At 43.8% G+C, this 56,104-nt stretch overlaps 1 protein-coding gene across 2 annotated transcripts; it reads left to right on the top strand.

Annotated features, from left to right (window-relative positions):
- Positions 1 to 212: 212 nt before the first annotated feature.
- Positions 213 to 43,287, top strand: LOC144508551 (tyrosine-protein kinase Srms-like). Of its 2 annotated transcripts, none has more exons than XM_078236597.1 (8): positions 213 to 639; positions 22,904 to 23,025; positions 25,660 to 25,820; positions 28,670 to 28,811; positions 31,339 to 31,497; positions 40,309 to 40,490; positions 42,253 to 42,409; positions 42,487 to 43,287. In XM_078236597.1, exons 1-8 carry the CDS (start codon positions 257 to 259, stop codon positions 42,690 to 42,692), a joined length of 1,512 nt encoding a protein of 503 aa, XP_078092723.1. In that variant the 5' UTR covers positions 213 to 256; the 3' UTR covers positions 42,693 to 43,287. The 2 variants fall into 2 exon arrangements, with proteins under 2 accessions (XP_078092723.1, XP_078092722.1); XM_078236596.1 differs by having other exon boundaries at positions 28,667 to 28,811.
- Positions 43,288 to 56,104: the final 12,817 nt, after the last annotated feature.

Below are 56,104 nucleotides of genomic sequence, written 5' to 3'. Positions count from 1 at the left end.
ATTCCCGGGCGGGCTGGAGTTGAACCTGATTCCGGTGATTTCCGCATAGCTGCCGCTGAGATTTGGAAACTGGTTGCACCTGATTTGTGGCTGCAGGAAGTGAACCCTCCCCCAGCGAGCGAGGAAAGGTAGGCAGGAGGGGGATTGTGCAGTGGAGGGTGAATGTACCTGGGTCCTTGTTAACTCCTCTCCCACCCCCCCGGGCAGGAAACTTTCCGGCAGTTTCATGGCAAAGAGGGGCTGCTGAGTGCATGTGATGGAAAGGAGCTTGCGGGGCTGCATGCCCTGTCTGGGGGAGCTGTGGGACCGCCTCTGGCCCCAGCCTGTGACCCCCAACACTCCCCCAAGCCGACCGGAGATCGCTGTCATCTCCGGCCCCCTCCAGCAGTCCAAACTCCCGCAGCTAACCCCAACTCCGCTGCTGCCTCCCAAATCCGAACCCCTCTACACCGCTCTGTACGATTTCCAGGCCAGGTCCCCAGAGGAGCTGTCGCTGAAGAAGGGGGAGAGGTTGAGAGTTATCCGGGATGAGGGAGAATATCTGTTGGCGCAGAAAGCTGGCGGTTCCGGAGTGCCCGGGGCTGAGGGTTTGGTCCCCACCAATTATGTGAAAGCCCCTGAGAAGTTTGCACATCAACCGTAAGTAAATCTATCCGAAAATGCTGCTCTTTCCTGCTGAACGGTCTATAAGTTGTTGAAAGAAGTCATTCAGGATAAACACTTGGTCCCTGGGCAGAAAGAAAGATGTGTATTCATATAGCACCTGGGAAAACACATGGGGCGAGAATCTCCGGCCTCCCAGCCACGTGTTTCCCGCCGGTAGGAATTCCCATTGACCCCACGCTGGCGAGAAGCCCACGGGCGGGGGTGCACAGCTGGCAGGACCGGAGAATCCCGCCAGCATGAACGGTCGGAGAATTCCGGCCATGAAATTTCTTACGGATTTGCGTCAAAATCATAGAATCCCGACAGTGCAGAAGAAGGCCATTCGACCCATCGAACTCTGTGACAGAGTATCTTTAACCTGGTGTTGTTAAAACTCTTACTAAAGTCCAACAGGTTTATTTGGTAACAAATACCATTAGCTTTCAGAGCGCTGCTCCTTCGTCAGATGGAGTGGAAAACTCCATCTCTATCTGACGAAGGAGCAGCGCTCCGAAAGCTAATGGTATTTGCTACCAAATAAATCTGTTGGACTTTAACCTGGTGTTGTTAAAACTCTTACTGTGTTCACCCCAGTCCAACGCCGGCATCTCCACATCAAGAGTATCTTTACCCAGACCCACCAGCCCGCCCTATTCCACAGCTAATCCCCTTAACCTACACATCTTTGGATACTAAGGACAATTTAGCATCTACAGATGCACTCAGCAAGGCTCCGTCAACAGCATCTTCAAAACCCATGAACATTCCCACCCAGAAGGACGAGGGCAGCAGGTGCGTGAGAACACCACCGCCTGCAAGTTCCCCTCCATGCCCCATCCTGACTTTCAACTGTATTACTGTTCCCTCACTGTGGTTGGGTCAAAATCCTAGAACTCCCTTCCCAGCAGCACTGTGGGTGTACCTACACCACATGGGCTGCAGCGGTTCAAGAAGGCAGCTCACCAACACCTTCTCGGGGCAATTAGGGATGGGCAATAAACGCTGGTCTCACCAGTGATGCCCCAATCCTATGAAAGAATAAATAAATCCATTGGCTTCTGTGCTATATGCCAACAAGCCCCTAGCCTCTGAAACACCCTCACAAAACCATTCCACCTCTCTTTCCTCTTTTTAAGATATTCTTTAAAGTGTACCTGTTTGACCAACACTTGTCATAATATCACTTTAGTAGCTTGGTGTCAAATTCTGTTTGATGCACTCCTGCGATGCACCTTGGGGTATTTATATAGCCCCATTAATGCTGTATAATGGAGATTGTTCTTGTTGCAACAGCACCTCACACATCCATTTCCCAAAACTGGACTTATCCAGCAACTCTCCTTCAAATTACAACTGAATTTTAGGCACAGAAAAACTCAATTTGGCCTCAGGAATAAAGTGGTCCCTTCAACAAAGGCCCCCCAACTTTAAAATCACAAATAATGTACATTTTTCAAGATTTGACAATTGCCCTACAGGTACTGCACATCATTACAGTATTGCAACATTACAGTGTTCATTAGTTTTTAAAGTTTTAATTGAAACTTTCATTGAAACTTTGGCTATTGTATTTAAGATTTATCGTCATTAAGACCTGCACTCTATTTTCTGTTTTGATGAATGCATTTTTCATGGGGGAAGTATGTCACACTTTCCAGATTGCTGCGCCTTCACCATTGGGATATGCCTCATGTGCATGATTGATTTTTGATTTGTTTTATTATTGTCACATGTATTAGTATACAGTGTGAAAAGTATTGTTTCTTGAACACTACACAGACAAAGCATACCATACGTAGAGAAGGAAAGGAGAGAGTGCAGAATGTAGTGTTAGTCAAAGCTAGAGGGTGTAGGGGAAAATCAGCTTAATATAAGGTAGAAGCGTTCAAAAGTCTGATGGCAGCAGGGAAGAAGCTGCTCTTGAGTTGGTTGGTACGTGACCTCAGACTTTTGTATCTTTTTCCCGATGGAAGCAGGTGGAGAGAGTATGTCCGGGGTACGTGGGGTCTTTGATTATGCTGGCTGCTTTTCCAAGACAGCGGGAAGTATAGACAGTCAGTGGATGGGAGGCTGGTTTGCGTGGTGTGATGGTTAACTTAAAGTTTCATATTTCCGACAATCCAAGCTTTTATTCTAACTTGCTTGTTTATTTTGAACTAGGATAACGTGCCATTAAAATACTAAATAAAGGATTGTCTTTAAACTTAATAAGAGTACACGGTATTCATTCAATGTAATTTCAAGACCACTGTGTTTACTTTGAGAAATAGTTGACAGGGGCTGGCTTTGCTTATTTAAATATATATTAAAGTTTATTTATTAGTGTAGGCTTACATTAACATTGCAATGAAGTTGCTGTGAAAATCCCCTAGTCACCACACTCTGACACCTGTTCGGGTACACTGAGGGAGAATTTAGCTTGGCCAATGCACCTAACTAGCACGTCTTTCGGACTGTGGGAGGAAACCGGAGCACCCGGAGGAAACCCACTCAGACACTGGGACAATGTGTAGACTCTGCACAGGCAGTGACCCGAGCCGGGAATCGAACCCGGGTCCCTGGCGCTGTGAGGCAGCAGTGTTAACTGACTGTGCCACTTCGGCTTTGGTTTTTTAATGTTAATTTGCATTCAATTTATTTCTGAGTGTATTCTCATGAAATTAGTCAGAAATTTGAATGTAATTTAACATTGGCAAAATAGGAGTGGAATAAGGAGTAAATAGGAATGTCTAACATTCAGATTGCACCTACAGGTAAATTCCAGCCCCTATACAAAAACATACCATGCAATTTACACAAGAGCAGTCACCTTGACGTAAGCACATGCAGCAGTCAATGTGTGCACTGCAGTGTCTTTCAAACACCTGAGATGTATGACCAATGGATCATGTTGCTCAATAGAAGGTTGTTGTATAGAATTGGCTGACAGAATTGGCCCTGAGTAAGCCACTGTACTGAGACTAATAAATCATTCCAGTAATGTGTTAAAATGTTTGGATCAACACTACTACCACCACTTGATCTTGTGGAGAAACGTTTTGCTCATTGAATTAAGGGAGGTTAGTCCTCGGGTTTTCCATTTTCCATACCAGCCCTCCTGAGTCAGATGGGGAAAAATGCTAGTTTTGAGATCATAGAAATCATATAAACCCTACAGTGTAAAAGGAGGCCATTCGGCCCATTGAGCCTGCACCGACAACAGTCCCACCCACGCCCTATCCCTGTAACCCCACCTATTTACCCTGTAATCCCCCTGACATTAAGGGTCAATTTAGCATGGCCAGTCCATTTAACCTGCTCATCTTTGGAGTGTGAGAGGAAACCGGAGCACCCGGAGGAAACCCATGCAGACACGGAGAGAACGTGCAAACTTCACACAGCCAGTGACCCGAGGCTGGAATCGAACCCTAGTCCCTGGCGCTGTGAGGCAGCAGTGCTAATCACTGTGCCACCGTGCACCCCCAACAAATTTGCACCAAGTTGTAGATACACACTGTGGTGAACCATAGTTGGTTACCACTATGAGTGCTGAGCCATGGATGGTCAGCACTATGGGTGTTTGTAGGTATGTTACTGTAGTTACTGTTGGTGTTAGGGCTGGGCTGTTCTACCTGTTGATATTGTTCTGTGGTACACTCCAGTTGGCTCCGCCTACCAGGGGAAGTATAAAGGTCACTGCACTGCCTGGTGACCCTTTAGTCTGGGATTGTATATAGTGTGCTCCATTCTTGTCAGTAATAAAAGCCTTTATTTCCCGGGTACAATCTAGCCTCCTGAGTGTTTTAATCGCGCATCACACACCCAGCATTTCAAACTGAAACTACTCAAATTAACTTTGAATCAGACTCTTCCCATCACCAGGAATGTGATTTTATTCTTAATCAGTTTTGTATTGAATTCAAACCCAGATCTCTGATGAAGACGGATAATCATCCAGACTCGAAACGTTGGCTCTATTCTCTCTCCACAGATGCAGTCCAGACCTGCTGAGATTTTCCAGCACATTCTGTTTTTGTTTCAGATTCCAGCATCTGCAGTAATTTGCTTTTATCAAACCCAGATTCCAACGTTGGAAGATCTTTGGACTGCTCACCCAATACCTTAAATAAAATAAACTGCCAATGATGAAGAAGATGTGTTATCCAGTGCAACACAAACATTCCCCGATGTTCAACATGGCAAACATTAAATTTATTTTTTATTGAGTCACCTGTTCCAGAAATGAAGTAACCTTAAATCTCTTCAAAACAATAACCATTGCAATAGGGGCAGCACAGTGGCACAGTGGTTAGCACTGCTGCCTCACGGCGCCAGGGACCTGGATTAAATTCCTGTCTTGAGTCACTGCCTGTGCGGAGTCTGCACGTTCTGCCTGTGTCTGCGTGGGTTTCCTCTGGATGCTCCAGTTTCCTCCCACAGTTCAAAAGACATGCTGGATAGGTGCATTGGCCATGCTAAATTCTCCCTCAGTGTACCTGAACAGGCGCCAGAGTGTGGCGACTAGGGGGTTTTCACAGTAACTTTATTGTAGTGTGAATGTAAGCCTACCTGTGACAAATAAAAATAAACAATTACCCTTTAAAATGTCCAGGTTAACTAATCTAGGGCACAAGATAACACTTCAAAAATGATGTTACCTTCAGCATTGCAGACATACGATTGATATATATAGGTGAGAAGTTAACCTTTCCAATATGTAAGAGCATATCTAATGGGTTAAATTAATGAAACAGACAGATTTCTAGACCCTAAAGGCATCAAGGGGCATGGGGAGAGCGCTGGAAAATGGAATTGAGATAGAGGATCAGCCATGATCATATTGAATGGTAGAGCAGGCTTGAAGGGCTGAATGGCCAATTCCGGCATTTATTTTCTATGTTTTCTATGATAGACTATATGAAAGTTAGTTTTAACGGTGACCCAAGCCAGGAATCAAACCTGGGTCCCTGGAACCGTGAAGCAGCAGTGCTAACCACTGTGCCACCATGTTAAAGAATGTGATTATAGGGTAAATTGAATGTATACCATCTCAAAACTAGTAAAGAATTGCTATGCAAAATCATTTCCTCCTCCAAAAGCAATAGCATGTCACCTTCCTTAAATGAGAAAAATGTTATAGGTGAATGATAAACCAAAGAATTTGTTGCAGTAATTGTTTTTTTACCTGCGAATCTTCTCAGAAACTGGCGTTTCCGTTGCCCTTGGGCCTTGTACACAGATGAAGTAGAAAAACTCATGGGATCTGTTTGTGCTGTTGTCCTTCACTGTATCAATGATTGCAATGGTGACAATTGAACTATTGTCACTGTTCTATTGTAGCACTGTAGCATCCAATGTGCACATAACAAGCTTCCGCAAACAGTAATGTGATGGCGGCCAGATAGAGTGTGGGTGGGTGTGCCTACAATGTCACTTAAAATAAGTTTTAAACCTCATGGAACAGCAATCCAGCATCTCACACTGCATTCAGAAGAGGAGTAACAATGAGAGGGAGATGAGCATGAAATTAGATAGGGGAAGTTATTCTCAAAGCTCTTCATTATACATAAATACACATGATTAAATGCTGGGATTAAGAATAAAAAGTATGCAATATGCAACTGAACAAATTTTGTGAATTCACCACATACCTAAATTTGTCAGAAAATTGAATTGGTCCAATAAATGGAAGTTTTCTTTTTCACTTCATCTGTGTTTCACAACACCATAAGGGATTAGAAAACAACAAGTTAAAGATTGCATCAATTGCCATTTTTTTGTTGTACCCATTTTTTGAATTTTTTACTGATTAAATTGAGGGGCAGCTAATGTTAGGGATTGGTACAGCTTCCCGCTTTGGGCACTCAGTGTCGCAATTCAGCAGATGCAGGTCCAGACAGTTGTACAATTTTATCCAGTCTTCCCAACAATGTACCTTAAATCTACCTTACAGTTCATTTGGGTGAATTTTACATTTCCTTACTACCTGATCTTAAAGTCTTTGCAGTGCAATTGTAGGTAGTTTTGTCTTATCGTTTCCTGTTAAATTCTTTGATTGAATAAGTGCTAACTAAAGTTTTTTGTCTGTAGAAAATCAACTACATCCTCATTGTGACTTTCCATTCAACTCCCTTCTTGGCTCCATATTAGTTGATGGTTTGCTCTTCTCGAGCATCATTTATCTTCTTGAAAACCAATATTATCCTATTTTCAGTCCTCCGCAACTATTATTCTATCTGCAACCTCCTAATCCAGTTCCTTGAATGTTGCCTTTTATCCCCTACCGGTTGTTGCTGTAACACAATATTATCTTGCCATTGAAAGATTACTTCTGACATTTCAACTTTAAAATTGGTGTTTTCCACATTTGACTTTGCTGAAATTAACTAATATCGGCTGTTTATTAAATGTACACACTATTTGCCCTTTTGCTGTACCATTCAATATTTTTGACATTGAATACCCAGCTTAAATTCTTCACTAAAAAAGTGATATATTGTGGATGCTGGAATCTGAAACATGAACAGCAGATGCTGGAAAAGTTCAGCAGGTCTTCCAGCATCTATCAGGAGAGAGAGAGAGGGTGTATCGATGCTGTGGGTATGTGAGGTTGAGTGTGTACATATGACAGTGCATGGCACTGGTGTGGATCTCAGAATGCAGCAAGAACAGCAGTTCGAGGAGCGATGTATATCCTGAAAATACTTGTAATTCTGGGCAGATTCAAAATGTGAGGGATAAAACCCAGGTTGGAGTAATACTTCTTCAAGGAAGGCATTCCTGGAAGAGAAATGGCACTGAATTAAATACTAAAATAAGCAAAATACTGCTTAAATTGTTGTTCCAAACTTAAAGCTTATTTTAAAACATGGAGGAAAAGGAATTTGCTGTTTAAAAGAAACAAAAGCAGATGTGATTGTTTTATATTTTCTGTCCTTCAACCAACACACCTAGTCACATTAGAAAGGCTGCCCAAGTAATAAAAAAGAATGATGGTTGCAAACAAGATATATTTTTTGCTAGTAGATGAACCCTGGTGCTGTGAGGCAGCAGTGTTAGCCATTGTGCCACCTCGCCAGTCCTAACCACTGTGCCACTGCAGCACCCCTGGACAATCTGCCAGTATCCACCAAATCCAGGCATGGCCCCAAAAGACCCTACGTCGGCAAAATTACGTCACGTTGTCCTAAGTGGTGTACCACAAGGTACGGAGAATTTGAAATCTTGTCCCTCTACATTTTGCGAGTTGAATATAGAAGATGGCACATCTTGTGAGGAGCCCGGGTGGTTGTCTCACATCCAGGCCAACAACCAACACTTCAAGAATTGCACAGTGGCCACCCAGGAATTTCTAAGATGGAAATGCTCGCAAGAAGCTATGTTTGGTGGCCTGACATAGACCGTCATATCAAAAACCTGGTCAAGCAGTGCAAAACTTGCCAGAAAATACAGAAGGCCCCATCAGCAGCCTCGTTGCACCCATGGGAATGGCCAGGGAGACCCTGGATGCGAGTACATGCAGATTCCATGGGGCCATTTATGGACTCCATGTTTTTAATTCTCATCGACACCCAGTCAAAATGGATCGACATGCATCGGATGGTATCTACTACCTCTTAAAATACCATAGAGAAACTCCGTCAATCTTTTAGTACACATGGTATATCTGAGGTTCTCATGACGGTCAATGGAATTTCGTTTACCTACGAGGAGTTTCAGACCTTCATGAGTACGAAAAGAGTAAGGCACATCTGTGTGGCACCCTACCACCTGTCCTCAAAAGACCTGGCTGAGCGGGTGGTCCAGACATTCCAAAGTGGCATGAAGAAACAAACCAGAGGTTCTCTGGAGACAAAGTTCGCACATTTCCTTTTTAACTATAAATGTGACGCATGATATTCTGGACATTATGGTGTCAAACAATGGTCCATAAATTTGCTTATGAATTATTACAAACTTTTGTGAAGGAATACGAATTAATCCACATAATCAGCTCACCTCATAAACCTCAAGCAAACAAAGAAGCTAAGAAAATGGGATGGACTATCAAAGACTTGAAAAAGAATGAAGATCTTAAGCCCTTCTGATCTGATTTGATTTATTATCACATGTATTGGTATACAGTGAAAAGTATTGTTTCTTGCGCGCTGCACAGAAAAACCATACCATTCATAGAGTACATAGGAGAGAAGGAAAGGAGTGTGTGCAGATTAGAGTGTTACAGTCATAGCTAGGGTGTTGAGGAAGATTAGCTTAATATAAAGCAGGTCCATTCAAAATTCTCATGGCAGCAGGGAAGAAGCTGTTCTTCAGTTTACTGGTTTGAGTGATGGACCGGACTACGTTCACAACCCTTTGTAGTTTCCTGTGGTCTTGGTCAGAGCAGGAGCCATACCAATCTGTGATACATCTGGAAAGGATGCTTTCTATGGTGTTTCTGTAAAAAATTGGTGAGAATTGTATGCTGAATTTCTTTAGCCTCCTGAGAAAGTAAAGGCATTGGTGGGCTTTCTTAACTATAGTGTCAGTATAGAGGGGCCAGGACAGGTTGTAGGTAATTTGGATACCTAGAAACTTGAAGCTCTCAACCATTTCCACTTGACGTAGACAGGGACATGTTCTCCACTGTGCTTCCTGAAGTCGATGACTATCTCCTTTACCGACATTGAGGGAGAGATTATTGTCATTCGCACCATTTCACCAGAATTTCCTCACCTTTCCTGTACTCCATCTTGTCATTGTTTGAGATCTGACCCAGTACAGTGGTGTCATCAGCAAACCTGAAGATCAAGTTGGAGGGGAATTTGGCCACGCAGTCATAGGTGTACAAGGAGTTATAGTAACGGGTTGAGGACACAGCCTTGTAGAGCACTGGTGTTGAGGATAATCATGGAGGAGGTGTCATTGCCTCTCCTTACTAATTGCAGTCTGTGGGTTAGGAAGTCTAGAATCCAGTCGCAGAGGGAGGAGCCGAGCCCCAGGCCACAGAGTTTGGAGATGAGTTTTGTTGTGTTAATGGCGTTGAATGAGCTATAGGCTGTAAATAAGAGTCTGACATAAGTGTCCTCATTATCCGGTGTTCCAAGTTTGTCGAACCTTATCATTCAGAGTTATTAATGAGAAGAAGATTGAGAATACAACTTCCAGCTCTGCAACAGAAACTAAAAGCTAATGTTACCTTACACGACCACTAGAGGGTGAAATGGTATGAGGAAGAAGCCAATTTACAACTGTAACTTCAGGCACAGAGCAGGAGACAGATCAGTGCTGAAGTTCTGAGAGAGTGTATGGATACAAGACCAACAGAGAGGAGGCATAACAATCAAAAGAACTCCACAAGTTAGATCCTACAGGATTGAGACAGATCAGGGAACTATAAGGAGAATCCTCTGTGTCTTAATATCCTTGGAAAGAAAGCCATGAGAAACTTGGGCTTCCAAATCAGATCTCAAAAAGAAAGTAGAAGTAACAAGAGAAAGCTCTACAGTCACTCAGGAGAAGGACAATCGCATCGAATGAAGGGAGAATACGGAATGTCCTCTACCCTCAGAAAGAGATCAGAATAAAATCAAGGTGACTGGTCAAAGCTAACTCTGCGAAGTCTGAGATTTTGGAGGGAGAGATAAGAGGATGTATATTGTAGTAGCAAATCCCTTCAAGAGCTGTACACTGGGAGGGTCTTGTGACCCAATCGCCCAATGGGAAATGAGCGCAGGGATCTTTGTGCAGAGTTTTGCAGCCAGATCTGCCTTTGAGCTGGAAATGTTAACATCGTGAAAATAGTCAGCTTGTAAACAAATCATTGTAGCTTGTCATACTAACTGGTGGTCGCCAATCCTTGCGATTACCACATATATAATTGGGTTAAAGATTTTGGGGGTGGGGGGCACCAGAGGGGGAAAGATTAACATTAGAAACACAGGATGCTGATATCATGATAATGTAACATCACATGATTGAGAAACTGCAATCTGGAGGGAGCAGAGTTCCTAATACGTATATAACAGCTGTAATTAATGAGTAATATGGTTTTAACAGTCTCATACTAGGAGGAGAGATGTAATGACCCAATGAGGTTAGCTTCTTGCAGTATGAGCACCCTGATTGAGGTAATGATTGCCTGACCGATCAGGGAGTCTCACATACATGTATATGTTGAGGAGTGTCGGGGCTACTGACACTCTGGATTCTGACTTTGTACCTGAAGCAATCTTAGGAGTGGAATTAAGTTTGCAAATAAAGGGAATCTGGTAAAGGGACACTAGGCTCTGAGTAGCTATTTCAATAGACAAGCCCCAAAGAACCTGGTCAAGACCCTGAGTACATGACCAAGCAACCTGTGTCAAGGCTTGCATTATTCCTTCATTTATAGCCACTATTGAAATGTGTAAGGATGACTGTGTTCCAGTAGTCTAGTTGACTTTGGAAGCATTCCATGTGTGAGTCACGCATGTAAAAATTCTCCTCATATCGCAACCAACAGCATAGAATGGTCCCGATCCAATTGCTTCAGTTTTACAAGACTTGGATTGCAGGCTTCCCCATAGTGCAGGGTTCCATTGGCTGCACGAACAGTCAATGGGATGTTCAGGGCATTGTGTTGTGTGCTCCTTATGTGATCTCTGCTGTTTTCCTGGACCACAAGGATTCCCACTTCCTCAATTAGCAAATGGTGTGTGACCACAGCCTGGGTATCATGCTGGTGAATGTCCGTTAATCTGGTTTCCCGAAACTCAGCAGCTGGAGAGAGGCCAGGACTGTTTCATAGATCAGGTAAAGTGCTTTTCCAGCACTGCTTTTGAGCCAGGTGGAGGATGATAGCTTCCCCAGCCGACGTAGCAAACCTATTAACCTCTCCGGTGATCAGACCCTCCCCTGCAATCTGATGCCCTCCTGATGTCTTCCACAGCTTCCAATTTCCTTCCAGTCCCCTCAGGTTATTCAAAATCCTCTCGTGCCACTCTAATTTCTTCCCCCACCACCCTCCCCAGATCCTGCCCCCCCACCCCCACCCCACCCCCCCCCCCCCCCCCCCCCCCACACCACCCTCCCAACCTTCCACAATCTCTTTCCCTGATCTCTTAGGGCCCTAGCACAAACTTCTACCCTCTTTTCTCAATCTCTCCGACCCACCTTTACGCTCACTGACTGTGGCCTGGAGCCACAGGCTGCATGCCTAACAATCTGTCACACTTCCAGACTTGCTGGCAACTGCCAGGAGACTGATTTCAAAACTGATAATTGGGTCCTTTCATTAACCTTTGGAAGGCCCGAGGGAAACCTATTCTTCGAGGTTTCCTAACTGCCAAACTGTTCCACGAGTTTCAGGGACAGTGTGTCTCTTTAAGTATATTCCTGAAAGAAGGCATGGAGCCAGTTAGAACGTGTTTGTTTTCTGCTCAATTACATTACAGGATTTTCTTGATTTTGCAAATGTTGAGAGGATTATACTCTAAATGTCTCCAATTTCCTGTAAATATTGCAGATCCGTGGCCTCGGGTAGTGGCTCCACAATCGGCTATTATTCTTTGCTTTCAGTGATCTGATCACCATTCCTACTCTCCATTTTCACCTTTCTTTCGAACCAATTTTGGTTCATTTTGCTACCCTAGCCCTAATTCCACACACCTTCAGCTTCTCATAATCTTCTGTGTAAGAGCTTGTCAAAGACTTTCCTGCAGTCGATATATCTTACTTACATGCACGGTATTACCCCCATTTGCCATGTCTGTTACCTCCTTAGAGAATACTGTGTTTTGTAAAGCAAGTACATGATCATGGCACCTCGGAACTGTACTCCGCACTATATTATGTATCAGATTTAAGGGGCCACTTATTCACATGGGATGGTGTGTATATGGAATAAAAGTGGTTGAGGCAGGTACAATGGCAACATTTAAAAAGCATTTTGATAGGTACATGGATGGGAAAGGATTAGAGGAATATGGGCCAAATGCGGGCAATTGGGACTAGCTGGGATGCCACCATGGTTGGCATGGACCAGTTGGGCTAAAGGGCCTATTTCCGTGTTGTTTTGCTCTATGACTCTATCTTGCCTTCTCCTGCACTAAAGATACTAATTAAAAGATAAAAGTCACTCTCCAATGAAGTTGTACCTCCCCCAATTGCATTTTAACTCAAATTCCAGATGCTGCACCCATTCTTAGGCCTCAAAGGTCGTAAATGTAGCCCAATCCATCACGCAAACCATCCATTGACTCTGCCTATACTTCCCGCTGCCTTGGCAATGCACCCAGCATAATTAAGGACCCTACGCACCGCGGACATTCTCTCTTCAACCTTCCGTCGGGAAAAAGGTACAAAAGTCTAAGGTCACATACCAACCGACTCGAGAACAGCTTCTTCCCTGCTGCCGTCAGACTTTTGAATGGACTTACCTTGCATTAAGTTGATCTTTCTCTACACCCTAGCTATAACACTAACACTACATTCTGCACTCTCTCGTTTCCTTCCCTATGAACAGTATGTTTTGTCTCTATAGCGTGCAAGAAACAATACTTTTCACTTTGTAATAATACACGTGACAATAAATCAAATCAAACAAGACTGAGTTGAATTAGTGTCTGAGAGAGCTCCTGAAGCAGTATTAAAGGTTGCTCACAGCTGCAGCCCACTGGATCACAAGACCTTTTCCTACCTGGATTGCCAACTTTCAGATGATGGCTTCCACACTTGACAGTGTCCTGAGGATGTTTCTTCAGGTACTTCTCTTCTGACCCAAACTTCCTCCACTAGGACCTCCAGTGTGCACCAAAAAATGGGAGCCCTCATGTCTGCAGCCAGCAAGTCTTCCAGAGTTAATTTGAGAAATGCAGGAGGTGCCACACTAGTTTAAGGGATGCATTGTACACTTTATTTGAGGATCACATCATTGTATTGCCCAATTCTACAGAATTGAGAAGGCAGTTGAAATTCAAATATCAATGAGGCCTGGGAGTTACAATAATCTGAGGCTTGCTTTCCCCTCAACTCCACAAACATGACATCTATCCCATTAAGAGATCGGGCCTTATGTAATTAGAGCAACTTACATGTTTATGTGAAAACCATTGAACATACAAAAAATAACTTCTACTTATTTTGTCCCGTTTATGACCCCAGGACCTTCCAAAGCAGCTTACATTCAATGAAGCCTTTACAAGTTACAGTGTACTACCTGTAAAAGGAAATATGACCACCACATTGCATGCGGCAAGCTTCCACAAGCAGCAACATAGCCAGATGAGATATTATAGTGTTAATGATTGAGGAATAAATATTTACCAATAAACTGGAGGAACTCCACTATTCCTCAGATAATGACATTTACATCCATTTAAGAGGTCAAGCAAGCCTTGCGTTTTTTTTTGTTTCTGTAATGATTCAGGAAGTCCGACTGGGAAGGAACATAGCTTATTACTGGATGCAAAGTAAAAACACTACCACGGTTTACACACACTAGGCCCTACCTGGGACTACACTTCAGCAGGCCCAGTCCTGGGCCTGCCTTGCAGAAGGCTCAGGTAATGAGTTCCAGCTGGGCCAGGCCATTGCCTGTTACCAGGGGAACCTATACTCAATGGGCCCCACAAGGAGATCAATCAGTGATTCTCCATGGACCTCGTGGGGATTATCATAGTTTCCATTGAATGTTGGTGCTTACATGAGTCCTGTGCTCCCTTAGTGCTGTTCCAAAACCCCCAGTTTTAACCTGGGGATGGGAGTAGAGCCCTATGTAGGTGGCAATCTCTCTGGCATTCCCCCAACTAGCACTAAACCTGGGAGATGGGAATCCCGTCTGAAGACAGTGGGACTGTGGAGAAAGCTGGTGGACAGAGAGGATTGTATCTTGGAGGAAGCCACTGTCAAAATCCCAAGGGAACGGATCCCAGCAAACAGTTTATCGATTGAGGAGAAAATCCTGAGGTCAGCTTTGACTGACATGTCCAATACTGAGCAAGGCTTCATCAGTCTTCATTTAAAATGGAGTGCCGCTGCTAATGGCATGATTAAAACATGAGTGTTATAATGTAACTAAGCCCCCACTTGCCAATCTTGAAACAAACCTAATCACCAAATAAAATGAATGTAAATTGAATGTATTCAAGAGGTGGCTCAATATAGCATTTGGGGGCGAATGGGATCAAAGGTTATGGGGAGAAAGCAGGATTAGGCTATTTATTTGGACGATCAGCCATGATCGTAATGAATGTGGAGCAGGCCCGAAGGGCCAAATGGCCTCCTCCTGCTCCTATCTTCTATGTTTCTATGTAAAATGGCAAGATTCCTAAATACTTTGGGTAATAGTGTGATAAATTCCCAATCTCGTATGTACGTTGAGAATTTTGGATTTCAAAAGCAGATTGTGTATCACGTGGTACAATAAAATTGTAACTTTCAAATTATTGTGAATTAGGGTTATCAGTGTCACAGGGGATCTGCTTGTATATTACAACATAAAGAAACAGCTTATTTCAAATATTTAACAAATTTGCTTGAGCCAAATACATAATATTTAAAAGAGCACCACACAAAAATATCAAAGCATAGCAAATATTTTCAACTTCCCTGTCGCAAAAATAAATGAAATCAGATCAGCTCCAGCGAACCTCCTGTATTTATAACAGGTAGCTGACACCGGATGCATTGGCAGAAGACAGAAGCCAGCTCTCTCTTAGCCCCATCAGTAGTCTCAAACTTGCGCTTGCTCTTAACTACTTATACTTCCTAAAGTTTAAAGTTAAAGTTTATTTATTAGTCACAAGTAATGAAGTTACTGTGAAAATCCCTTAGTCGCCACACTCTGGCGCCTGTTCAGGGACGCTGAGGGAGAATTTAGCATGGCCAACGCACCTAACCAGCACGTCTTTTGGACTGTGGGAGGAAACCGGAGCACCCGGAGGAAACCCACACAGACACAGGGAGAACGTGCAGACGCAGCACAGACAGTGACTCGAGCTGGGAATTGAACCAGGGTCCCTGGCGCTGTGAGACAGCAGTGCTAAGCACCATGCCGCCTCAGTGCAGACAGTTGAGATTTGGGGCAGCATGGTGGTGCAGTGACTGGCATTGCTGCCTCACAGTGCCAGGGACCCAGGTTCAATTTCAGCCCGGGTCACTGTCTGTGTGGAATTTGCACATTCTCCCCGTGTCTGCGTGGGTTTCCTCTGGGTGCTCCAGTTTCCTCCTCCAGTCCAAAGATGTGCGGGTTAGGTTGATTGGCCATGCTAAATTGACCCTTAGTGTCAGGGGGATTAGCAGGGTAAACATGTGGGACCTGGATGGGATTGTTGTTGGTGCAGGCTCGATGGGCAGAATGGCCTCCTTCTGCATTGTAGGGATTCTATGAACAGGGTCAATCAGAGGATGGCAGCTGTCAGCGGGCAGGACTTCCACCCCTGTTGTCCTTCATAAAGTGGAGATGCTGGCGTTGGACTGGGGTAAGCACAGTAAGAAATCTCACAACACCAGGTTAAAGTCCAACAGGTTTATTTGGCAGCACTAGCTTTCAGAGTCTCGCTCCTTCAGGTGAATGAAGAGTTGTGTTCACAAACAGGGCATATAAAGACACAAACTCTATTTACAAGATAATAGTTGGAATGCGAGTCTTTACAGATAATCAAATCTTAAAGGTACAGACAATGTGAGTGGACAGAGGGCCAAGCACAGGTTAAAGAGATGTGTATTGTCTCCAGCCAGGTCAGTTAGTGAGATTTTGCAAGCCCAGGCAAGTCGTGGGGGTTACAGATAGTGTGACATGAACCCAAGATCCCGGTTGAGGCCGTCCTCGTGTGCGGAACTTGGCTATCAGTTTCTGCTCAGCGATTCTGCGTCGTCATGTGTCATGAAGGCCGCCTTAGAGAACGCTTACCCGAAGATCAGAGGCTGAATGCCCGTGACTGCTGAAATGTTCCCCGACTGGAAGGGAACACTCCTACCTGGTGATTGTCAAGCAGTGTTCATTCATCCGTTGTCGTAGTGTCTGCATGGTCTCCCCAATGTACCATGCCTTGGGGACATCCTTTCCTGCAGCGTATCAGGTAGACACTGTTGGCCGAGTTGCAAGAGTATGTATCGTGTACCTGGTGGATGGTGTTCTCATGATGGCATCCGTGTCAATGATCTGGCACGTCTTGCAGAGGTTGCTGTGGCAGGGTTGTCTGGGCTTGCAAAATCTCACTAACTGTCCTGGCTGGAGACAATACACACCTCTTCAACCTGTGCTTGGCCCTCTCTCCACTCACATTGTCTGTACCTTTTAAGACTTGATTTCCTGTAAAGACTCGCATTCCAACCATTATCTTGTAAATTGAGTTTCTGTCTATATATGCCCTGTTTGTGAACACAACTCCTCACTCACTTGAAGAAGGAGCGAGTCTCCGAAAGCTTGTGCAGCCAGATAAACCTGTTGGACTTTAACCTGGTGTTGTGAGACTTCTTACTGTCCTTCATAAAGCCTGCCTATCTGATGGCACTTAATTCGGAGGGCCTTCACAAAATGAAGTTACATTTAGGGCTGCCATTGACTGGCCTGTCACCTCCATTAAACCCAACCCAATGTTGTCATTTTAAAGTTTCAAGAAATGCATCTAGGGTGTAAAATTTGAGAGGTTTTGTTCAAGGTAATATTTGGTCAGTGAAAAGTCATGTTGAATATTCAAAGAATGCGGAAACACTGGCTTTTCCTTTTGTGAGTAATAATAGAGAATGTACAAAATGTTTGGGAGATAAGGAATGGAGACTTTAACAGGATAATCCAGTTCATAATGTACATTAGTATACACGTAGTCTTCACTTAGTGTTGGTTGCATTCCTGAAAGTCACCCTTTAAATGAAGCACTGTTTCTCATAGCAAGCAATGTTAAGGCCAGAGTTAGGTTCCTGAGGACAGTTTTGGCCTGGAAAACCCGATGCGAAAATTGAAACACTACCTCATAGCCTTAAATACTATACTGTGAAGTACAGTTCCGGATTAAGATACAGTACAGTGGAGAATTATTTCAAAAAACAAAATCCGCAGTTTCTTAACTACAGGGTACAGTAAAATGTTTAAAAATTGAAGTTTAGTACAGGGAGGGTTGCTGAAAATGCAGCAGGAAAATGATGTACAGTAAGGGACAAAATGGCACCAATCACAAGCCAGACTCCACTCACAGAATCATTGGGCCTGGTCATGCGATTATATCTGCGGTACAGTGGCACAGTGGTTAGCAATGCTGCCTCACAGTGCAGCACAGTGTGATGGAAGTAGAATCAGTCATGACTTTAAAAGGAGAATTGGACAGTTTTCTTACAGAAAATCAATTACAGTGCGACAGGGAGAAGGCAGGAGAGTGGGGCTAATTGAATTGCTCTTGCTGAGGTCCAGCATGCATAGGGCAGGCTGAATGGTTACAGCACAGACGGAATCCAATCAAAAACCAGTTGGGTGAGAGTAGGATGTTGACTGTGCTGTTGGAAGGCTTTTTATAACCATCATAATTAGCTGAAATGACTTCAGTTTTACACAAAAACACAAAATGTTGGAAAATCTCAGCAGGTCTGACAGCATCTGTGGAGAGAATAGAGCCAACGTTTCAAGGCTGGATGACCCTTCAGAGTTTTACACTATCTGCAAAAGACAGCTTCAACCATGCAGAAGTCCCCCTCCCCCCCCCCCCCCCCCCCCCAAAAAAGCTTAGCATAGCTTAGCGCGTTCAATGCCTGGAGTAGGATTTGAACTCTCAACTTTCTGGCTTGGAGACAAAGGTAGAGTTTTTGTTCCTGGATCTCAATCTTGCCATCGATTGAAGTGCAATTCCAGAATCTGGAAATACCAGTGGCAGAACTTTGGGGGGGGATTTTGGAAGAGGCAACCAATTAGTGACGAAGTGGGCACCTCCAGGACCACTGCTCCTGAATCCGGAGGGTTAATAGTAGGCCACCCAGCACTGAAACATTGACAGCCTTACCTTCAGAGAAGTATGTAGGGGAGTGTGAGAACTCCTTCTCCCGGTTGCCAGTGACAAATGTGGGATATAAGAGGGGAACAAAGGGTTAATGCTATTGGACAGGAGGTGAAATCAACCCCCATTCTCCAGCGACTTCTCCATTGAACAGAAAGTCCAGCTCCTCTCGCTAACCTGCCCGCTGCTGGGAGGCTGCATCTGGTTTGTAACAACCTCGTGGTTCAGCCTTACGCTGGCTGCAGAATCCAGATGGTGCCAGGAAAGTGTCCTTAATTAAGTCCTATCAGGTGTCCACTGTGGCTAGTCACATAATCAGTTTCACTGTTAATCCACCTGCTACGGAAGAAATGGTAACATGTCATGGAACCTGCCTCAGGGTTCCTCATGTATTTTCAGCCCCTTGCTCCCTGCCACCGTCCCACCTGACCCATCTCCTCAGGCCCTTGAAAATTCAGCTCAAAACGACCAAGTTGACAGATTTCAAGTGTTTGGCAATCCAGCATTGATGGGCACAATTTTCTCCTACAAGAGATTTGAAAAGGAATAAAGCTTTTCTTTTGCTGTAGGAATGTCCTGGAATTTCTATAAATTAAACATTAATATCCTGCTGCTCTGAGCAACCTAGAGGCATTAAAATGGTGTGGGTTTTAATGACTGTAAAAAAAATATTGAAGATGGGAGGAAAATGTTTTTTTGACTGGGTGGGGTGGATGGAAGGTCATGTGATGAAACTTCCTGGAATGTGCCTGATCAGAGTATATAGCATTGTTAATGATCAACGCTACATTCCAAACGAATTTAAGGTATGCTGCAGCCAACAAAATGAAAAGAAAATTGAATAATGAGATTAGACCACAAGATATAGGAGCAGAATTAGGCCATTCAGCCCATAGAGACTGCTCCACCATTCAATCATGGCCGATATGATTTTCATCCCCATGTCATGCTCAATTGCTTAAAACAGAAAGTAAAAGACATCTGGCAGCTACTTATCTTGCTTAATGATCCAGTGGTTGCTTTCTTTCCCACAAACACCATAGACTCCTGTAAAATGTTATTCACCATAATTTTGCACATAACATATCAATTTACTTTGGAAGAACGAGCCTAAAATCCACATGTGTGCTCGATGCAGGAAATCTTAAACATGGAGGAAACAGTAAATGGTTATAGGATCAATAATGGTTCTATAATCACAGGCCTGAGGCCCACCCTGTGCCCAATGTGGCTGGCTCGCATCAACAGCACTTGGGAACCTGTGTACAAAAGGCATGCAGAGCTCATTATACCCTCAAAAATATTTAAGTTATATATGGGGCTTTCTAATAGATTGCCTGAGCTGTACTGTAACAGTTAATGGGAGCCCGTTCCCAATGGAGAGGACTGGTTAAAAAGATAATTACAGTTTCTTATCTGACTGGCCCTTTCCTTCTCCAAAGACCATACAGCCTTTCAAAGGATCAAACTGGATACCACTGCCTTCATTGTCACCTTTCTGATAAGATGTTAAACCGAGGCTCTGGGTGAAATTTTCCTGTCCCGCCCACCATGGGAATCCTAGCGGGTGGGACGCGGACCATGCAAAGGTCCATTGGCCTCGAGGGATTTTCCAATTTTGGGGTGTGCATGGCTGGAAAATCCTGTCTTCCTTCTCAGGCAGATGTAAAATATTCCACGGCACTATTTTGAAAAAGAGCAGGGAGTTCCCCCAGGAATATTTATCCCTCAATCAACATCACGGAAATAGATTGGCTTCCGAGTTTTCTACATTACAACAGTGACTATGCTTCAGAAGCACTTTATTGGCTACAAAGTTCTCCGGGATATCCTGTGGTCATGAAAATACTATATACAAATACAAATCAATCTTTCTTCCTCTGCTGGAAAAATTGTCATTCCTCTCAAGGAGACAGAGCTTATTAGTAGCTGCTGCACCCAAAGTTCTGAACTTCCCCACCTGACACTATCAGAACAGTATATAAATTAGCTACCCTTACACCGTATACAAGTGAGCTGACCTTGTCAAATAACATAGAGTTTGTGCAAGTTTGCATTACACTGACCGCCTCATTACAGAAAATGGGTCCAAAATTATACACACTTCAGTAAAAAATAAGTAGACATATTGGCAAGAATTTTCCAGCCATTCACACCAGCGGAATTCTCTGGTGACGCTGCAGTGAAGAGAGATTTGTCTGGGCGTCCAGTAAAAGAGTATTGTGACACTACTGTACCTTTAAAAGTGTATTCGTAATCATGTTCTCCACAGTTTGTAAGCAACCCTGTTTCTGTTTTTTGTTTTATTATTTGGCACTGTGAGGTCTGTCGTGGCATTTTTTTTATTGTTGTTAGAGTCAAATAATAGGCTTCTGGTTTATTTTTAATCTGGGCCTAATGTGATGTCCTGGAGTTATGTGAATTTTACGACCCCTTTTGAATTGTTGGGGGGAAGAATGATTGACAGGTCAGGTGGGAAGAGTTCTTTACTTTCAGTTTTGGCTGTTGGCTAGTTGGAAGCTGTTGGACTCCAGACTGAAAAGCAGTATTTCTGTATCTCTCCCGGTACTAGAAATTCTGTTGGCTAGTTGGAAGCAGTTTTTCTTGCCTCTTTGTAGTGAAAATTTTACTGTTGATGGTTTGCTAGCTAGAGGCAAGCAGAGGCTCTATCTCTGCCTCGAAGTGGACTGGAACTCCAGGGCTAGGAAGTCAGAGTTTCAATTCTCCATCCAAGTGTTGCAGAGCTAGAAGAGCATCACATGAGCATTCTTATTTTCTGTGCTAAACCCTGGGACAGGTGTATGTTTGTAAGGAGGTTTGTTTGGTTGGAACAGTATTCGGAGCTGTTAAGGTTTATACAATATCATGGTTGTTTTTTTTTTCCTTGTTTGTAATTGGTAGAAGTTATTGCTAATTGTCTTATTATATGTTAACTGTAATCTTAAATAAACCTTGTTTGATAAAAGCTCCCTAGTGGATCGTTTGAATCACACCTGGAGTGAAACATCTTATGCTTACCTGTGCCGAAATTCAAAGTGCAAAACTTATGATCTAAGCTGACTCCATAAAAAACCTTGGAGTTTCTGGCCTGGATTATAACAGTATTGTGTTATAATCAATCTTCTGATGATTTATAAATGTTTATTCCTTGTTGTAAAACTAATTAGAAGTCCTATGAATCACTTCCTCCACATTTTCTAAAAAAAAAATCAAAAGTAACAATCTTTTGAACCAGGGTTCAATTATGGAATCTTCCCATCCAATTGTAACACCAATAAGCATCGTTACAAATTTTAGTGCATCATACAAACATAGTTCTCAGTACTGATATCTATGGCTTAAACAAAGCTGTTTGAACCAACAAGATTGGGTTCGCTCAAAAAAGAGGAATATAAAGGATAAGGGAGCAAGCAAGAATTATATTAGATAATTCTAATATATTAAATAGTTTACTAGAGAAAAACATCAGCACAGACATCAGGGGCATTTACTGGTTTCTGTGCTGTAAGATTCTATAATTAGAACCAAGAGAACAAAGAAAATTACAGCACAGGAACAGGCCCTCCAAGCCTGCACCGACCATGCTGCCCGACTGAACTAAAACCCCCAACTCTTCCGGGGACCTTATCCCTCTATTCCCATCCTAGTCATGTATTTGTCCAGACGCCCCTTAAAGCTCACTATCGTATCTGCTTCCACTACCTCCCCAAGCAGCGAGTTCCAGGCACCCACCACCCTCTGTGTAAAAAAACTTGCCTTGTACATCTCCTTTAAACCTTGCCCCTCGCACCTTAAACCTATGCCCCCGAGTACTTGACCCTTCCACCCTAGGTGGCAACTGTTGTCAGGAATTTTGATGTTTTGTGATCCTAGTATCTCCAGTTATCACATTGTTCATAAACCTGCCAATGTTTCAGTAAAATGTTACTTTGTATATTTATGTGTGTGCAATATATATAATATACAGCACACATTTCCTGGCTGGAATTCTCGAGTCATTCATGCTGGTGGGATTCTCTGGTTCTGCCAATGGTGCACCCCCTGCCACGGATTTCCTGGTGCCATGGGGTGGATTCAGTGGGAATTTCCATTGACAGTGGTAGGACCAGAATATCCCACTGCCAATGAATGGCGCACCACCTCCCATTGCTGAGGGGAAGCCAGAGAATCCCATCCCCTATAAATATGATAACATTTTCCCAATAACACTGATTTCACAAAACAGAATTTTATTTATTAAGACATTTTAATATAAAGTGTCGTATCGTCTGATACACCATGAACAATGCCACAGGGTATTTATATAGTAAAAATCCAATTTCTTTTTAAATCAGATGGTATTTTGGAAGCATATCGAGAACCAATGCGGAAAAATTGCTTCAGTCTGCAGAAAATAAAAATGGAACTTTCCTAGTCCGTAAAAGTGAGACTGGTAACAGCGACTATTCAATATCAGGTATGCAAAACTTGGTTAAAAGTGAAGTGGTTTGGTGGATCAGTGCAGGTGTGATGTGATATTGAGTTTAGGAGATCAAATATTCTCAGATTTGATCCCAACTCTGTGATTTAGTTATTCAGTCTCAAGCAATCTCGTAGTGAGGATCATGGGCAAATGTTGGTCAACATCCCCATACTTTTCAAATACCTCCCTAGAGGTCCGGGTGGAGGGATTGAGAACAGAGAATTAGTAAGGGTTTCCCAGATACTGAAAATGTATTCACAAGGCCACAATGTAATTGGCCTGGACAAAGGTAGCTGGAAGGGTCATTGCCACCATCACCCCCAGGATTGAAGCTCAATGCAGAAAAAGGTATAGTGACCTTACAAGAGCAGGAGGAGTGAATATGGCTTTTTGCATTTCCACCTCTGTCAACACCACCTAATGAATCTTGTCACACCTCCCCATCATTGTCAACAATCCCCTCCCCTCCATCACATGCTTCAGGGACCAGTCACATGGCACACTGCAACACTCTCTTTCATTCAACACACACTCACATCTTTTGCTTCCTTCGTGCCACATATTAATTCACCATTTGATCAACCTCTGTAATAAGTCTTAGGAGGCAGAAATCCCTTCACCAAAATCCCTTTATTTACAAGCTCTAACAGCAGTACACAAGAGTGCTAGCAGCAGTCTATCTCCGGGGGTGTCAGAGGAACTGACACTCCCAGTTAAGTACAAGCAAAGACTCCTTGGTTGGTCCATCAGTTGGATCCTTAATCAGGGACATCTTTTAACAGAAGGAAACCGGAGCACCCGGAGGAAACCCATGCAGACACGGGGAGAACATACAGACACAAGGTGGGATTCGAACCTGGGTCCCTGATGCTGTGAGGCAGCATTGCTATCCACTGTGCCATCCCATTCTTAATCAGTGAGCTCATACTCCAATCGGCCAACATCAATGGCCTGATTGAAGTCATTACAACCTCCTCCTACCACTCCTTCCTCACTTCAAATTACAAACACTTCCTCCTATTGTCCTCACCTCTCCATCCTTTTTCCATATTGCCTCTTCTTCACCTCTCCCCTAGCAACAGCGCATACACATCTCCACTCATTCCTCATTGGTCGAACTCTAATTTTAGAATCAGAAACAAAACTGGAGGCACTGGAAATCTGAAATATCAACAGAAAGTGCTGGAGAGCTTTTAATTTGCTGATTTTAAGATTCTGCCCTCTTATTCTGGATTATCCTCGCCGACCTCAACTTTAGTACAAGCCATGTTAATGCAACCTCCCCTAATTTAACCTTTAATCCTGGTATTGTTGTGACCAATCTGTAGTGTAACCTCACGAAGGCCAGTATGTCTTTCCTGAGTTGCAATAGCTAAAACTGAACACAGGAGTCCAGATGGAGTGATGGCTACAGCAGAAACACTACTTCCTTCATTTTGAATTCCAACCCCTTGAAGATTTTGACTTAGTTCATGGGAAGTGAGCGTTGCTGGCAAAGCGAGTGTCTGGCGCCCATTCCCAAATAAATAGGTAACGCCGTACATTTCATTCCCTGTTTTGATTACTTATTGTGCTTGTGCGAAAGCTTTTAACTTAATCAACCAACTTGGCACTCTTTTAGGCCTGCTTTCTGGGGCGCTGGCTTTCCTTGACAAAGCCAGCAGGAGGCATCAGCCTCAGACTGCAAACATTAAATAGCATTGGAGCCTGATTGACATCATTAAACCTCTGCCTTTGGATCAATCTCTCACCTGCCTGAGACAAGAACCTCACATTTGAAATGCATCTGTTAAAATGTACGAGTGTGGATCCAGCAGGTGCCACTTTAAAGTTTAAATTTATTTATTAGTGTCACAAGTAGGCTTACACTAACACTGCAATGAAGTTACTGTGAAAATCCCCTAGCCACCACACTCCGGCGCCTGTTCGGGTACACTGATGGAGAATTTAGCATGGCCAATGCACCTAACCAGCACGTCTTTTGGACTATGGGAGGAAACTGGTACAGACACGGGTAGAATGTGCAAACTTCACACAGACTGGGACTTGGTGACATCTAGGCCGGGTATTGAACCCAGGTGAAGGCAGCAGTGCTAACCACTTTGCAATATTTTAACCCCACACGTGCCCTAGCTACAAGGGGGCAAAATCAAAATTCTTATTTTAATGGATTGAACATGGGATGGATGATATTTTGAGACTGAGGTCCGGTTATTGATGGTCCTCGCAATTTACAGATATTGAAATTAATATAATGCTTTTGTGTCACATGGTTGCTCAAATGTAAAGACCATCAGAAACTGGATAAATCTGATACATTCTCAGCACGAGGGGCACAGAACTGCTCTAGTCACTATGTAAAGCTATTTTGTATCCAGATATTTACAATATTAGTGCACAGACAAATACGCCCATTGGAGAAAAATCATTTAGTGGGAAAAGGGATGAACTAATAGCAAAAGTACATACTAATAAATCGTAGGGCACCATTGCTAATGGTTACAGAGCCATATTCAGTCCAGACTTTGCCCTCTCCTGACACTTGTTTTGCTGGTTCACTTATAAAGCATGAAACATGAGGCGAGGAATGATGTGTTTTCAGTTTTAAATGTTTTTTTTAACCTGCAGCTCTCAATGATAAAGTCTATCACTTTCGGATACTTACCTCACCTGAGGGACTGTTTTATCTTCATGAGAATCAAACGTTTGCGACTGTTAGTGAACTTTTGGAATTCTACAAAAGAGATGGCAGGATCCTTGGGTTTTCATTAACAAACCCTCATGCAAAGGTATGTTCTGGGAGTTCATGCTGCGTAACATAAAACCATACACAAAAGATTTGTCGTGTACAACTATACTACGTTCAGGGAGCATTGTCCAAACGCATCTGTGGGTAATAAAAATGACAATGTGTTGTGGATTGCTTAATCTAAAGTGACATTATCACCCATATGTGGTCTGGAAACCATGAAATGATTGTTTTATATTGCCTTCTGGCCTAATCCTAGAATAGTCATAGAATCCTGACAGTGCAGAAGGAGGTCATTCAGCCCAATGAGTCTGCACTGACCACAATCCCACCCAGGCCCTATCCCACTGACACTAAGGTGCAATTTAGCATGGTCAATCAACCTAACCTGCACATCTTTCGGACTGTGGAGGGAAACCGGAGCACCCGGAGGAAACCCACGCAGATACAGGGAGAACGTGAAACTCCACACAGATGATCACCCAAGGCCGGAATTGAATCTGGGTTCCTGTGAGGCAGCGGTGCTAACCACTGTGCCACAGTACCAATGTCAATAATGATATTGCCTGGATGATTGAAATGATTTCTAAAATTTTAACTACCATTTCATTTATATAGCACCTTTCCTGTCTCAAGGTGCTTAAAAAATTGAACTCCAGAGTAAAGAAACAAATAGTGGATTTTGGTAGAACAACTTAATTATATCTGTCCATAAAATTTTATTAACACTTGGAGGGGATTCACTCACAACCTGGCACTTCCTGGTCAGATTACCCGGTCAGTAGATCATGTTATCAGATTGTCAGTGTGTACCTAAATCGCCAAATAACAATGATCTTCCATTTCTTAATGTAATATATTTTGAGACTGACAACAATGGATATATTTTGAATTGCAGCTACTGTTGTCATGCAGCCCAATATGTCAGATAATTTGTGTAGAACAACATCTCACAAACAGCAGATGAATGAATTTCTGGGTAGTCTACCTGTCTGACGGTATTTGTTTTAGGATGGCTAGGACACACTCTGCTTTTCTTCAGGGAACATAATGGGATCTTTACTTCTACCTGATTGTTAAGCGAGGCTTCAGATATAGGGCCATTTTTGTGTGTCCTTCTCCTCACCCAACCCTACCCCCTCCACTGACCCCTTGCTAGACTCCAGTGCCCTGGGTCTGCCAGGGCCACGGGTCACCCAGATTTTCTGTCCTCAATGCAAAACTGGTACATGCCTACTCCTCTGGCAGAACTTTGCACTTAACACTGAAGCTGGTGATGGGCGTAATCACCAGTCTAAGAAGCCTGCCACTATATCTGTGGTAACTGGCTGCTGGGAATGAAGTATCCACAAGCTCACCAAAGAGAATGCTGGGGGGGGAATCTCAGCAAAAAATGGCAGAGTGTTGTTTCCCTGCAAATTCAACAGTTTTCTCTCCCAATCTTAACAAAAAAACACAACTGGGAGTGTTTTACGGCATTATTTGTGTGGGTTTGTTTGTGCGTAGGGGGGGGGGGGGGGGGGGAATGAGGGGGCACAGGGGGAATCAACATGCCAGTAAAGCCCACTGCACTGAGATTGGGGCGCCAAGTATAAAGAGAGCGCCCCAAACAAAGCAAAAAGTGTTCTCCACCGCCCCCACCCCACCATGGAGGTCTTGGGGGCTCCCCCACTGATCAGAACCAGCATTTACCCCCTCCCCCCAACCTCCCCTCTTTCCCCCGATCAGAGCTGGTATTTAACCCCCCTCACCACCTCCCCCCCACCCCCCACCCCGATCAGAGCCACCATTTCTCCCCCCTCCCGTCCACCTCCAGCAGCCAGTTCCATAAAACCTCCCCTTCCACATGAACATGGACAGACTGCTCTCCCCCCCCCCCCCCCCCCCCCCCCCGACCCCGCCAATCCAGCAACCAGTACTGGCAACCCAACTTTCCTTCCCTCAATCATCAGATCCCTTCCCCCAGCACCCCATCTTCTCAGCTATCACCGGCACCCCTCTCCGGCCCCCACAAACAGCCATTGCCAACATCCTCATCTGCCACGTCTGCTCCCACCCACCCACCCCTGCCATGTAGCTCAGCTGGGATCTACCCCTGCCACAGGTTGACACTGCCACGTTTGCATGGGCAAGGTGCCAATCTGGCAGTACCAACCTGTGCCAGGGGGCATTGGCAGGCCACTGCCTGCTCATGTCCCTCTCCCTCGGGGGGGGCTATACTCACCTTTATGCCACTGGGGGCTCTCCACAACAGGTTCCCGTTTGAGTGAACCTGTTGTAAACCTCGCTGACGTGACGGCACGTTTTGAATAAATAGTGGGGGCTCCGTATCCAGCGGGGTGGTGTCCTTTAATCATATGCAAAGGTATTTAAATATATGTAAACCAGGTTCATGCCAATTGTAGGTGTGAATCTGAGTATGCCACCGGTGAGGGGGCGGCAAAAATCGGAAGTCGTGATCTCGCCGCCAAGATTTGCGACTTCCAGGTTTCGCTGGAAATGGAGTTCCCGCTGTCACTCCCACGGTAGGCGAACGCGGGCTCAAGATGTCGGCCAATGTACCTGGCATCCCCACCGGCACAACTGTCCCTCAGTACTGCACTGAAATATACCCACAGATTACAAAGCCTACAGGGATGTCCAGACCCATTTATGGAGCCCTAAATCACTTATAAGATCATCTATTTCCCCATCTACAGGTAGGTTAACCTCAACACTAAATGCAGGAATTTATGATGGTTTCCAGATATGATTAAATTGGAAGCTGCTTGAGTGAATGTTCATGGCCTGGAATCTGAATGTTGAGTCTTACAGTGCCTTTCAATTTTGTTTTAATAATTTGTTCAAGCCTATCAAAAGCCTATTACTATTTTGGCTTTCTCGCAGCAGAATGTTTATAAAGCTGATGAATGGGAAAGGCCCAAGGAAGAATTTACATTGCTGCGAAAACTGGGAGAAGGTCACTTTGGAGAAGTCTGGGAAGGTGTTTGGAAGGAAAACCAACACGTGGCAATCAAAATGCTTAAAAAGGGTTTGTGTCCTGATGTGTTTTTGAGCAGTTTTGGTTCCCTTATTTAAGGAACGATATTGGCAGGAATTCTGCCAAATGATTTCTAAGTGTCGAATTTGCATGAAAACTGGAGTAATTCACACTTTTTTTTTTCAGAAAGGGGTTCAATGAAGAATCTCCCCACTCTGTGCACTGCAGAGCTCACTAGCCTGTATATCATTAAAAGCCAGTGGGCTGGGCCTATTCCCACCCAGGAAACTGGCAACATAGCGCGGAGCGGGCCACTGCGCATGTGCCGATCTGTCAGTGCCAAGACCAGTGCATACGCAGTAGCCCCTGATTGCTGGCCCCCCGATTGCTGGTCAGATCAATCGCTGGCCAGGCCCCTGACTCCCGCATTACTGGCCCTCCACCCATCCCCCCACTCCCCCCAAGGCCTGATCGCTGGCCCCCCGACCATTCCTGGGCAAGCCCTGAACCCCCTCCCCCCCCCCCCCCCCCACTCCCAGACTGCCCTGATCTCCAGTACCCCCCCCCCCCCCCAACCACGATTCCACCTCCACCCCACCCCGTCAGTGCCGACCTCCCCTACCTGCATTCCTGGCCCCCCAGCAGGCTGACCCCCCCCCCCCCCCCCGCCCTCCCCCCACATCGATGGCCAGCCCTGATTGCTGCCTTCCCTCCTTCCACCACAGATCTCGACTGCAGAGTGGCAGCAGAACCCCCACTGATTACCCTGCCCCCATAGGCTTTGACACAGCCCCATGCCCAATGGGACCCACTGGGCATTGGCACTTTGCCCCTTGGGCAGTGCCAGGGGGCCAGGCTGTCACTGCTAAGGTGGCACTGGCCAGGGGCACCCCCCACCACCCGACCCTCTGGGGAGCTCCTATTACCCCCCCCCCCACTTCACTCCAACGGGGTCAGGCCACTAGCTCCCCAAAAGTGGGGAGCTACTGTAAACCCTGATGGAGTGAACCATTCCAGGCGGGGTGGTGGGGGAGAGGCTAGTGGGCTCGGAGACTTCAGTCCCGAGCCTGCTAATGATATTCAAATTATATTAAAATGGCCATTTAAATGGTCTTTGTGCCTCCCCACCGATTTCCAGCGCGGAGCTGACGCCGCTGGAAATCTGGCACTGGGGAGCACAAGCGGGGCGCAAACGCAGGTGTGTACCCGCGAATCGGCCGACACGAGAATCTCCAGACCCGCTGCCCTAAAAAAATTAGTGTGGCGGGATGGGAGGATCGCGGCCATTATTTGATTGGAGGCAGTTCGGAGAATGTTCACTCAGATGATCCCCGAGTATGGAGGGGTTGTCTTTACAAGCAAAGGTTAAACAGGTTGGGACAATATAATGTGAACTTTGGCTGATTGGAAATGCTACAGTATATTGTTTAGGCAAAATATGATTTTCAAAGATTATTTCACTCACATGATCGAAAGCTGTGGAGGCAATCTCATCAATAATGGCATGGGTTATGAAAATGAATCTCAGATGGTGATAGAAAGATGTTGTCCCTGAAATGACGTATGCGATACCAGTGCATTTGATCTATTTGAAATCCCCCTCTGCAATTTTAATGGTTCAGATAATATGGTAAGATAACAAATCTCAAATCAATATTCTAAATATTTGTAATAGTGTCCTACACTGAATTCAGGACCGCATGAACCCTATTGGTAAAAGCAAAACAGAGAACAGTGTCAAGATGTGGAATGAAACGTTATGTTGGAATAAATAATGAGCTTTCAGAATGCATCTGTGGAATCAGATAGAATTCACAAACACTTAGCTTTTCTCCTGCAGCTTTCAAATATTATCCAAAGCATGTCACCCTGTATTTATCTTACACTCTGAGCCAGCTGTAGTTCTTGCTGTGATCTACAATTGTTTTTTTCTTGGCCAAATGTACAACATATAATTCTGCTGAAAGAAAATGAGGTGTGAGAGCTTACTCCATGTTTCCAAAGCAGAGATTTGTTTGATGAGAGCACAAGTCTGAGAATCAGTTTTGTTTCCACTCTGCTTCCAGAATCCCTACAGTGCAGAAGGAGGCCATTCGGCCCATCGAGTCTGCACTGACCACAATCCCACAAGGCGCTATTCTCGTAACCCCACATATTTACCATGCTAATCCCCGAACAGGTCAATTTAGCACGGCCAATCAACCTAACCCCCACACATCTTTGGACTGTGGGAGGAAATCGAAGGACTCGGAGGAAACCCACAGAGACACGGGGAGAATGAGTAAACTCCACGCAGACAGTGACCCGAAGCTGGAATTGAACCCGGGTCTCTGGCGTTGTGAGGCAGCAGTGCTAACCACTGTGCCACCGTGCCGCAGTGTGGTGAGATCCTGTGAGAGTGCAGGAATATTGAATGTGCTCTGTGGGTGTTGCAGTCTTCATTTTCTAACCCATGACCCATGGTTAGTAAACTGTTGCATCCAATTCATATATCCTCATATGTATCGCTCTTCTTCGTATTTTACAATTGACAAAGGAAATCAGTTAAAATATTAAATAAGGCATTTTATTTACACAGATGACATGATCGAGGATGAGTTTGTTAAAGAAGTAAAAGCTATGAAGAATATCAATCATCCAAAGCTAATCCAGCTTTTTGCCATCTGCTCGCTTGAGGAACCTATTTATATTGTCACAGAACTCATGAGCAAAGGAAACTTACAAGAATACTTGCGGGGTTAGTATTTGAAAAAAGGAACATTGAATCTATTATGAACAAACTTTAAGCCAAATATTTTGCTGCATGATAATGAAATTCTCTATCGTCCAAAGAAATAATAAGGCTTTTTTCAATCAGAAACTATATGTACAATTTTATTTGGGTGAAGTACTAAATAACAGGAATTGCCTTATCTAACTCATTGTGCTTTCAACTAATATTAATTAGGACTTATTGCATCAAGTCTACACAGTGTTCATTTTAAAATCCTAATCATCTGACCCATAAGGTACAGTTGCTTGTGATATATATTTTCAAAATATAGTTGAGCTGGCTAGTAATGCGGGGAAGAAAACTTTGTGAGCAACACTAGGACAGCACGGTGGCACAGTGGTTAGCATTGCTGCCTCACAGCACCAGTGACCCGGGTTCAATTCCAGCCTCGGGTCGCTGTCTGTGTGGAGTTTGCACTTTCTCCCCGTGTCTGCGTGGGTTTCCTCCGGGTGCTCCAGTTTCCTCCCAGAGTCCAAAGATGTGCGGGTTAGGTTGCTTGGCCATGCTAAATTGACCCTAGTGTCTGGGGGATTAGCAGGGTAAATGATGGTTATGGGAATAGGGTCTGGGTGGGATTGTGGTCAGTACAGACTCGATGGACCGAATTGCCTCCTTTAAGTTTAAGTTTATTTATTAGTGTCACAAGTAGGCTTACAGTAACACTGCAATGAAGTTACTGTGAAAATCCCCTCGTCGCCACACTCCGGCGCTTGTTCGGGTACACTGAGGGAGAATTTAGCATGGCCAATGCACCTAACCAGCACATCTTTCAGACAGTGGGAGGAAACTGGAGAACCTGGAGGAAAGCCAGCAGACACAGGGAGAACGTGCAGATTCCACACAGACAGTGACCCAAGCTGGGAGTCGATCCCAGGTCCCTGGAGCTGTGAAATAGCAATGCTCACCACTGTGCCACCCACTTCTGCTGTACTGTAGGGATTCTATGAACATTGGTCAAGCAAATTAACAATGAACATGATTGTTTGAGTGAATCATGGATGTGAGCCTAAAAATGCCTATACTTGGCACCATCCGCTGAATTTCATCCAGTTTATGCAACAGGGGAATTTTAAAAAGATATACATTTGCGAGAATGAATCTTGATGTTGTGAAACCTCCTATATAAAGGCCGGAATTTTCCAGCCATTCACACCGACGGGATCTTTTGGTCCCATCAACGGTTCACCCCAGCCGTGGGTTTCCCGGCAGTGTGGTGGTGCGGTCAATGGGAAATCCCATTGTCAGAGGCAGGACCAGAAGATTTGGCCGCCAGTGAATGGTGAATCACCTGTGAGAATACCCCCGGAGAGGCCAGAAAATCCCCCCCCAACCCCACCCCCAACCCCCACCCCACCCCACCCCCCCCCCCAACCCCCACCAACCCCACCCCCCCCCCCCCCCCCCCCCCCCCCGGCCCCCCCACCCCAACATTTTTAACTTTAGGAGACTACTAATTCTGTGGAATGAAGTCTCTTGTAGCTCTCTGCTAGATTAAGAATCTCTAAACTGGGCTAATCGATCACTCAATACACTTTATTGTCCTTATGGAAATTTTCTGCAGGGTTAATTGCTATGCATAATCCAAAAGAAAGGACGGGAGAATGACATAGCAATATAACAATTCATATCGGTACAGTGAAGAGGCAACATCACAGCCAAAGAGAATACAAATAGAAAAATGAGTCTTAGGTCTTCATGCCCCTTCCCCAGCACAGGTACATCTGATAACTATGTCTAAATAGGTGGCTCTTATTGTATCCTCTAGACTGTCTTTTGCAGCAGGCTTCGGTAGAATATTGACGGGAACGGAAATGAGGCAAATCTGGAGTTTTATGAAGCTCTCTGATCCCGGACAATCACACTTTGTTGGCAGACGCTCAGCCATCCTTAATATCCTGCTATCTCTCTGCTTCCAAAGAGCTCTAGGCCAGGGAAACTGTCTGCTTTTGGTGGCCAATCTACTCCTGTACAGATGTATTCCAGCCCAAAAGCAACCTGTTGAACAAGTCTATTTATTAAGGTTAAAGTTTATTTATTAGTGTCACAAGTAGGTTTACATCAACGCTGCAATGAAGTTACTGTGGAAATCCCCACGTCGCCACACTCCAGTGCCTGTTCAGATACACTGAGGGAGAATTTAGCATGGTCAATCCACCTAACCAGCACATCTTTCGGACTGTGAAAGGAAACTGGAGCACCCGGAGGAAACCCACGCAGACACGGGGAAAACAATGCGGACAGTGACCCAAGCCTGGAATCAAACCCAGGTCCCTGGTGCTGTGAGGCAGCAGTGCTAACCACTGTGCTGCCCTCTGGAGTAATGGCTCCAACGCAGTGACACTCATCTCCTGGGCCATGCGCTCGCAGGTCCAATGCTAGCTGAAGAACTGACCTCAGAAAAGGGATATTAAGGAGATAACCGATACATTTGACATCCCTGAGTTGATGCAGCCAAGCCAAGCCAGGCCACCCCAGCACAACTGATCACTGCATGAAGGCTCAATTTCCCTGTCTGCACGGTGCCTTCTTTCGAACTGTTGCCTTTTATTGGATTCAGTTGCTTAATGGGTTAATGCCAGAGAGAAACATTCACACATTGCATCTGTAGAGAAACATCCAAGTAGGCAAAGATCTGTTATTTTTACAAAAAAGAAAGGGAAACAAATTATGATAAATGGAAATGTTGAATGTAAAAAAGAGAGCAATCGTTTTGCCAACAAGTAGCTCTGCATCACTTAAAGTGAATTGGGTCTCCTGCCTGGTCTACCAGGAATCCTAGGTGATGATACTGTGCCTTTAAGAAATTTCTGCATATCATATTTCTTGTAAGGGAAATGCTTGGAAATCAGGCCTGTTTTGCAGGGTGTCTGTTTGTCTAGCAAAACTTATAAATGGGTAGCTGGGAGCACAGGATAAGTATTCATTTTAGACGTGGAGTGTTTGTTATAAGCAGAGCTAATGCATTTGTGTTTACTTGGGTTTCCCTGGGGTTTTCAGTGTAGAGTTTTGATTAGGTTGACTGACGGGGATAGAGTCATGTGCTTAATGGGAAGAGCTAAGCTTGCAGGAAAGAAATACTGTTTCAGTTTCATTTTTGAAACTACAAGCAGTTGCTGCTTGGGCTGCCAAAAGAAAACAGGTGCTTCACTGTCTCTCACTCCAGAGGTGTTCTGAAAGCTCTAGGACAGTTAACCTGAGATAAGCTAGTATGCCCATGTTTTGCTAACTAATTTTAAAGTGAGGTTTAAGTCTATAAGAGGAATATTGCTTAAATTGGAACTCAATTAAGTTAAGAATTGTATCTTGTCATATTTAAGTATGACAAGATACAATTGTCATACTTAAATATGATAATTTTAACCCTAACACCTGGTTTGATAAGTTTGTGGAGCATGAATGCATTTCCACTGGCCATCTGCCAAGATTTCACTTGGGGTTGGGGTGGTGAGGGAAAATCCCTTTCCTGTGTCAGAATTCCACTCCAAGTGCTGCAGGCTTTTATCAGCTTATCCCAGAAAGGTAAATATTTAGGGGGTCTGGGGGTTGTCATTTCCATCTGCTTATCAGAGAAGAACACTACACAACAGGCAGACAAAATTTTATTTCAAATCTATTGCCCACGGGTCCCCTGAGACCTATTTTCTGAGCACATCATTTGGTACTGTTTTTTTTGTGACTGTGCATTTTGTTATCTACACCAGTGTTCCCCAGCCCGTGGCCTTTGCGAGCCATATTTTCAAAAGCTCTGCTTAACGTATCAAGAGAATTATGATGGTGCCAATTACTTTTCCATTTTCAGTTCTTGAATTCAATATTAGGCTTGAAAATTAGAATTGAAAATCTCCTAAGCACAGAATCCCAACCCTTAATGGTCAAGAGAAGCATGGTTCAGAGTGTGTGAGCTAACTCATGAGGAAAAGAGAGAATGCAGTGAATTTGAATAGGGCTGGGAGACAGAACATTAGTGGGAAAATGCTCAAGATGATGTTTTGTCACAGAGCCAGTTCAATTCCTGCCCTGCGGCTGAAGATATTGCAACATGCTGCTACACCACAACTTTGCAGCTAAGCGCTAAAAACGAGAGACAGGTTTCCGGCTTCACTTCCCCATTTAACAAGTTGAGCAAGGAGCTCCAGTCCATCCCTGTCACTGGGACTGAGCAGTAAGACCGTGTTTTGGGGGCAGTGTGAAAATATTTGTATTATGTAATATTCCAGTAAGCGTGAATCAGGGAAATTTGAACTGGCTCATCCCACACACAGGGAAGGAATTTCCAAGCCTCCCTGTCAGTGAGATCATCCAGTCCCACTGAAGTCAAACCTCCCCCCCCCCCCCCCCCCACCCCCACCCCCAAAACGCACTGGGTTTCCGGACAACAGTGGTGGACGAAACATTTATCCACCATGCCCGCAGGAATCCTGCGATGGGTGGGAGGCAGGAAATCCCAGAGTCAGGGTTTACTTCCAATGTTGATAATATGGTGCTATGATTAGGGGGTGCCTGGTGCTGATAGCATTTCTTCAGCCAGAGGTAGACTGCTATGAAGAAATTTCCATCCTTGCACCATGAGGGGAATAGTGTAATAAGAAACTAACTACATATATTGCATGAGGAATGACTTTTTTTGATTTGATTTATTAGTGTCATATGGATTAGTATATACAGGAGTTGGGACGTCTTGTTAAAGTTGTACAAGACATTGGTAAGGCCATACTTGGAATGCTGTGTGCAATTCTGGTCACCCTGTTATAGAAAGGATATTATTAAACTAGAAAGAGTGCAGAAAAGATTTACTCGGATACTACCAGGACTTGATGGATTGAGTTATAAGGAGAGGCTGAATAGACTGGGACTTTTTTCTCTGGAGCGTAGGAGGCTGAGGGGTGACCTTATAGAGGTCTATAAAATAAGGGGGCATAGACAAGGTAGATAGTCAATATCTTTTCCCAAAGGTAGGGGAGTCTAAAACTAGAGGGCATAGGTTTAAGGTGAAAGGGGAGAGATACAAAAGTGTCCAGAGGGGCAATTTTTTCACACAGAGGGTGGTGAGTGTCTGGAACATGCTGCCAGAGGTAGTAGTAGAGGCGGGTACAATTTTATCTTTTAAAAAGCATTTAGATAGTTACATGGGTACGATGGGTATAGAGGGATATGGGCCAAATGCGGGCAATTGGGATTAGCTTAGGCGTTTTTTTAAAAAAGGGCGGCATGGACAAGTTGGGCCGAAGGACCTGTTTCCATGCTGTAAACCTCTATGACTCTATATGGTGAAAAGTATTGTTTCTTGCGCACTATACAAACAATGCATACCGTTCATACAAAAAGAAAGGAGAGGGTGCAGAATGTAGTGTTACAGTCATAGCTAGGATGTAGAGAAAGAAGAACTTGATATAAGGTAGGTCCATTCAAAAGTCTGGTAGCAGCAGGGAAGAAGCTGCTCTTGAGTCAGTTGGTACGTGAATCTTTGTATCTTTTTCCCGACGGAAGAAGGTGGAAGAGAGTATGTCCGAGGTGCGTGGGGTCCCTGATTATTCTGGCTGCTTTGCCGAGGCAGCGGGAAGTGTAGACGGAGTCAATGTATGGGAGGCTGGTTTGAATGATGGACTGGGCTTTGTTCACCTGAGAGTACCTCACCATCTAGCTTCTATTCCAAAAGGTAATAATATCACAATTTCAAGCATATGTGTAAGAATAAAGCTACTAGTCAAATTTCTTTACAAATGGCATTATACACAAAGGTACATCAGGTAAATAGAACACTCGACTTAAGTAAGAGATACTGTTACAAAGTGAAACAAAGGCCATCTAGCATCATTGTATCCTTTTCAGTAGTTTTGGAGTGGGTCTCTGATGAATATTATATGGAAAATAACATTACATCACCCTTCTCCTGTGGCACAGATAGTTCAATGTACCGAAAATCATGAAACTGAATTGAAATATGTTTTGGTGCTTTTGATATATGTCTGGATATCCTGTCCACCTCTTGTGTGTGTATATATGCACACACAAGATCTGGACAGGATATGCTGATAGGTGTCTATATGTCAATGCCATTAAACAAAATATAACCTGACCTGTTCAAAAGACAAAGTTACCTTCGTGATACAGTCCTTTATTATATTAATGAAAGCAAAGTGCTGGAAATCTGAAATACAAACAAAGTGCTGGAAAGACTCAGCAGGCCTGAAAGCATCTTCGGAGAAAGAAACAAAAGTTAATGTTTTGAGTCCATTTGACCCAGCTCTGAAGAAAAGTTGTATGGACGAGAAACATTAACTCTGTTTCTCTCTGCCCACAGATGCTGCCAGACCCACTGAGTCTTTCCAGCATTTTCTGTTTTTATTTCATATTACATATAATAATGAATGTGTCTGTCAGTATGTAATTGAAGTCACAGAGATCATTTTAGTTCTCCATTTCCCCACTCTTCCCCCCCACCCCCCCCCCAACCCTACATCTGATGAGAATGAAGTGTGTGTGATGGATTAAAGTCAAGACAGTACCCTGCCCACTTGTTTGACATCACCAATATGGGATGCTATTTTAACTTCTGAGTTTTTCGATGTGTACCAGGCCCGCGCCAGAGATGAAAGCCACATTAAATTGCAGCAGACAGGTCCTGATGATATAAATGGGTGGCCTGAAACCTATTTTCAGCCCTCGGCTAAATCGATTAAGGATAAACTGAGCACATGCAGGTCTTCTTCACAGAAGAATCTCCAGACTTGGGTATATTTTGAACATTTGTGGTCCCAGGAGGATATGCCTGTGAAAGCACACCAGGCACTGGCAGCTTGGTGAAATGTAATAGGCAAGATTGTTGGAATGGTAACCACTCAATCAGTTCATTCAGAACAATTTTGTTCCCATTTGTCCCCGCATAGAATAAATCACCTGCGATGTTTATAGTCCGCATTGAGTTGTGACAAAATGGACAAACAGCTTAAATGTACTCAAAAATCATTAGAATTAGTAAGAATGTGTTCCTTTTTTTATTCATGGGACATGGGCATCACTGGCTGGCCCATATTTATTGCCCATCCCTAGTCGCCCTTGAACTAAGTGGCTTGTTAGGCCATTTCAGAGGGCAGTTGAGAGTCATCACATTGCTGTGGCTCTGGAGTCACATGTAGGCCAGACCAGGTAAGGGTAGCAGATTTCCTTCCCTAAAGGACCTTAGTCCTTTGCTAATGGAACAGATGGGTTTTTCCAACAATTGACAATGTTTTCATGGTCATCAATAGATTCTTAATTCCAGATGTATTTTTTTTATTGAATTCAAATTCCATCTGCCGTGGTGGGATTCGAACCCGGGTCCCCAGAACATGAGCTGAGTTTCTGGATTAATAGTCTAGCGATAACACCACTAGGCCATCACCTCCCCTTATGCTCTTATCTGTGGGAAAGTGCATTAGCTTCAGTGAAACTGTCCCGAAAGTGGCACCTGTTACGAACAGGAATAGCATGTTTGAGCAGTGCAATTACAATTTCTAAATGTGAGAATCATAGAGAAAAAATTACATCGATTTAAAGTTTTATTTGAAATATCTTTCCATTTTTCTTCCCAATGCACATGAGTTGTACTCACTGGGGCATGGGACATTGAGGATTCTGGTAGCAGATATCAGAAACTCAGACAAATGCTGCTGAAGATTTTTCAGCCATTAAAATGAACAACTGACGTTTTCTCTGACCGTTATCCAGCTGGATTCCCAATTTACATAGCAACATATATAAGATTGGTGAAGACCAATTTGAACTTTCGCCCCTCTCTCCGCGCTGTTTAAAATGAACTGTCGACTCCCTCTCCATGCTCTCTATACTGAACTGTCGCCTCTCTCGCTGCGCTGTTTAAAATGAACTCTCGCCTCTGTCCATACCTAGTGAAACCCAACCATTTTCGGGTTAATTTCAGTTACATGCACAGCAATGAAAGGTCAAAATGTCATTTTCTTCTCACTGAGATAAGAAGCCATTTAGTGTTCAGTATAATCACTCACATGTATTAATGAAGGGTTATTACATAAATAGTAATCAGCCAGAAACAGGTGATTAGCCAAACAGTGTACCTCAGTTAAGTTTCAACTGAAGGATAAGTCATTAATAATCAGCAGTTAATGGGAAGTCGCTGGCAGATCCTGGAGTTCTTGCCAAATTCTCATAAAATTACTTATGTTATCAGCTTGATTGATATTTGAATGCCCCATCCAAATGCAGCTCAATTTCCTCTGTTGCAGCTTTGAGTGCTATCAGAGGTCAGGTGTAGCACTGCTTCACCTTAACTCCCAACCTGGAAATTGGGTTGGCACCTCATTTCAAGATAGGACCATGATGGTAAACAGTGAAGGTGACAATGCCATCAGTCCTGATTGAATTCTAACTTATTTCCATACTAACCTGCTGTGTTCCCTGCTCTCTTGTGAGTTCAGTAAGAAGTTTAACAACACCAGGTTAAAGTCCAACAGGTTTATTTGGTAGCAAAAGCCACACAAGCTTTCGGAGCTCCAAGCCCCTTCTTCAGGTGAGTGGGAATTTCTAAGATGAATTTCTAAGTTTCTAAGATGAATTCCCACTCACCTGAAGAAGGGGCTTGGAGCTCCGAAAGCTTGTGTGGCTTTTGCTACCAAATAAACCTGTTGGACTTTAACCTGGTGTTAAACTTCTTACTGTGTTTACCCCAGTCCAACGCCGGCATCTCCACCTCTTGTGAGTTGCCAACTTTATAAATGAAATTATTTCTGTAGATTGTATATTTGAGTATTTTATCTCTAGGTGCAGAAGGTGAAACATTGACAATGGCCCATCATGTGTACCTGGCTAGCCAAGTGGCCGAGGGAATGGCTTATTTGGAACATCATGGATTTGTCCACCGGGATTTGGCGGCGAGAAATGTTCTTGTTGGAGAAGAGCTCGTCTGTAAAGTCGCAGACTTCGGATTAGCAAGATTAATCCGGGTAAGTGACAGACAAACACTGTCAGCCAGCTTGGAATTGGTTCAGAGAATCCAGTCTTCTATTAACAACATCTGTTTCTAAGATGAAATGTAAATGCATGCTGAAGATTATAGAAGACAATTGGGTCCATAACGCATGGAATGGGGTCATACTGAATGCTTCAGTTGTTTGTTCCGGGTCATTATGATTCCCTGTCGACGGAAATGCTTCTTTATAACATAGAAACTTAATTTTTGGTTTAAATCTTGTTCAAAGAGCATGATACTCCCTCAGTGTTGCCTCATTGTAGATTAACGTTGAAATCCTGGTGAGCATCTTAAACTCACAACTTGACTTTAGAAGAGAAAGTTGTGACAGTGAACCAAAGAAACACTTTGCAAATGGTTGGGTAACTTTTATCTTCGGTCTGACAGCCGGCCTGACATTGCAGGACCCCTCGTGCCTGCAGCTGTGTTTGTGTTCTCACTCCTGTTCCTTGTCACAAAGCAGACCTGCACCCACAATGGGATTGGGTCAGAGCAGCAAAATGGGGGGAGCAGGGCCCAGCTGAGGTTGCGCGGCAGAATGCTTGGAATTGCAAGTTCCATGAGGGCGAGATCAGCCAATTGGGCGGAAGATTTGTGCGAGGAGCGCGGTGAACATTTCTGCTCTTCCTTGTAACTTCAGCACTCCTAAATAAAAACACATACTTGTTTGATCTAGTTACTCCCGTCCCTTTTACCTGGTGGGCATCTTAAGCCTTAGCAAACTCTTCGGGTAGTAAGGGAGTTTAAATCACCATTTGAACTATGCTACCCCTGGTCGCCTGGAAGCTTGATTTAAATATTATAATGAAGAGGCCAAGTTCTCAAAATGGGAGGCCACGCAGCCCACTACGATAAAAATGTATGTTTGTGGCTGATTGGGATCTCATTACATAATTTCTAATTCTTTAATCTCAGGGGCGGCATGGTGGCACAGTGGTCAGCACTGCTGCCTCACCGTGCCAGGGGCCAGGGTTCGATTTTCTGTGCGGAGTTTGCACCTTCTCACCATGTCTGCTTGGGTTTTTTATCTGGGTGCTCTGGTTTCCTTCCAGAGTCCGAAAGATGTGCTGGTTAGGTGCATTGGCCATGCTAAATTGCCCCTTAGTGTCAGGGAGATTAGGAGGTTGAATACATGGGGTTACGGAGATACGGCTTGGGTGGGATTGTTGTCAGTGCAGACTTGAAGGGCTGAATGGCCTCCTTCTGTACTGTAGGAATTCTAGGATTCTGTGATCCTAACCTCACCAATCAAGCGGGAAAAGGGTTAAAAACTCATAAGTTCAGTCAGTCAGGAGACTTCTGGACCCTGGAGGAATGTCTCAATTCTGTGTTATACTCTTCAGGAAATGAGGAACCTTTGCGGACATTTGCAAAATATAAACTTATCAACCAAGGTCAAAATCCTCCTCAGTAACTACTGTCTCCTCAGTTACAGAAACCGCTGGAGATTCTGGTTCCACATTGACAACAGGGGTCCATGTATTAACCACTGATGAACCCAAATCTACTGAAGGGGGTCGGTCACCTGTTGATCCCTCAAATGTTTTTTGACATGATGACTTTGTATTTCTACAACATAGGAGACCGGCCCTGTTCTTTTCACAATTTTTCCAGCCACCCATGTCGGTTCTGCTGCAAAGTTTCTGGCCTCTGGAACTAAATCATCAACTTGGAAAACCCTTGTCTTCTTTTGTTATGTTTGTGAATATAACAAATCCCTTGTTTTCATTGATCAGGATGATGTGTATCATGTCCGTGCTGGGACTAAAATACCTGTAAAGTGGACAGCACCTGAAGCTGCAAATTACCAGAGATATACAGTGAAGTCAGATGTATGGTCCTTTGGTGTTCTTCTGTATGAAATAGTGACTTACGGCAAAGACCCTTACGAGGGTAAGTAAATTCCAAATTCTCAGGCGTTTCGCAAGCAGGACCATGCGTTGTATTTACAATCTCATTTCATTTTGCAGGAATGACGAACAAGGAAGTGGTGAATCAAGTAAACAATGGGTATAGAATGCCTTGTCCAAAAAACTGTACCCCAGACATGTATGGAATAATGCTTAGGTGCTGGAACGAGTCTGAGCAAAGCCGGCCTTCGTTTAGTCCGCTGTTGGATGAACTTAATTCACTGTACGCTACATATTATTACAAAAGCCAAGACCAAACTCAGTGAGGCCACAACAAATATTGTTGGTGATGGTGCAATGCCAGATGGAACTGCACGTGAATCAACTCGTAAAACAATACTTTACAACAATGTTTTTTCCTTGACTTTTGTTGCAATGGCGCACTTGACTGTGAAATAATCGCCTCAAAATTATGGTTGGCAAAATTGGGTGAAGGCTTATATCATCGGTATGATACTCTTCTATGCAATATTCTATTAGAAGTGTTAAAACTAAATGAGAAGATGCCTACTTTAAATAGCAGAGAAGGGAATGTCATGTCATTGCATTGAACGATGCTCAATAATGGGAACAAGAGTAAGTTTTAGCCTACTACTAGTAAGTATTATCAAGCACTGAAAGGAAAGTAATTTAACAGCCAAACAATATAAAAATGCAGCAGAGGCTAAGAATACTGCCGCAAACAACTCGCCTCCTGATCCCCCAAAGCCTATCCACCATCTACAAGGCACAAATCAGGAGTGTGTTGGAGTACCCCCAACTTGTCTGGATGGGTGCAGTTCCAACAACACTCGAGAAGCTTGACATCGTCCAGGACAAAGCAGCCCGCTTGATTGACACCACATCTACAAACATTCAATCCCTCCATCACCAACGCTCAGTAGCAGCAATGTGTACTATCTACAAGATGCACTGCAGCAATTCACCAAAGATCCTTAGACAGCACCTTCCAAACCCACGACCACTTCCATCTAGAAGGACATGGGCAGCAGATAAATGGGAACACCACCACCTGCAAGTTCCCCTCCAAGCCACACACCACCCTGACTTGGAAATATATCACCATTCCTTTGCAGCCGCTGGGTCAAAATCCTGGAATTCCCTCCCTAACGGCATTGTGGGTCAACCCACAGCACATGGACTGCAGCGATTTAAGAAGGCAGCTCACCACCACCTTCTCAAGGGCAACTAGGGATTGGCAATAAATGCTGGCCAGCCAGCGATGGCTGTGTCCCACGAACGAATTTTTAAAAAAATTAAATCTACAATCTAAGATTTCTTTAAAGGGAGTCTAGGCTTAACCAACATCAATAATTGTATTATCAAAGATATTTTAACTATCTGTTTCAGAGCACAGCTATTCTGGTAACCTTTGTGGCTTTCATTCACCATGTCTAGTTCCTGAAAGTTATATTCGGCTAGAAATGACTGTTGGCAACATTAATGAGCAAACTATTTGTGTGATTTTCCTTTGTCTGTTATCTTAACGTGCACAGGTGGTACGTTGTTCAAAAATCAGCACTTCTGCTAAAACAGAGGACAGAAGAATGTCATACAAATCATAACTTCCTCGGCAATTGTCCACTTTGACAACCTGAAAATATCCTTAATTCTAAGACTGAATGCAGCATTTAAAAAGCCTTAGGCTGGGATTGTCCAGTCCACAGTAAGAAGTTTAACAACACCAGGTTAAAGTCCAACAGGTTTATTTGGTAGCAAAAGCCACAAGCTTTCGGAGCCTTAAGCCCCTTCATATTGTCCAGTCCTGCAGGGGATGCAGCGGGCCAACCAAAAGTCCATTGACTTTTGGCGAGACTGGACAATCCCGGTGGGGCTGGAAAATCCCACCCATCCTGCCACCAATATAATCAACAAAGGGGCTGTGCAGATTTAATGGACATGTGAGGTTTCAGGGCCTGAGAAAGGAAGCTGAAGACTTGTAGATAACGTCCAAAAGAAAAAGAAAATTAAGGTTATGTTGCAGCTGCATATGGTGCTGGTGAGGCCACACCCGGAGTACTGTGTACGGTTTTGGTCTCACTGGCACTGGAGGGGGTACAGGGGAGATTCACTAGGTTGATTCTGGAGTTGAGAGGGTTGGCTTATGAGGAGAGACTGAGTAGACTGGGGCTATACTCATTGGAATTCAGAAGAACAAGGGGAGATCTTATAGAAACATATAAGATTATGAAGGAAATAGATAAGATAGAAGCAGGGAAGTTATTTCCACTGGCAAGTGAAACTAGAACTAGGGAGGATGGCCTCAAAATAAGGGGGAGGAGATTTAGGAACGAGTTAAGGAGGAACTTCTTCACCCAAAGGGTTGTGAATCTGTGGAATTTCCTGCCCAGTGAAGCAGTTGAGGCTACCTCATAGAATGTTTTTAAGGCAAGGATAGATAAGTAAAGGACTTGAGGGTTATGGTGAGCGGGCGGGTAAGTGGAGCTGAGTCCAGGAAAAGATCAGCCATGATCTTATTGAATGGTGGAGCAGGCTCGAGGGGCCAGATGGCCTACTCCTGCTCCTTGTTCTTGTGTTCTAACCCCTTAACAAAACACTTATTTTTTACACTGCATTCTTTTTCTTTTGAATGTATTTGCTAAGATATAACTGTTGGCAGAGAGAATGTTCCTTCCACATAATCTTTGAATAAGCCGGACTCATATAAGAAGGCACTCCTGCTCCCAGCTTGGAGTCTCATTGGACAACGGCATAGGGCCTAAGAAAGAGTTTGAACACTACAGAGTAAATTCTACATTTAGCACAGCTGATTTTCTACCTCAATGTTTTCAGTGTGCAAATCAAACTTTGCGCTGTATAAAGAACTCCAATGTAATTTTCAGGTGGAGATGAGTGGAGCTTGCATCACACCCACCCCTCATCCACTGGTACTTGGCATAGCGTAGCCTGTTAAACGGTTCCTATAGGGATTACTGAAAACCACCCTGGAAACATAGACATATGTTTTCAGAATGATTTTTTTGTTGAGCCAGGAGGATGTTTTGTCCTGTTGATGCTCCACCCCCAACTGGCTGTCTCCTTCCCCCCTTTAGGTTTTGACTTCCAGCCCACTCCAAAAAGAGGAGCCATTGGATTTTCCTCCTCCTGCTGTTAGCCTGGTTGGTCAGCTGCCTTTGAATGCTGGTTTGGTGCTCATTAATCAGCTGCAAGCATGGCTTGGCCACCAAAAAAGCTCAGATCTCTCACTGGGAACATCAGCTGATCACTACATACATAGCCCAATATCCACCAAAAGTGAAAATTAGACAAACGATAATGTGACGGTTCTCCTCTCTAGCACTTGCATCTCCCAGAGCGTTACAGTAATGGTGTGGTTTTATCACACATCCCTCCTACTACCTACTCCTTTGGCACTTCCTTCTCCTTTCAGCATCTTGCGTTACTTCACCCTTCCTGCCTCCCATTTAATATCCCGTCATTCGCTTCCGCACACCCATGTGCCAAGGTTTGTTCTGAGTTACCAGCAGGGAGTCTCACTTTGGATAAGTGCGTGTTGTAAAATTGGGGCCTGCTGGCACCGCAGGATAATCAAATTCACCCTGACGTTTCATTCGAAACACAGAGAGAAAACAACATGTTCCCCCTCCTCCCCCCTGCAACTCCCCCACCAGCCTCTGCAAACCATAGTCACTCTAAACTTAACTCATTAGTAAGCCATGATCTTAAATAACTTAATTTGCTTTTTATGATCCAATGGCTAATCAATTGCATGTTTTTAAAGAAAAACAGTTTTGAAATTATTGTTGGGTGTCTTAATGGGACAGCACTTAACCGATCAGTGAAATTTCTCAATTCGCTATTTTAACAAAGATATTAATCCAGTTATTTTAAAATGTTAAGGGGAAATTTTGGCCGACAAAATGGGTTGAGTTAGGAGTTAGTATTTTTAAAATATCAAACCACCTGTTCCTGATTTTAATACAGATGGGACAGTGGGTGGTGGGATATGGGCCACCCATCAGGCCGGCTGGTTGGGAATAGACTTTAAGAATGTTGGTTACCTCCATTTTAACAATATTTTTCAGCTTTAACGTCAACCAAGGTTCCCAGGCCTCATGAAATCTGACAGGAGAAAGGAGGTAAGAACCGATGTAACTATAAGGTTTGTGCCCTTACAGCACTGTTTGTGTACCAGATGGAGCACAAATGTTTCTCCCATCACACCACCCCACCAAGCCTAAAAAGCTTACTTGCTTCTACCTCCATGGTTGCTGACTTCCTTTGACCGCCATCTTGTTACCCTCAACCTCCATCTCGCTCCCCCTCCTGCCGCTAGCCTTCTTTCCCCCCCCCCCCCCCCCCCATCACCCACAATTGCTATCTCGCTCCCCTGCAATCTCTCCCTCCTCCCCACCACCACTATCTCCTACCAATCACAAAGTCTCATATGCCATCTGATTGTGATGTAGGCACTGCCATCCAATAGGCAGCCAACCAATCAATCAATGAAGCTGGCTCTTGCATGAGAGCTGACAAGATGCAGTGAAAAACTACAGGAATTCCATATTTCCCATCAATAACTTCTTTGTCACCATTCCAAAAGCACAGCCCGCTAAAAATTAGTGCCAATGTTTGTTAAAATAGCAAGCTGAGAATTAATTAAAAAATATGAGAATCTTTCACCCCCTAATATCACCAACAATTTTTTTTTACATTGAAATCTTTTATAATTTTGAAATGTGGAATATTGCAAGTTTGAAATTCTTCAGCCTGCTTAATTGTAAATTTATAAACAAAGAACTTTATCTTTGGAGCGTTACAAGCCCATTACAGTCACCGACAGAGGTCTTTACTTAAGTGTTTCTATACAATACGACTCTTCCTGTAGTTTACATATTTTTTCATTTGCCCGTATGTTTTGTTTCTGATATATCTGAAAATAAATATATAAGTGGAAGCCTCTCACCTGCTAATGTCTGCCTTGGACACTCAATTATCTGATGTTTAAAATTGCGGTCAGTACCACTTACCTTTGTTGTAGGGTCGAAAGTCATTATGTTCTGTACTGACCTTTAACTTAAGAGTCCCCGGATTTTGTAACCGTATCAGTCATTGGCTATTTTGCTCGTGGAGATAGAGCTATGATGGGCAATAATGATCGGGAAGAAAGTACAAGCAATGACTTTTCAAACTGTGAAGAAACCACTTTTTAAATATCAATATTGCCATCTAACAATTAGTGCTGTTTAATTTCCTTCAGTAATGAGGCAAATAGTATCTTTGACGCTGGTAGTGTGTCAAGTTTTATTGGCGGAACCAGAAGTTGGTGGAACTAAAAGTAGACTCTGTATGTTGCCAATGTCAAATGGCAAAAAACCTTCCAAATCTTGCTTCATAACTATTGTGCACTAGCAACTGTGTAACTGCAGGTGGTCCACATTTTTTAATAAGTACTCTTAAATTGTGAACGGTGCAATATAAAAATATATATATCAACTTCAAACACTCATTCCTTGGAATCCATGATTAGTACAATATTTTCAGATTAAAATCCAGTGATTTCAAAACTCTGGCATAGTAATGATTGACTGGCCAGTCTGGATTAGTACTAAAACTTGAAGGGTATTGGGTAAGTTAGATGTGTCCCAATGAACATCAATATGTATTCTATATTGGACAAGCAAAGATTCCTGAAGCAAAAGCTTCTCAGCCGCTTGGTTTTCAGACTCTTCAACATGGTGCCATGAAGATGTGCTTTGGGCCAAATGATGATTTTAAATCGCTCAAGTGGAAATGGGAATTGAATTTTTAAAAACAGACTTCTTAAAAATTCCCAAGACTAAAGTGACTCGAACTCGCAGCCCAAGATAGCGTTGCGTTCCACATTCCAATTGATTAGAAAGCAGTCTGCCTGCAACACCCGTCAAAGGCAATAGGCAGGATTCTCCGGATGTGCATGCCCGAAGACTGGAAATTCCCACCTGGGCTCAATGGACCTTTAAATGATCTGCCAAATTTTCTGTCTTGCCCGCTACTTCCCTGCAGCAGACAAAATGGGATCATTTCAGCCAATTATTTTGGAGAAGTGTGAAGAACCTCACATCTTCTGTTTCATTAGCATCTATGACAATAACCTGATGTATTCAACTGTTGGAGACAGTCAAGTCACAAAACTACAGACTGTGTACTCTTTTACGTTTTGTATGGACTCCAATTTTGTGTGTGTGTTTGTGTGTATTTTACTTCGATCGATGTAAGTATAACAAAGCCAATCTCTGTCTTTGTTAAACTTAAGAAAAACAATTTCAAACAAAAAAAACGTGTACAAATGAGGAGAGGGCAAAGAAGGAAGCCATTTGACCCTCCTCACCTGGCTGTAACAATGACAATGGGTTTCAATGTGTATCAGCCGCCCAGTTCACAAAACAAGCTAAAATTAATATCACCTCCTTCTCATTAAGAATCCTATTGACATCCCCGGACCACCTCCAGTTGACTGACATTGACCCCCACTTTAACAACATGTTAATATGTTTATCTCTGTTTTCAAATCCCTCAAAGGCAACAGTCCTCTCCATCTCTCCAACTTCCTGCAGCCCTCCAACATACCAGGACCTCTGCAGTCTTCTAATTCTGGCCTCTCACGCAGCACCTATACTCAGCATTCCAACAGGGGCAGCAATACTGTTAGCTTTGGAATTTCCTCAATATCAATGCACAATAAAACTGCATATTGTGTTTGCATTGAGGCACATCAATGACAGTCTACCTCCTGAAGTATTCTAACAAATTTACTAAGTTTTGGTAAAGTTGTTTAAAACTCAAACTTTGCAGCAACAAATAATTGCACGGGGGCACAGTGGTTAGCACTGCTGCCTCACAACGCCGGGGTCCGATTCCCGGCATAGGTCACTGTCTGTGCGGAGTTTGCGCATTCTCCCCGTGTCTGAGTGGGTTTCCTCCGGGTGCTCCGGTTTCCTCCCATTGTCCGAAAGACATGCTGGTTAGGTGAATTGGCCATGCTAAATTCTCCCTTGGTGTATCTGAACAGGCGCCGGAGTGTGGCAACTAGGGGATTTTCACAGTAACTTCATTGCAGTATGAATGTAAGCCTATTTGTGACTAATAAATAAACAAATAATTATGTTTTGCATTAATATTACTAAGAGTCGGGCAGTGCATTCTGGCTGTACAGTTCCTCAGTGCTGGCCTTGATGTGGTTTATTGCAGGCAAGTGTCACAATGACCGTGCCAGTCACAGGAAGCATTCTCAGACACTGGTCTAAGGTTTCAGTTGTGGCTGCAACAGTGACAAGTATTTTAGTGAAGCGTGAATGCCTCACATATTGCTCCTTGGTGAAGTAACTATGAGAGGTGTTACCTAAAGACTCACTCTCCATGTGTGGTCACCTGCACAATGCCCTCTGCCTCCTCCAGCCCCAAAGCAAACTGCACGTGACTGGAATAAACTATACCTAATTTGGACAAAAGCAGTGCAGCATCAATATAAAGTTTTTCTCAGTAGTCAGAAAATTCACACGTGAAATATACGAAACAGCTCCCCTTCCAAAAAAAGGCCCAAAACTTAACTGTCCGCTTAAGAGAGCAAGCCAAAACCTAAAATGTCAGAAGGAGATGGGCTCCACAGAGTCCTTCCTGACCATTAGTACCACGAGTTTCTCAGCAAGTTGACCAAGTAGCGAGGCAGGTATTGGGACAAACCAATTTTACAAAAGGATTTTCCAGCCACCATAGGACATTTACTTTTTTGAGGTTAAACAATATACAGAGCTTTCTGAATCACTATGACACAGGAGCTGGATGCCTTAGACAGCAGCCTAATCTGATATTAAAGGGGAATCACTTCTGATGTGAGACCAGAGTACTGACACCACCTACCAGATTAGATCTGACATTCTTCAGCCTGCTCAGTTGTCAATTTATGAACACAGAACTTTACCTTATCCATCATGTTGCCTTGGAAAGTGTGCTTCACATTGACCAGCTTTGGTGGACATCGAATTTTCTCCAGCAACTTAAATCAACTACCTGTCCACCACTCACATGGTCGAATGACTTGGTGAGATCAATGATATCAATATATACTTTATTCACTGCATAGCTGCCAGACTGAGAAAATCACATCAATTGTAGACCTTCAGTTCTAAAACCGTGCTGGAATTTGGTGTAGATTCCTTCAGCTAAGATCTGCAGTCTCCAAATGCAATTAGTGAGGACCTCTCCTGCAGTTTTCTTTGCTGATGGACCTGTTGCCTATTTGATGCCTTCATAGGTGCCTCTGACATTCCCTATATCAAAGCACATCTAGGTATTCTGGCAAAGTTGTAACCAATAGTCACTGGTGCATTGCCTACCAGTCATTGGATTTTACTCTGAGTGGCTGTCAGTGCATTCAGAGTTTTATTGGTTGGATCTCTCCTGTAATTACTGAGAGCAGACTGCTTGGCATCAATGACTAGGTTCCATCACAGTGACATTAAAATCTAACCAGTCAACATATTTCCACTATTCTTTCCCACATGTTGATGTTGCAGTGTTGTAGATGGTGTCTCAAAGGTTGTTCCATTTCACTTCTGCATTCAGCTTCAGAGTGCCAGAGAGCACCTGTTCGACTGAGTCATAGAACTGTCGGTTTTTATATGGGTACAAACATACAAATTATTAGCAGGAATAGGCCATTATGGTCCCTTGTGCCTGTTCTGCCATTGATAGAGAATCATGGCTGATCAGATCATGGCCCCAATTCCACATTCCGCCTACCCCAATAACCTTTGACTCCCTTGTTAGGAATCTATCGACCTCTGCCTTAAAAATATGGCTGACATTGTTTCGAATTTGGCATTTCTGCTTTGAATGCGAAAGCTTCAAGGGTTGTATCCTCATCCTAGTGCACACCAGGGGATGACCTGCATCACAGTCAGTGGTGTGGTAGCTGCATATGTTGAGAACATTCAGAGAGTCACATCTGGTGAAGATCAGATCCAGCTGGCTCTAATGCCCTAACCTTGGATGTCTTCAGGATGTCCTGTGGCATGGTGTGTTTTGAAAGGAACACACCATGCCAGTTACACAAAAGTTCATAGTAGCAGCAAAGCTCAAGTAGTCTTTGTGTGTTGTCATTTATCTTTCCCAGACCATAATGTCCAAGGAAGGAGTGTCATGTCTCGTGTTCCATACCCATTATTGCCTTGAAATCCTCCAGGAGGTGCTGATGTTCTGGCTTAGGAATTCTGCTGATAGCAGGGTCAAGCTCCTTGTAGAACTTGATTCTTTGAAGTGGAGCACAGTGCTGGGGCATAGACACTCATGAGGTTAACTGCCATCTTTGAGTTGAGAGATAGATTCTGAACTATTTGTGGGGGTTCTAGTATCAGGAGTAGTGAGTTTCTTGCAGCGAAGCCTACACTTTTGCTCATGCATTTTCTCTGAACTCTCCCGAGGTCAGTTGGATGTGTAATTTTTTTTTCTTTCAATGATCTGCTCTGGCTGAGCCTGGTCCCTGTAGGGAAGCCATGTCAATGTTTAGCCTGTCAAGTTTCATGTCAATTACAGCTGTCTTGTGCATGTGTTACTGATCAGCTGCAAATCATCTGTCAATCCCACAGACATGATCTTAACATTCACCTTGCCAATCAAATCATTATGTGGAGATGCCGGCGTTGGACTGGGGTAAACACAGTAAGAAGTTTAACAACACCAGGTTAAAGTCCAACAGGTTTATTTGGTAGCAAAAGCCACACAAGCTTTCGGAGCTCTTAGCCCCTTCTTCAGGTGAGTGGGAATTCTGTTCACAAACAGAGCTTATAAAGACACAGACTCAATTTACATGAATAATGGTTGGAATGCGAATACTTACAACTAATCAAGTCTTTAAGAAACGAAACAATGTGAGTGGAGAGAGCATCAAGACAGGCTAAAAAGATGTGTATTGTCTCCAGACAAGACAGCCAGTGAAACTCTGCAGGTCCACGCAACTGTGGGAGTTACAAATAGTGTGACATGAACCCAATATCCCGGTTGAGGCCGTCCTCGTGTGTGCGGAACTTGGCTATCAGTTTCTGCTCAGCGACTCTGCGCTGTCGTGTGTCGCGAAGGCTGCCTTGGAGAACGCTTACCCGAATATCAGAGGCCGAATGCCCGTGACCGCTGAAGTGCTCCCCAACAGGAAGAGAACAGTCTTGCCTGGTGATTGTCGAGCGGTGTTCATTCATCCGTTGTCGCAGCGTCTGCATAGTTTCCCCAATGTACCATGCCTCGGGACATCCTTTCAGAAACTGATAGCCAAGTTCCGCACACACGAGGATGGCCTCAACCGGGATATTGGGTTCATGTCACACTATTTGTAACTCCCACAGTTACGTGGACCTGCAGAGTTTCACTGACTGTCTTGTCTGGAGACAATACACATCTTTTTAGCCTGTCTTGATGCTCTCTCCACTCACATTGTTTCGTTTCCTAAAGACTTGATTAGTTGTAAGTATTCGCATTCCAACCATTATTCATGTAAATTGAGTCTGTGTCTTTATAAGCTCTGTTTGTGAACAGAATTCCCACTCACCTGAAGAAGGGGCTTAGAGCTCCGAAAGCTTGTGTGGCTTTTGCTACCAAATAAACCTGTTGGACTTTAACCTGGTGTTGTTAAACTTCTTACAATCAAATCATTGACATCTTTCTTCTTCTTTGTTTTGTTTGCCTGGTGTGATGGATTCTGTCCAGTTGTTGAGCAGAGACTCATAAGCTCCAGCAACCAGTGAAGCAGATGGACTGTGGCAAGTTAGCAACTTATTGGTCAGGGGCTGCGTGACTTGAGGTGGGTGGTGGCCAATCAGTGAGACATAATTGTCTCTCCCACTATTGGAGACCGCCCATAGTACCTGTGCTCTAAGCCAATTCAGTTGGGCTTTTCAAACTGCTATCTCCCATCTTGTGTTAACACTCTGCAATGAGCAGGAGTGTCCTCTTGGCAAAAATTATGGACACTCCAGGCTGCCCAAACTGTTCCTCCCTCAACCTCCTAGGTTGACACTAAAGGAATGCAAAGCATATTTGAGACCAGTTTACAGTATTTGTCAGAAAAGTAGCACATTTAGACTCTCGGTAGAGACTAATAACTTAAAAAAATAAATCCAAACTCCCAGTCATAAAATGAAAGAGCTACACCACAAGATTTCACATTTTGAACAAAAACCTTTACTGCACAAGACTTAAACAAAGCAAGCAATACTAACAACACCATATTTTGGAAGCACTTCTACTTTAAACCCAAAACTCTCAACACAATGTAAACACTTGTAATTCCACCCAAGAATTTCCTTGATACTCTACAGGATCCATTCACTTTTCCCGAAACCAAATTAAAGTCTGCCACAGCTCTCAGCAATTCACTTTGTTTCTCCATAAGTGTGCCAGCTATTTTAGCTATTCAGGCATGAGATTTCTTGGAGGTCCTTCCACTAGCATTAGACAAGGAAAACACACCAACTCTCCTACAATACCTCATATATAAGGGCTGGATTTTACGGCCTCGCTCATCCTGAAACCGTCAAATCCTACCTGAGGTCAACGGACCTTTCCATTGTCCACCCTCACCCGCTCCAATTCCCATGGTGGGCTGGGCGGTAAAATTCTGGTCATAGACTCTATATGTGAACTCTACAGCTCAAACATGGGTTAAACTGTGTTCTTGTTGAGTGACTCCAAATCAGAAAGCACTCTTAGCTCCTGATGGCCCTTTGCAACAGGTTCCAGCTGGTTTAAAGGACCGACTGCTGGCAGTCTTCTCCCTTCTAACCCCAGTGGCTTCCAAACTAGAACTGATTTTTCTGTGAGAAATCGCAAAGATTAACCAAAAACAAAAGGATAACTCCATGCATAACCTATTTCCATAGCAATGTGACACTCTTGGGTTGTTGCAGAGGGAAAGTTCAATTCATTGCATCCAATTGTCAAATCATCACTTTATTATGGGAAACCACTGGAATAATTTAATCTTCTTATTGGGACAGCTGTAGACAGCCTGCCTCCATCAAGAAACCTTGAAAGGTTGTCTACTGTTTCACTTCCAAGAGTCCCATTATGACCGTAGTAAGTCAAGATAGCCACCCTTTGATTTGTAATCGCCCTCGGTTTGTCTGCCAGCCTCTCAAACCAAGAAATTTCATTTATCCTGCAGTTAAAACTTTCAATTTACAAACTAGAAGTAATGCTCCTAAAACATATGATCGTAGAATTAGACATTCAGAACAAGGAAAACAACAAACAGATTTTTTTTGTCAGGGTTTACTCCATTCACCTTCAACTTTCCCAAGGTTTCTACATGGCATTGGAACTATTTGCCCTTAGGTTGGTTCATGAGTGCCAGAACATGTCCACATGCCGGTGGACTTGCCAATGGAGAGGCTATGTACTGACAGAGAGAGATTTGCACATTTCTTTTTTACATTGCTACTTGCCAGCAATGTAGGCTGAAAATATGAGGCAAGCTAGCACACAAAAGTGGAAAGTGTGCTAACTCTCTCCATCCACATCAGATTAACGATTGTGCACAGCAAACTCTGGCGAACAGCAAAGTGATAATGACCAGATGACCTCTTTTTTTATGATGCTGTTTGATAAAATACTGGCCAGGAAATTGCAGATAGTGCCCTTTTTTTAAAATAGTGACATACACATCCACCAGAGCAGACAGATGATGCCCGGCTTTAAAAAACCGCACCTGTGATGGTGTAGCATTCCCCCCACTCTGCACTGGATTGTTATGGTTCTGTCTTTGTTATAAGACTTGAGCCCAGCAGCTTGTGCGTCAAGAGGAGCGGATGTGTTTCCAATGACCAGAACTGACTGGAATCAGAAAGACACCATCTGGAATGATATTATTGGGAGTGAAAGCGGACAAGCTGCCAAATGGTAGGGAAGATTGGCGGGGGCCAGAGGTCAGAGTGTTGAGGTGCATTTTCTTTCCTGAGCCAATCAACCAACCCCTTGTAGCGAGTGGATGCAGAAATGTTTAATGGAATTGCTAAACATTTCTACTTTCTCATGAGGCTAAGGAAATTCGGCATGTCCACTATGACTCCCACCAACTTTTACAGATGCACCATAGAAAGCACCCTTTCTGGATTAATCACAGCTTGGTATGGCTCCTACTCTGTCCAAGATCGCAAGAAACTACAAAGGGTTGTGAACGAAGCCCAGGCCATCATACAAACCAACCTCCCATCAATTGACTAGGTCTACATTTCTTGCTGCCTTGGAAAAGCAACCCACGTAATCATGGACCCCACGCACCCCAAATATTCTCTCTTCCACCTTCTTCCATCAAGAAAAAGATACAAAAGCCTAAGCTCCTATACCAACTGACTCAAAAACAGCTTCTTCCCTGCTGCCATCAAACTTTTGAATGGACCTACCTTGCACTAAGTTGATCTTTCTCTGCTATGACTGTAACACTACATTCTGCACCCTCTTCTTTCCTACTCTATGAATGGTATGCTGTCTGTATAGCATGCAAGAAATATAACTTTTCATTGTATGCTAATACATGTGACAACAAATCAAATCAAATCAAAAAGGTACCAATGTACAGGAGTGGTGCTGGTATTGTCACTGGAACAGTAATCCTGAGTGCCCAGGGTAATGCTGAGGGACCCGGGTTCAAATCCCACCAGAGCTAATGGTGAAATTTGAACTTAATAAT

The sequence above is a fragment of the Mustelus asterias genome, chromosome 20, assembly GCF_964213995.1.
Source record: "Mustelus asterias chromosome 20, sMusAst1.hap1.1, whole genome shotgun sequence".
Lineage (NCBI taxonomy): Eukaryota > Metazoa > Chordata > Chondrichthyes > Carcharhiniformes > Triakidae > Mustelus > Mustelus asterias.
Note: the sequence above shows the minus strand (reverse complement) of the source record. Positions and strands in the feature narration are given on the sequence as shown.

What these genes read in the sequence shown, in the direction of transcription:
- LOC144508551 (XM_078236596.1), top strand. Translation starts at nt 257, where the DNA reads ATGGAAAGGAGCTTGCGGGGCTGCATGCCCTGTCTGGGGGAGCTGTGG. An exon ending in GAGAAGTTTGCACATCAACC is followed by an intron (nt 640 to 22,903) that starts GTAAGTAAATCT and finishes TTTTTAAATCAG; the next exon opens with ATGGTATTTTGGAAGCATAT. An exon ending in CTTACAAGAATACTTGCGGG is followed by an intron (nt 31,498 to 40,308) that starts GTTAGTATTTGA and finishes TTTTATCTCTAG; the next exon opens with GTGCAGAAGGTGAAACATTG.